Raw genomic sequence first — 72,089 nt, 5'->3', positions numbered from 1 at the left:
CCTACGCTCAGATACGCCAACCTGACGTAGCTGGGTGGTTGTGACGTGGGTTTTACTTAAGCTGCCACCATGAAGAGTATTAAAATAGCGCTCTTACGTTCGCCAGACACTTAAATCTCACTCAAACTCACAATCATTACACAAATGTAGTATGGGCCTCTCCGGGCACGTGAATTCTTTAGAGCACAGAGATAACGCTGATAAAGTTTTAGGATTTAGAGCAGGAAGTTCACTGGTGCTTGCGGTGGACAAGACCATTCCACAAGGGTCTCGTCGCAAGCCCGATGGTCGCGATAATCGCCACCATCGCCAGGCCGCCTGCACAAGCTGTGGGTGGTCACCCACAGCTATGCGAGCAGCCTGGAGGCGGATTTTTTTTTTTTTTTAATCCGCCCTGATTCAGAGCGAGCGCTCGCAAATAGCGAGCGCCTCTGAATCAGGCCCACAGTTATAAATGCACAGATTGATTACTGATGTAAATGATAGAAAGTCAGAATCCTAAGTTATCTTACTTGGAGATCTTAGGGGATCTGTGTGTGGAGGGTGTCCAAGATAGACGGAGATGGGGAACACTCTTAGCTCTCAGCTACTCCCTTGCAGTGTGAATCCAGGGCCTGATTCAGAGCCGGACGCTCTGAAAGAGCGCTCGCTCTGATTCAGGGCATTTTATTTTTATTTTTGGAGCGGCCTCCTGGACGCTCGCATAGCTGTGGGTGACGACCATCAGGCTTGCGACGAGACCCTTGTGGTAGGGTCTCGTTCATCGCAAGCCCCAGAGAGCTTTCGGCTCTAACAGAGCCGGAAGCTCTCCACTGACATCACTCATGATGTCAGTGCGGCCGCCCCCAAACGGCAAGTGTTCCCTCGGGAACGCCTCCGTTTGGGCAACCACCCCCCCGACCAGCCCACCAAAGGGGGCAAGCTGTCACTCAACATCGACAGCTCGCCCCCTTTGGTGCGAGACCTGGAGCGACGGATTGCCCGTCGCTAGCCGGGTCTTGCACATGCGCACAACGGAGCCGGCTCTGTCGTGCGCATGCGCTGTGGGCCACCATTGACCCAGTTGCAATCGCTCAGTGCTTGCGACCGGGTCTGAATCAGGTCTCCAGTCCAGCAGGAGTAGCTGGCTCTTATGGTTCCACAGCCCCCTCTCCCTCAGCAGCCCCCACCCTTCCCAGGCTCAAAAGGACTGTCCTTTGTTCTCCCAGGGTCTGTGTAGATGTAAATTAGCACAGCTACAAGACCTAAACCTCATATAACACTCTGAGCTTTGAAGAGATTTTATTGTAGGAAGCCTGATAATGTAAGGTGCTAGAAGACCCTCTTAGTAGCCACTGTGTCTGTGTACTGCTCTTGGACCATGGCCACCTAGGGTGAGAGCAGACGTTACGTCCATGAAGCTTTGTCTTCAAAGGCTAGGTGTCACTTGGCCACTTGTTCTGATTAGCTTATGCAATCCAGTTTTGACATACTGTACCCATTCATAGCAAGCAGCCATTTCTGATATATATACTTGAGGGGAATTATAATAATACACACACTTAGCCCTGGGCACACAAAATACATACAGTCATTACACGTGGCTTTGATGAGTCGCCGTAACCCATGGCGATGGTCACACTCCGGAACAAGCAGCCTGTACATATCAGAGAAATAAGTGCAGGCTGCTTGTGTTGTTTTACAGTGTGTAGATCCCTAGCTTGCGCTGACTAGCTTTGGGTGTTAATGCTCTGGCTGGGGAGACCCAGTGAAAGAATCTCCTGGCTGTGACATTACACCCCGGCTAGAAATGAGTCCGTTGCAAAATGGAAGAAGTACCTAGGCGCTTAATGAGTGGGTATCACAACCTAATAAATCACAGCTGATTGGGTTAGTCAATCCCAATAGTCAAAGAACATAAAAAATAGGAAAAGCAGCTGGAAAATCAGGTGTAAACAATGTAACAGGTTCGATAGTTTTAAGCAGTATTTATTATCAAATAATAAAAATGTATCAGAACATAAATTCTTATGCCTCTAATAATACATGTTTTATAAAAAAGACATTAAAAACACAAATTGTTGCAGAGTTTAAATATGAAGTCTTATGACTCACATAGAGTCTTGGATTGTTTCTAGTGTATTAAGAACAAGTTCAAAGTGTATATAAGTATACTTGCCAGCCAATTGGAAAGTTGAAGAAATATACTTCTGAGAAAAAAAGTTGAGTAGCATTGACAGCCAAAGTCCTTGTATGCGGAATTAAGGTGTAGATCACGGTGTCGCTATAAGGGCTCAGACCTAATTAAAGGGAGCCTGGATCTCCGTTAATCTCCTGAACCAGCTGAAGTTGTCCTAATTGGGGACACTATGCTCCTCGTCCGGCAGCTGCCCCCGTTGGTAGCAGGGGGAGTATGCCGCTGTATGCCGCTGTTTGTTAGTGTCCTCTGTTTAGAGCAGCGGCGTTCACGGTGTCACTAGCAGGGCTCAACCTTGTAACGGGAGCCTGGATCTCCGTGTAGCTTCTGCAGGAGTGGCGGGTTTCTGTGAGGTTGAAAGTGAAACTCATCCAGCAGAAAATCCTGGTGTAATCAGGAGGAGTGGAGCGCTGGTATGGGATATCCAGAAACAGAAGAAAAATCGCATGGATTGGTCAGCAGGTGGTTTGACCGGCTTTTCAATGAAGCGTCAGATGGATAAATGCCTGTGGGTTTATTCAGTGAATAATTCCCTGGAAACAGCCATACTTAAAAGTGGCTGAATATGGCAGTATATCCTTTAGAAGTCAAATCTCTGCAACAGTCAGAAAATCTTGGCAGGGAATTCACCTACGCGTTTCAATGCTATTCTGGCGTCTTTGTCCAAATGCTACTCAACTTTTTTTCTCAGAAGTATATTTCTTCAACTTTCCAATTGGCTGGCAAGTATACTTATATACACTTTGAACTTGTTCTTAATACACTAGAAACAACCCAAGACTCTATGTGAGCAATAAACTTCATATTTAAACTCTGCAACAATTTGTGTTTTTAATGTCTATTTTATAAAACATGTATTATTAGAGGCATAAGAAATGAGTCCGGTGCTGGTTTTAAAAATAGGGGGAACCACACGCTTTCCCCCTCATTTTTAAAACCAGGACTGGCTCTGGGAGCCCAGTGCTGGTTTCTGAAATATGGGGGAACCCTACTAGTTTTTTCCTCCCGTATTTTAGGAACCAGCACTGGGTCAGGAGCCCGTGGCTGGGTATGCTTTTGGAGGGGGTGGGACCCCACATCATTGATCTGTGTATGTTTCTGCTAGACACACTGCTCAGGAGGGGGCCTATTTGAAACTTCTATTTGGACACCGAGTTTGCTATTATTACACCCGTGATTATAATCATGATTTTTGGTAAATTCCCATGTTGCATGCTGCCGTGTTGAGACGATGGCGTATTAATTTCTATTTGTATTTTTGGCCGCATTTCAACTGTGAATTCGGCCGTGATTAACTTTAAAGATACGGAAAATACTCCCGTTTTTGCAATAGAAAATTCCGTCTTAGAAAAAATTACTCAGCACTCCCGTACAGCCGCATTCGGGCCAACACGATTCTTAGTAAATTCACCCCAACATTGTGAACCTGTCTGCATTTTGTTGTCGGCATTCTGAATGTTGAATTTTGATACCACACCCCTTTTAACTACAGTAGCTGGTCGCATTGTATGTGCATTAATCTCCTTAGTCTGGACATGTGACCGGATATGTGTTTTGGCCTCTGTCTGAGATCTTTGCATTAGATCAGTTGCTTGTCAATCTATACATCGTCCAGGTTGTGAAATACTGTATGTCAGATATGGTTATAGTGTAGGACCTATATAAACGAATGAGTGGCCCATGGCCAGCCTGGGATAGTTCAGGCCACGGTACGCAGGAGCTTATGGTAACACAGCACTGAGAATCTCATGCTGAATGGACAGGGCCACATTGTAATTATGGGAATACAACAAAATTAGAATCTGGTAACTGGTAAATGGCCACATGGTTCAAGGGGTTTGGCTACGCCAGCCTGACGGGCCCAAAGCCTGGTAGTTGCAATATCAGGGGACAATAGGGGGGTGATTCTGAGTAAGGCGCAATGCTGATATTTGCGCAAATGATCGTTGTTTATCAACTGCAGTCACTAAGAGGTCGCACAGTGCATGCGTCCCACGGTTTGTAGTTGTACACACAAAGGCGCAGTTGTGATTGAGATGCGCGGTATCCAAAGTGTCTTGAAGATGTGCTGGGCGGTGACTGCGAGGTGGGTATGAAGATGCAACGCACGGAGATGGTCTGCCTTATGGGCGTTTTATGGTCGTGTCGCTAAACTGGCTGCGATCTCAGACGCAAAATTGCTCAGATTGGAGGCCGTATTCTGACTGAGATTCTGCAACTAGCAAGTGGCTGGTACAAGTTTCCATGGTACAGTTAGCGCTCTGATCCTGAAGGCAACAAAAATGCATGCAGGTTCAACGGGCGATATCGTCAACGGGGGCCATGCTGCCACCCCCGCCGTCGCTCCCGGGATCGGCAATGTGTATGCTCTTGCCTTTGCCGGGACCCCCGCCGGGTCCCGTCATTAGCGAGATCGCGCTGGGTACACATCGGTAAGCGTGTAGCCAGCATATGGTGTGGTCATAGCAACCAATCAGATTCTAGCTTTTACTTTGGTGTTACAATTTAGAAAATGAAAGCAAGCATCTGATTGGTTGCTATCAACAACACCATTCTAGATGTTCCCAATGACGTTGGACTATAATGACTGCAGAATTGCCCAATCAAATTTTATGTCAACTCCTACCCAATTTGAAAAACTGTAGCCATGCTGTTACGTGAATAAGTATTTTATTAAAAAACGGAGTCATAAAACCAGACAAGGTGGTGGCGGCCATTTTGTGGCTTGAACCAATATTCAGGAGAACACAGGCCATCGCTGACCGGGAGACAGTAACAGAAGGTGGGTACTTTCAAATATATACATTTATATATGTACAGGTCAATTATTAACATTATATAGCACCAGAGTACTCTGCTGCGCTTTACATTTGGTAACAGACACTGTAGTAAAACAAGACTCTGCATTGACAAACCACCTGTTAATAGGCCCTGCTTGTGAGCTTACAATCTATCGGAACATCAGAGTCTGATACAGGAAGGTGAAGTTCACATTGTGCACTCTGGCCCTGATTCAGAGCTGGGCGCTCTGACCAGAGCGCTCTCTCTGAATCAGGGCCCACCTCCATTAATATGGAGCGTCCTCCTGGACGCTCGTATAGCTGTGGGTCACCATCCACAGCATATACGGGCGTGCAGGATGATGGTTGCGATGGTCTTGACCATCGCGACCTTCGAAACTGCGAGCAAAAGCCTGCGGTTGAGTTTTTCAACCGCAAGGCCAGGAGTGATTTTGGCTCTATCAGAGCCAAAATCACTCCCACTGACATCACTAGTGATGTCAGTGGGGCCGGCTTCAGACGGTAGGCGTTCCCTTGGGAACGCCTCCGTCTGGCAGGCATGCCCCCGACACGCCCACCAAAGGGGGCGTGCTGTCAGTCAACATCGACAGCACGCCCCCTTTGATAAGACACTCCGAGCAAAGGAAAGTCCTTCGCTCGTCGGGTCTCGGAGCTCCCTCCGTCGTGGGCATGCGCAGTGCGGACCATCGACCCACTTGCGAGCGGACAGCCGCTCGCGAGTGGGTCTGAATGAGGGCCTCTGGTCCTGCCAGTCACAAAATTGGTTTGGGGGCCGATTAGGATGAGAATAGAGACAATAAGGAGTCCATTTACTAAATATATGTTAAAAGCAAATAACACAGCGTATTTTGCGTTCAGCAGAAATGCCGTTTTGAATGTCAGGGTTAAACACGCCGAGAAGCAGCGGCTTTTAGTAAATTTACTTTTTAAATGTCAGTTGTCTGAAATGAAGGCGGGTCATTAAATAAAAATTAAAAGTAGAAGTCTTGGCAATAGCAAGCAAACAGATCCTAGGGGGTAAATTTACTAAGGGGGGGCATCCACTAGACGATCTACTCCCTGTCCAATCTCTAAACGATTTTCCCTTGAAATTTTATCTTTCAGTCTGAACGATTTGCAAACTATCTTTCATAGATCAAGTGAAAGTGACCTGCATGTTCACTCGACTGACGAGACGATCAAACGACCAGCGGGAGCGCGCATCGTTGATCATTAACGACCAATCGCTGCACGATTTATAAACGATTTTAAAACAATTGAACGATAACGACGTCGTTATCATTCAATCGCCTGCTAAAATCGTGTAGAGGATGCCCCCGTTATAAGAATCGTGTTTGGCCGAGACTAGACACGATGGGCAACGCTGGGATTCGCACAAGTTTTTTGCACCTCACATCACGGATTTACTAACAATCGTGTCTGTCTCTAGTTTACTGATAGAGATACTGATCTTAGAGGTTGGGAGTCGAATCAAGTCCGGGTTTGGAATCACTTTGGGGTTCCGAGTGGTCCAGAGTCCTTTACAGTGGAGGTACAGGTGCCAGAGGGCTTTCACTCTCCAAGCATGCTGGCACTTGTGGCTCTCCAAGTGCCTTGAATGCTGGCATAGGCTTGCTGGGACCTGTAGTTCCACTGTAATGAACACATAACCCTGCACAATAGCCGGAGACTTCACCCCAGGCAAGGGGTGACCAGTTTGGGGCTGGATAATGCTTTGGCCGGGGGACCCGGTGATGTGTGTATCCCTGCTATAGCATTACACCCCGGCTGGTTGACCCTGTGGTGGTTTATGGAAATATGGAACCCCACGCAGCTTCCCCCCGTTTTCCTAGTACCAGAACAGACTCAGGGGCCTATTCATTAAACCTAAAAATTCTCTCCATAAGTATCTATTCCGAAAAGCTGTCATTTTTGCGATGGCAGCTTTTCGGGAAATAGATACTTTTCCTGCCTACACTACCTTATCGCATCTGGAAACAGTGCTGCGCATGCGCTGTTACATCTGTAAAACCAGCCATGCGCAGCACTGCCTACAGAGGCGTTAAGTTTGTGTACCCCCCCTCCCCCCTCCGCTCACCTTCCCCCCCCCCCCCCCCCCGACTTACCTGTCCGCGCAGCAGCCTCCGGCTCCGTCCTGCTGGTCTGTCATGTGGTTTCCCAGCAGACCACATGACAGATTAGAAAAAAAAAACATATTTTTTTTTTTCTAAACTTTCTTGTGCTCTGCTGGGGAGCACACATGACAGACCAGCCTCCGGAGCCTGAGGTCGGAGCAGAGCGCCGGAGGGACTCGTCGGGGGACCTGCACACGCGGATACAGGTAAGTCGATTCTGCTATTCGCCACCTCACAGTGGCGAATAGTAACTGCATCAAATTCCGAAAATTCATAATTTTCGGAATTTGATGAATACCACAATTTCCACATCCCCATACTAATGTACTAATGTACTAATGTATGGGGAGTGTGGAAATTAACGCAGGGGAACTTAGCAAGGATATATCTGTGATATCTCCTGTGCTAAGTGGCTACATGAATACCAAAATAACGTTATTTAAGGAAAATGTCCTTAAAAACTTTATTTTAGTGTTGATGAATAGGCCCCTCAGTGGTTCAGGGCTGGCTATGCTTTTGGGGGTGACCACACACCGAATTGGTTCGGTTTTAAGCCTTTCATTACACTGTAACACGCAGAAGCCTGCACAGATCACACTGATGCACAACATGCAGCTCACAGGCACTTCTATGTGATTCTTCTATTCCGCTGCGGAATTTGTGCGTGTTCTGTTGTGTTTCACAGAATGGACTAGATAAACAAGAGCTAGATTCTGATTGGCTGTTATGGGCGACACCTCCACTTCTCCTTATTCAGAGGGTTCATTAATCTTCCCCTAAATGTGTTAATAAAGTGGACCCATCCAGCGGGTCAGTGCACATACATATTACAGGCGATGTGCACACGTCTCACAGAGTACCGCGTTATTATTACAGCGGCGTCAGAGAGCCGAGAGGAGGTCGGTGAAGCCAGAGAAGAACCGAGAGATTCGTATCCTGTACGTCGTCTTCTCTGCGTTTTTACTTTCAAGTTTCCGGTACTCTGCCCACTGCTTATATACCAAACCATGCAAAACCAGCAGGGCGGCGATGAGAACACCTAACGGGCAGCAAGCGATCAGGCGGTCGTGGTAAGTGGCTGAAATGAAAGCAGAACACAATAAGTTAAACTATCACAATATATATATATAATTTTTATAAAGTACCTCACACATATGTGGAATGGATTACATGACCTGCTGAAAGACATGCTACCCTGAGTTTAGAATCGTACTTTAGGCAGGGGAGGGGTGAAGTACAGTCACGTGCGCACCCCGCATTATAATACACAAATGATGTTAGTAAGGGTATAAATGCCTGTAACTATATTGGATGTCACTGCTTCAGGTCATGCTTGCCGACATTAAAATGCATAGCGGTGAGCGTGGCGCGTCATAGGGGGGCGTGACCAGCATTAGGGGCAATCGCATCATCGTGGCCAGGAGACTTGCCTGCTTTCCGCGTGGCCGGGAGCGACATCTGATTTTCAGGAGCCTCCTTGCCATTTCGCGAGAATAGGCAAATATGCTTCAGGTCATACTTGCCTTCTTTCCTGGAACTGCGGAAGGCTCACGATTTTTAGGGTTACTTCCCGTACCCCCGGAAGAGTAGGCACTTTTCCCAAATCCCGGGGATCAGCACGGTCCGCCAGTAGAGGGTGGATCTTAATGACGCAATTCTATAAGAACTGTGTCATTTGGCCCCGCCCCCATTTAAATATTTGTTATTAGCCGCAATGATGTGAAATGTGTGGCCCCGTCCCCATTACCGCCCACCTGCTTCTCCCGGGGAAGAGAAATAGAAAGTAGGTCAGTATGCTTCAGGTGCATTGGGAAAACCTTTGTATTATAAGAAATAACGCCACCTGGAGACCGTAAATTATACAAGCGGGTCTATGGTCTCCCACTGCGCATGTGTGAGACCCAGCCTGCGACGGGCGCTACTACGCTACGGGTCTCGCACCAAAAAGGGGCAGCTGTCGATTGTAATTGACAGCTCGCCCCGTTTTGGAGGCGGGCAGGGGGGGTGGCTGGCCAAACGGAGGTGTTCCCTAAGGAACACCTGCCGTTTGGGGGCGGCCTCAGTAGTGAGCTTAAGGCTCTATTAGAGCCGGAAACTCACTGGGGCTTGCGATGGACGAGACCCTACCACAAGGGTCTCGTCGCAAGTGCGATGGTCTCGACCATCACCTGTCCGCGACCATCACCTGGCCACTCGCAAAAGCTGTGGGTGGTCACCCACAGCTTGGCGAGCGGCCAGGCCGGTTCCAAAAAAAAAAAATGACGCCCTGATTCAGAGCGAGCGCCCTGAAAGAGCGTCCGGCTCTGAATCAGGCCCTCTATGCAGAGCTGGATTAACAACAGTGCGGCCGAGTTAGTTGCACAGGGTCCCCCACACATAGTCATATCATCAGCATGGGGGGCACTGTAGCATTTGTGAACTGTGGCATAATGTGACCTGGGAGCACTACAATCTGTTTAACATATTTGTGGTGCTGGAAGTGTTTACATATTACGCTGTTTAATAACATCACCAGCATATCTTATTAAAAAATGATTGGTAGAGCCCCCGCCAGAAGTTAGTTGTCCTGGGGCCCAGCTTCAATAAGCTGCATAAAAGCATCGTACATATAGCCCTCTTTGAGTAGGCCTCCAATATTATTATAGTTCAATTTATATATTTCCAAGGTGGTCCCAGGAGCTCTCAGTAAGATTTAAAAGCAAAATACAATGTATGATTGTTATTTGTGTATATCATATAGTTAAAATTCTCCAGTTACTGTATTCAGTTCAAGAAGGGTACGAAGTTAAGTTGTCATCTCACTTTCTGTAAAGTATTAGAGAATTAGGACATTAGAATTAGAATTAGGACATTAGAATTAGAGAATTAGGATATAATTAGAATTATATCGTTAAATACTATCTAAGTGGTCTTCTGGGGTGGGTACCATAGTTCATCATATATTAGTATATAAAATGACACTTCTTGTTTCCAACGGGTGGGGGGTGGAGTACTCTTGCCTCTCTGCTGTGGTGAGGAAAGAAAAAGGAAGAGCCGAATGATGGCTGAGCTTCAACTACTTAATCAGGTAACTGTGGAAAAGGACCTTCTCTTCTTTAATCCTACAGTCAAGTCCATCTAGTTATCCAGAATAACATAGGGCCTGATTCAGAGCTGGATGCAATTAGCGCTCGCTCGTCCCGAAAATAGGGGTGGATATTCAAATGAACCGTTCGCTGTTTGCGGTCTGTTCACACCTCTAGGTCTGAACGAGCGAACAAAACTTGCGGTCGTTTTTTGGGAAACAACGCCCCCTGGCCGCTCGCATCCTACGTCATGTCCGCTATTTATTAGATTAATCGAGTACATCGACCAGGGTATGAACTGCTCGCTATGCTTGTGGTCGGTTTTTGCTTCACACAATTTTGCGAGCAGTTCTGGCTATAAAATAACCCAGTGACGTGGTCAATGACGCTGCTGTTTTAATTATGCACACCCATAAAACGCCCGTTTTGACCTTTAAGCACGCCTGCGTTCGGATTTCCACTCCCTGTTTTCAAGCACCTTCCCCCGTTACCACCCACATACGCCTCATTCTGTCACTCAAATTATCAGGCATTCGCTATTTTGCGAGCACATGAATGTCGACCGCACTGACTGGTTCGCGCATGCGTATAACGATCCATACGCATGCGCAGTTGGCCAAACATCGCTCGGAGCGAACGAGCTGCCGCTTACGAGTGGCTCTAAATCAGGCCCATAGTCTATAGCGCTGTACAACTGAGATTACAGGTGGTGCCATAAGATCCTACAGTACATGCAGAATGCATATCAGTGCTGGGTGCCGTATGAGATCATGGGGTCTATTTACTAAGCAGTGTTAGGAGACAGAGTGAAAAGTGATAAGAAAGTGATAAGGTGCCAGCCAATCAGCTCCCAACTGTCATTTTTCAAACACAGCCTGTGAGATGACAGTTGGGAGCTGATTGGCTGGCACCTTATCACTTTCTTATCACTTTTCACTCTGTCTCCTAACACTGCTTAGTAACTAGACCCCAAAGTATCTTAAACCCTCAGTTTACCAACTCCTACCACGCATACACACAGTAGACCAGCCCAAACCATGCAAACCAGACCCACAGCCTGCCTTGGCTAAGCACCTTTTGTTCACTGTATCCTGGCACAGTGACGCTAAGAAACAGGACTGTCTAAGGGTATAATCTGGAATTCACCTATACTGAGAGACTCAAGTTCCAGCATACTTACTGACTTCTGTAAAAACACTTCTGGGACTATCCCAGGGGTAGTAACCCGCTGCAATGGGCAGGGGGGCCTTGGTGCTACATTGGTATCCTTCCACTGCGGTATAAAGCAAACTTTTACAGCAGGGGGCGAGGTTAGGATGGTGGGAATCAATGCAAACCGAGTCATCTAATGCTGGGCATACACGGCCAGATAAAATGTCTGTCAGACTGGCAGACATTTTATCTGGCAGCCTGCCAGCCGCAGATGTCGCCGGCATACACGGTAGATTTCTCTCACAGTGTATCAGTCCGACATCTGCGCTCCGCCCCCGGGGGAGGAGACATTTCCCTGTTCCTTCCGTAGGAAGGAACACAGGAAATGTCTGTCTGTCCGCCACGCTGGGCATACACTTGTCGATGCGGGCGACAGATTACCGGGAAATATCGCATCGGACAGGCATGCTGGACAATCTAACAAGCCCGACCGAGCAATATTTAACCCTCGGTCGCCCCCCCACACGCTACAATTATCGGGGCGATCCGCGGATATCGGGCGGATCGTCCCGATAATTGTAACGTGTATGGCCAGTATAACCCACGGGCTGCCTACTTTATTCAGGAAGTGGGTAGCGGCAGGAGTCTAGCCAACACTGTCGGGATAGGCCCCCTAAATTTGCCACTCTCCCAAATCTTCCAGGAGAGCTAGCAAGTATGATCCCGAACCGGTGCCCAAAGTCCAACTGATTCACAGGCTACCTGCTGCCAAGGGAGCGTAGAGAAGTGGATGAAGGAGCCACGGTGTGCCAGAGGGCAGCAGCAGCATCCTGGGGAGGTGATCTCAGGGGGAGTCCACAGGCAGAATTGCTGGCATCACTTTGTCAGTGACTGCTCTAAGGGAGTAATTCCCCTGCTTACAGTAGGGCTTCAGGATGATGTATATGTTTATAAGCTGACACTTTTCAGGAAGGAAACACAGTATATACAGAACATTTCCACAGCCAGCATTCTGGGGTCTTTTACAGGGCAGATTTCTGGTGTTCACAGATCCGCCGCTCGGACACACTGCCTGATGGAGAATGTGCTTGGTTTGGATTTCTAAAGTATATCTGTAGGATGCCTGATTGTAATAACATAAAAAGTGACCTCGGAGACCACAACAGGAACACACGACAGATCCACAGTATGTACGGTAATAACAGCTGAGAACACAAGCTGCTGCTTACAGCACCTCACTTAAAACTCGTTGATAAATGAGCCCCTATCGTTCACAACGAGTGATAAAACTTATTGCGTATGATAAATGGTGCTCCAGCCAATCAGCTCCCAGCTGTCATTTTTCAAACAGGTGACAGCTGGGAGCTGATTGGCTGGAGCTCCATTATCATACGCAGCGAGTTTTATCACTCGTTGTTAAATGAGGCTCTTAGTTTTACCCTGCAGGGGTCTCTCTATAGTTTTAGCCTGCAGGGGTCTCTCTATAGTTTTACCCTGCAGGGGTCTATCTATAGTTTTAGCCTGCAGGGGTCTCTCTATAGTTTTACCCTGCAGGGGTCTCTCTATAGTTTTACCCTGCAGGGGTCTCTCTATAGTTTTACCCTGCAAGGGTCTAACTATAGTTTTACCCTGCAGAGGTCTCTCTATAGTTTTACCCTGCAGGGGTCTCTCTATAGTTTTACCCTGCAGGGGTCTCTCTATAGTTTTACCCTGCAAGGGTCTATCTATAGTTTTACCCTCCAGGGGTCTCTCTATAGTTTTACCCTCCAGGGGTCTCTCTATAGTTTTACCCTGCAGGGGTCTATCTATAGTTTTACCCTGCAGGGGTCTCTATATAGTTTTACCCTGCAGGGGTCTCTCTATAGTTTTACCCTGCAGAGGTCTCTCTATAGTTTTACCCTCCAGGGGTCTCTCTATAGTTTTACCCTGCAGGGGTCTCTCTATAGTTTTACCCTGCAGGGGTCTATCTATAGTTTTAGCCTGCAGGGGTCTCTCTATAGTTTTACCCTGCAGGGGTCTCTCTATAGTTTTACCCTGCAGGGGTCTCTCTATAGTTTTACCCTGCAAGGGTCTAACTATAGTTTTACCCTGCAGGGGTCTATCTATAGTTTTACCCTGCAGAGGTCTCTCTATAGTTTTACCCTGCAGGGGTCTCTCTATAGTTTTACCCTGCAAGGGTCTATCTATAGTTTTACCCTCCAGGGGTCTCTCTATAGTTTTACCCTGCAGGGGTCTATCTATAGTTTTACCCTGCAGGGGTCTCTATATAGTTTTACCCTGCAGGGGTCTCTCTATAGTTTTACCCTGCAGAGGTCTCTCTATAGTTTTACCCTCCAGGGGTCTCTCTATAGTTTTACCCTGCAGAGGTCTCTCTATAGTTTTACCCTGCAGGGGTCTCTCTATAGTTTTACCCTGCAAGGGTCTATCTATAGTTTTACCCTCCAGGGGTCTCTCTATAGTTTTACCCTGCAGGGGTCTATCTATAGTTTTACCCTGCAGGGGTCTCTATATAGTTTTACCCTGCAGGGGTCTCTCTATAGTTTTACCCTGCAGAGGTCTCTCTATAGTTTTACCCTCCAGGGGTCTCTCTATAGTTTTACCCTGCAGGGGTCTCTCTATAGTTTTACCCTGCAGGGGTCTCTCTATAGTTTTACCCTGCAAGGGTCTAACTATAGTTTTACCCTGCAGGAGTCTATCTATAGTTTTACCCTGCAGAGGTCTCTCTATAGTTTTACCCTGCAGGGGTCTCTCTATAGTTTTACCCTGCAAGGGTCTATCTATAGTTTTACCCTCCAGGGGTCTCTCTATAGTTTTACCCTGCAGGGGTCTATCTATAGTTTTACCCTGCAGGGGTCTCTATATAGTTTTACCCTGCAGGGGTCTCTCTATAGTTTTACCCTGCAGAGGTCTCTCTATAGTTTTACCCTCCAGGGGTCTCTCTATAGTTTTACCCTGCAGAGGTCTCTCTATAGTTTTACCCTGCAGGGGTCTCTCTATAGTTTTACCCTGCAAGGGTCTATCTATAGTTTTACCCTCCAGGGGTCTCTCTATAGTTTTACCCTGCAGGGGTCTATCTATAGTTTTACCCTGCAGGGGTCTCTATATAGTTTTACCCTGCAGGGGTCTCTCTATAGTTTTACCCTGCAGAGGTCTCTCTATAGTTTTACCCTCCAGGGGTCTCTCTATAGTTTTACCCTGCAGGGGTCTCTCTATAGTTTTAGCCTGCAGAGGTCTATCTATAGTTTTACCCTGCAGGGGTCTCTCTATAGTTTTACCCTGCAGGGGTCTATCTATAGTTTTAGCCTGCAGGGGTCTCTCTATAGTTTTACCCTGCAGGGGTCTCTCTATAGTTTTACCCTGCAGGGGTCTCTCTATAGTTTTACCCTGCAAGGGTCTAACTATAGTTTTACCCTGCAGGGGTCTATCTATAGTTTTACCCTGCAGAGGTCTCTCTATAGTTTTACCCTGCAGGGGTCTCTCTATAGTTTTACCCTGCAAGGGTCTATCTATAGTTTTACCCTCCAGGGGTCTCTCTATAGTTTTACCCTGCAGGGGTCTATCTATAGTTTTACCCTGCAGGGGTCTCTATATAGTTTTACCCTGCAGGGGTCTCTCTATAGTTTTACCCTGCAGAGGTCTCTCTATAGTTTTACCCTCCAGGGGTCTCTCTATAGTTTTACCCTGCAGGGGTCTCTCTATAGTTTTACCCTGCAGGGGTCTCTATATAGTTTTACCCTGCAGGGGTCTATCTAATGATAATGGTGGCTACCTAACACACTGACAGTTTCAACTAGAAGTACAGTATAGTTAGTGTCTAGTTAGTTGCAGAATTAATCATAATAATCTGAAACTTCAATGCTATAAGTAAATGGTCAATGCAGATTTCCCCATTAAATATTTCCCGATTTACAGTAATTACAAAGAAGACGGTGGTTGGCTGTGGTAGAAGCCTATGGCCTATAGGTATGTACCAAGGAAGGTCTACAGAGGTTCTTGGCCTAGATAAGGTATACCCCTGTATGTGTACATAGTGATGGGAACATCACAGAGGGAGTAATGGAACCTACTGGCAGCCGATTATACGCATTTTAATGTCCCACACCGAACCCATTTCCCCCACACAAAATGCGGCATTGTCTAATAAGCCATTTACACACTGCCATTAACGCTACACACCTGATGGGGGGACAGAGAGAGTATAAGAGAGGGGACCAGAGCTGACGACGAGGTGGACAGTACAGCTGTTGCTCCCAGCAACAGTGCAGAGAGTCTAAATAATGCAGCATTACCAACCTTTACCCCAAATTATTACATTCTGTACATGTATATTTTAAACCCGTTCTGTCCCGTATTGAAAAGAATGTTTACGATAGATCTGCTTTTCTGACTGACTGGTACAGACTAGTTGCCCTGAGATCTGAGCAGAGATTGTCAGTTTCTCTTCTCATTGTCATTTATGTAGCTGTGACCTTCTGACGATTACAGATATTCCCAATGGGTCTCTACTGCCATCTACTGTGGCCAGACGGGGTAATTAGCCTGTTGAGGGCGATGCTGCGACATCTCCTACCTACTGTACAAGCCAGATATATTTAAATCATATGGAAATTGCAGTTTCTACCTGATTTGAAGTAAAAAGTGCTTGATGCATACACCCCCTGACCTTAGGGCCGCAGGGAAGGGTGGTGCGGGCGGTGACCATCGCACAGGGCAGGCCCTCAGCTCCTGCATCTGGCTAGCAGGGTGCCCGGCAGTGCCGGCCAAAGCGTCCGCCAGATGCTCCGGCCACACACCCTGGAGCATACCCGCCAACTGTCTGGAAGAGGGCGGGATGGGCCGGTGCGGTGCGATCGAATCATTGTGGCCCCGTCCGACCAGCTAAGCAAGGGCGGAATTGTAAAGCAGGGGACTACGATGAACAGTCACTCCTCGCCCACTTTCACTCGGTAAGTGAACGGCTACGGGGTGGGGGGGTTTGTGGGTGGTGACTGGACCAGGAGCCTTCAGGTGGCCAGGAGCACCACCTGATTTCTAGAAGCCTCCCCCGCCATTACGAGAGAGTTGGTAAGTAGGCCCTGAGACCTGTACAGCTAGTCGTAGCGCTTCGGCTGCTAGTGATGCGGTACTCCAGTCCCAGTCATCATGGCGCATCCGCCAACTCACCCTTTGAGGGCGCAGCCTTAAGATGGCATGCACTCTGGGGTGGCAGCGCATAGGGCGTACTGAAGCCTTGTTACGGGGCTGTCTGGGCTGATAAGACAGAGGGGGAAATGTATTAATCCTTGTGGAGGGATAAAGTGAAGAAGTTGTCCAAAGCCACCAATCAGCTCCTAACGGTCATTGATCTAGCACAGTCTATGAAATGACAATTAGAAGCCGATTGGTTGCTATGGGCAACTACGCCACTTTATCTCTCTCCAAGGCTTGATACATCTCCCCCCAGAGTATGAAGCTCTACCCACATACCACGTTGAGCAATTATTACTTGTTTTTCTATGCACAATGTACATTATACTGTCAATTAAAATAATAATTTCCATGCAGAGTGCTGGCCATGGAATACACGGTGACTTCTAACATCCATAGATTACAACAGAGGTACATTATTACTTCACATCTGATCTGATGACATAACTCCCCTCCATGAGATCATATACGGGGAGTGGTGATGGGGGAGGTGTGGCTAAATACTGTGGGTGTGGCCACGCCCACCCAGAAAAAAAAAAATAAACTCATGAAAACAACTTTGTTCCCCCTGTACAAGTGGCTTGGCCCCTGCTGGGTACCTTACACAAGCCAGGGCATTATAGGTGTATTAGAGATAAAACACTATTATGTATGAAATGGCTGCAATTATGGCCAGCGAGTTATTGCAGTGATCGGGAACCTTCTACCAAACACCAGTTGGCCTTCAGTTCGGGTTACCTTGGATGGTGAGGTAAGTGCCTTCTCCGCACTCCTTGGTCATGGTGCCCTGCAGAGTAGTGATACAGCACATGTACAGCCCCGAGTCCTGTCTTCTCAGATCTGTCATTAGTATCCCGGCATCCAGGAGGTTCTGGAACCCCTCCGCGTCCACATGGAAGTGATCCTGGTCCGAGTCCTTGTCAGGTGGGTAGACTCGCACCTCTTCCCCATTCCGGTACCGCTTAACCCACGTGAGTGACGGTTTCTGCAGGAGAAGAGACTTGGAGAAGGTGCAATTCAGTTTCACGGAGCATTTACGCTCCACGGTGACCGCGCCGGACTGCCAGACCAGCTGGTCAGGAGAGCCTGGGGGACAGAGATAATTCAGGCCCATTAGTCACCAGGAATACGGATCTCCCTCTCTGGACCCTATAAGAAGCCCTAATGCCAATTTTGGGGAAAAAAATTGTTTAAAATTTTCTCTTGATCAAAATACCGACCGCAAATACTAACAGAAGCCAAGGACCATTTATCTTGGGATTGTGTACCCCTTACTTACAATCTCCAAGCCCTCCTCTGTAAGTAAATACATCTTCTACTGTACTTTCAGTTCCGTAAAACTTTTTATATACCAGTAACACCATTAGATGTAAATTTGTTTTTTATAGAAATGTCAGTAAAAGTTTTCAAGGCGGAACATACACAGAGACAAAGGGAGAGAGAACTCGGGCAAAAGTCTTCTCATTACAATGGTCACCAGGGCTGGATTAAGGTTTGTGAGGGGCCCAGGGCAACTAATATGTGGGGGCCCCTACCAATAAATTGATAACATGATATACTGGTCATGTTCTTAAAAAGTGTGTAAATACTCCCAGCACCACAACTGTGTTGAACACACTGCAGTGCCCCCCGTTCACATTATGCCATAGTGCCCTCTATGCCGGGGATATTGCTATGTGTAGGGGCTCCCACACATGTGGGGGCCAGTGGGCGACCGCCCCATCTGCCCTGTTGTTAATCCGGCAATGATGGTTACTCACATCCACCAACGGTTCTCTTACCTCTCAATGTCTTCATGAACAAGATGAGGATTAGGGGGAAAGCTGTAGACACCATGGTGGACTTTGGAGCCCGATCCAAGGCGATGCAGACCGGAGCCCCCGGCTGAGTGCTTCTCAGGCTGAGACTAATAATAATGCAGGTAATGTCATTTCTCTTCTGTCTGGAGAACAATGTACAGGAAATCAAAAGGACCAATTCCTCTTCTAAACCCACAAGCAAAATATTAATATCTTTATGGAGAAAGACACATGAGACATCTGGAAGGCTTAGGTACCAGAGGCCTATTTACCTTCAAAACAGGTCACAGGTGATCCGTGGGACGTGCCACGTTTAGAGGTGAAAGACCCAAGCGGCGAGACTTCGGCAGTTTCGGCCACCGAATCTTAAGGGGCGATTATAGTAAATACAAAACATACGTTTAAGATTACTGCACCTTTAAATTAAGCATACAAAACCGCCAAAGACACTTTGGCTTTGAAAAGCAATACTTTAGCTCTTAGTATTCATATACGGTGCCCAGCAGGATGTGAGAATGTAGAACAGCAGAGTTGGCATTGTGGCTAGCATCACTGCCTCATATCCCTGAAGAAAAAGTTAAATTCCTGACCAACACAATATATGCGTGGAGTTTGTATGTTCTCCACATGTTTAGGTGTCTTTCCTCCCACACCCCAGATGCATTCGGGTAGGTAAATTGCTTTCTGACAAAAAAAAGAACAACTCTAACCCTAATGTCTGTGTGCATGGAGATAGGGAATGTAGATTGTAAGCTCAAATGCAGCAGGGACTGATGTGAATGACTGAAATGTTCTCTGTATAGAGCTGCGGAATATGTGTGCACTATATAAATAACGGGTAATAATAATAAAAGTTATATTTTATGTGATGGTTTTTAAAGCAAATTATTTTTGCACAGTGGCAAGCGGGAGACTGACAGGCGGTCTCGCTTTCAGATGACGAAGGCGTTAGCTGCCGGGACCAAACTCTGGAATGCTTCATACTCCGGAGCTTGGTAACTCTGACAGTATCCCCCGTAGAGACCTAAGGAGGGTGCGGCTACTGGCGGAAATAGAGGGACCGCAAAATAGGGTCCCTCTTTCATACATAAGGGTGATACTTAATATTTGCGGGTATCCCCGAAAACACAAATATTAAATGATAAATAGGAATTTAAATATGGAGTATTTCTCCCACTTTGCTTTTAGGTCTCCCATTTTACCCCCCCCCCCCATCCAATCTGCTCCCATCACTCACTTTCTTAATGCATCCCCCCCTCATGCCCTCCCAGCCTCCACTGCTGGATGTGATAGGCAGAACCAGTGCTGAGCAGAAGTGTTGTTGACGAACGGAGGCCCCAACACCTCACAAGTGACCCTCAGGACGGCAGATGAACAAAATTCTACCTTAAATAAATTTTTTTTTTTTTTTGCATTTAAAGCATTTCTGCCAGCCATACCATCGCTATCGCCAGTGGCAACCATTGCCGTCGGAAAATAACTGCCTCTGACTGGGTAAGCCTATTTAGCAAGTATCAGTGCAGTACATATGGCCATGGAATACATGTCTGGGACATCTTCACGAGCTTTGGGAGTCTCCTGGACATGACGGGAAAGTACTCAAGTACTATATGTCTAAGGGGAGTGTAGGGAGATCTGGGGGGCATGTAAGGGGAATGTAGGGAGCTCTGGGGGGCATGTAAGGGGAGTGTAGGGAGGTCTGGGGGACATGTAAGGGGAGTGTAGGGAGGTCTGGGGGACATGTAAGGGAAATGTAGGGAGGTCTGGGGGGCATGTAAGCGGAGTGTAGGGAGGTCTGGGGGGCATGTAAGGGGAATGCAGGGAGGTCTGGAGGGGCATGTAAGGGAAATGTAGGGAGGTCTGGGGGGCATGTAAGCGGAGTGTAGGGAGGTCTGGGGGGCATGTAAGCAGAGTGTAGGGAGGTCTGGGGGGCATGTAAGGGGAGTGTAGGGAGGTCTGGGGGACATGTAAGTGGAGTGTAGGGAGGTCGGGGGGGCATGTAAGCGGAGTGTAGGGAGGTCTGGGGGGCGTAAGGGGAGTGTAGGGAGGTCTGGGGGGCATGTAAGGGGAATGTAGGGAGGTCTGGGGGGCATGTAAGGGAAATGTAGGGAGGTCTGGGGGCATGTAAGGGAAATGTAGGGAGGTCTGGGGGGCATGTAAGTGGAGTGTAGGGAGGTCTGGGGGGCATGTAAGGGGAGTGTAGGGAGGTCTGGGGGGCATGTAAGCGGAGTGTAGGGAGGTCTGGGGGGCATGTAAGGGGAGTGTAGGGAGGTCTGGGGGGCATGTAAGGGGAATGTAGGGAGGTCTGGGGGGCATGTAAGGGAAAGGTAGGGAGGTCTGGGGGGCATGTAAGCGGAGTGTAGGGAGGTCTGGGGGGCATGTAAGGGGAGTGTAGGGAGGTCTGGGGGGCATGTAAGGGGAATGTAGGGAGGTCTGGGGGGCATGTAAGAGAAATGTAGGGAGGTCTGGGGGGCATGTAAGCGGAGTGTAGGGAGGTCTGGGGGGCATGTAAGGGGAGTGTAGGGAGGTCTGGGGGGCATGTAAGGGGAGTGTAGGGAGGTCTGGGGGACATGTAAGGAGAGTGTAGGGAGGTCTGGGGGGCATGTAAGGGGAATGCAGGGAGGTCTGGGGGGCATGTAAGGGAAATGTAGGGAGGTCTGGGGGGCATGTAAGCGGAGTGTAGGGAGGTCTGGGGGCATGTAAGGGGAGTGTAGGGAGGTCTGGGGGACATGTAAGGGAAATGTAGGGAGGTCTGGGGGGCATGTAAGCGGAGTGTAAGGAGGTCTGGGGGGCATGTAAGGGGAATGCAGGGAGGTCTGGAGGGGCATGTAAGGGAAATGTAGGGAGGTCTGGGGGGCATGTAAGCGGAGTGTAGGGAGGTCTGGGGGGCATGTAAGCAGACTGTAGGGAGGTCTGGGGGGCATGTAAGGGGAGTGTAGGGAGGTCTGGGGGACATGTAAGGGGAGTGTAGGGAGGTCTGGGGGGCATGTAAGCGGAGGGTAGGGAGTTCTGGGGGGCATGTAAGGGGAGTGTAGGGAGGTCTGGGGGGCATGTAAGGGGAGTGTAGGGAGGTCTGGGGGGCATGTAAGGGGAATGTAGGGAGGTCTGAGAAGCATGTGCCGCACATTATATGTGGGGGATGGTATCATGTCCTTTATTAAGGTGCCAAGTCTCCATGCCACATCTCTGGGATGGTGGGGGGCACTGCATGCTTCAATTGTACTATGCCCCACAATTTCTGGTGCCAGCCCAGTCATGCAGATACAATTATGGGGAAGATGTATCAAACAATGAAAAGAGTGAAGCGTTACTATAGGCAAGAAGGACAATAACACAGGAATGTGTCATAGTGCCGGAATCTGGCTGGAAGTGATAATTACATTTGTTGTAGTGACTCAGGAGGAGATGTATCAAACCTGAGAGAGGTATAAAGTGGTCAGAGAAAAACTACCAGCCAATCAGCAGCATCGGATCATCTGTGTAATCCTTGGCTGACTGAGGGGTCTATTTACTAAGCAGTGTTAGGAGACAGAGTGAAAAGTGATAAGGTGCCAGCCAATCAGCTCCCAACTGTCATTATTCAAACACAGCCTGTGAGATGACAGTTGGGAGCTGATTGGCTGGCACCTTATCACTTTTCACTCTGTCTCCTAACACTGCTTAGTAAATAGACCCCTCAGTCAGCCAAGGATTACACAGATGATCCGATGCTGTTGATTGGCTGGTAGTTTTTCTCTGACCACTTTATCTCTCTCCCAGGTTTGATACATCTCCTCCTGAGTCACTACAACACTCCTAACACTGCTTAGTAAATAGACCCCTAAGTGATAATTGGGTCATGCAGGCCGGCCATCACAGCCGGGAGATCTCTATCTCCCGACGGAGATCCTGCCCGCTTCCCTCCCCCCCCCAATCAACCGTTGCCACCCTCCCCAATACACTCACAGTCTGCTGCCGCTCTGCGTCTGAACACGTAGCAACTATTCTGCACATGCGCAATATCGGAAATCTTCGTTCAGCGTTTCACGTGAATCACCCCCCAGGGAGTGTTATCCTTGTGGCCCTCTCTCCCATACACTGCATAGTACGGCTGCTCACAGTGGTGAGTGATACAAGTTTGCAGTTGCTTTGGCTACATTGTATCAGTCTCCTGGCGGCCTGGTCATCCCTGATAACAGAAAGTACCAGCGGAGCAGATCTAACAGAGCAGCTGAAGAATAGTTCCTAATTTTCCCTATGATAAGTCATTAGTACACTATCGGGATCATTCTGGGTCGGAAACATCTGTAAAATTGGGGGCATCTCCCGATTTTGAACTGACTGCGCATGCGTCTGAATCAGAAAACATGGTGTGTTCCTGCGCCTCTCGATGCGTCCCAAGTGGCAAGTACTGTGGGGTGCATGCGTGTCGCATCTTGATGGCGACTGTCGTGAAGTAGGCGTTTCCGGGCAGCGATTATCAAGACGCCTGGAGTGTCCGTTTCCAATTAGAGCGTTGTGGACGGGCATTGCGAGGTCAGTTAAGTCACAGTTGGGACGCCTGCTTCAACAGATCTCTTGGTGCGACCGGGACGCAGGAAATCACACGAACTCACACATAGACGGATAGCTATATTAACAGATCTCAGGGCCTGATTCAGAGCCGGACGCTATTTGCGGACGCTCGTTCAGAAAAAGGGGCTGGCTATTTAAATTGAACGCTCGCTCTTTGCGGTCTGTTGACGCCACTATGTCTGAGCGAGCGAACGAAACATGCGCTCGCTATTTTGTAAAGACGCCCCTTGGTCGCTCGCATCATACGCCATCTCCGCTATTTATTAGATTAATCGAGTACATCGAAAGGCGTATGAACTGCTCGCTATTCTTGTGGTAGCATTTTCCTACCGCAATCATGCGAGCAGTTCAGGCTAAAAGACAACCAAGTGACGTGGCCGATGACGCTGCTTTGTTAATTATGCACACCCTTAAAACGCCCATTTTGACCGTTTGGCACGCCTGCGTTCGGATCTCCACTCCCCGTTTTCAAGCACCTTCCCCTGTTACCACCCACAAACGCCTCATTCTGTCACTCAAATTAGCAGGCATTCGCTATTTTGCGGACACACGATTTCCGACCGCACTGACTGGTTGGCGCATGCGCATTACGCCCCATACGCATGCGCAGATGTGCGAACATCGCTCGTTCGAACGAGCGGCCACTTACGAGCGGCTCTGAATCAGGCCCTCAGTGCGCGGGCTGTCGCAACCTATACTTACAAACGTGACAGGGGTGGTAGGTAGGATGGCCATTGGCGGCGTGTCCACTGATGGTTACCATCCATGGGTCTATCGGTGGTTACCATCGATGGCACACAAAGCATCTATGGTTAACCAACAATAGTTTCCACCCCTCGATGGCCACCGTTGCGGTGGGGAACGGCGGGCTGCGTGCCAATAAAAAACTGGGACAGGGCTTAGCCGGGGCCGGGCCTAAGCTCCGTACCGTCCTGAAAAAAAATATATAGCGGCTCCTACTCGTCCATCGATGGCAGTGAACCATTGGTTCTCTGCCATCGATGGTAATAGTATTCAACATCAGCCATAAACAATTGATGATTTGAATCATCAATGGTCGATGACCATCCCTAGTGGCAGGTCATGAATAGTACATTGCAGGATGCCACTGACGGAGGGTTTCCGGGTATACTTTCCGGGTATAATTACCGGCATTCAGGTGACAATACCACAGGACTGCATCAATCAGTGTTAAACACCATAATGAAGTGAACATCTAACAGTCTCTATACTATACACAAAGAGTTATATCCTACTTACAGCAGTTCCTGCATGGCAGCCACCACTTCCCATCATATAGGACATTCTCAGTTCCTCTTCTTCCTTCCCTTACCTCTCTGTACCAGGCAAATACCTGCCTGTCTCTACAGCCCACACTCCAGTGTAATGCAGACTTGAAGTCAGCCAGCCACAGAACCTGTGTAATCCATGAGTGTTCCGGTTTAAAGGGAAAGTATGGTAAGCCTATGCATTAGTGATGTAAGTAAAGCTGGGTACACACGTAAAGATTTTCTGTCCAACCATCCAACTTGTTGATTGGTTGGAATGAAAATCTGGTAACGTATGGGAGTAACTGATGACCAGCAATTTGCTCCTAAATGCCAGAAAACAGATGAAAATGGTCGTCAGACAAGTTACATATTAGATCTAAACAATTTGTTTAAACAAAAGTTTTTGTCCATTTTCAGGCGTTTGGGAGGAAATTGCAGATTGTCATTTGCCTTCATCCGGTACCAGATCTTCATTCCAACCAATCAACTAGTTGGATGGTTGGACAGAAAATCTTTACGTGTGTATGCAGCTTAAGATCAGGGACGGATTATGGGCGGGGCGATAGGGGCGGTCGTCCAGGGGCCCCCACACATAGAGGGCCCCCACACAAATTCAGTGTAGTGCGGACCGCAGTAGTGCGGTCTACACCACACACAAAGCAAAGAACACACTGCCGCCGGGTGCCGGTGGTGGTGTGTTTGTTGTTACTACAAACACACCGCCGCTGACACCCGGCGGCATTGTGTTTGTTTTGGCAGCCAATGAGAGTCACACAGACTCTCATTGGCTGCTGTGGGTGATGGGAGAGATGTCATGACGTCTCTCCTCATATCATCTCTCCCATAGACTGCCTGCCGGAGGAGCGGATAGCAGAGGTCGCGACAGGAGCGGAGGGATTCAGGTAAGTGTTTTTTTGGGGTTTTTCACGTACTTGTAAGGGGGCACTGGCACTGCATGGGGGGGCACTACCTAGGGCACTGCATAGGGGGCCTCTACTGGGGGCACTGGCACTGCATGGGGGGCCACCACTTGGGGCACTGCATAGGGGGGGCTCTACTGGGGGCACTAGCATTGCATAGGGAGCCACTACTGGGGGCACTGGCACTGAATAGGGGGGCCACTTCTGGGGGCACTGGCACTGCATAGGGGGGCACTACTGGGGGTACTGGCACTGCATAGGGGGCCACTACTGGGGGCACTGGCACTGCATAGGGGGGCATTACTGGGGGCACTATATAAGGGGCCTGCATAGGGGGGGCACTACTGGGGGCACTGCATAAGGGGAACTACTACAGGGGGCACTGCATCGAGGAGCATTACTGGGGGGACTATATAAGGGGCACTGCATAGGGGGGACTACTACTGTGGGCACTATATAAGGGGCACTACATAGGGGACCACTACTGGGGGCACTGCATAAGGGGAACTACTACAGGGGGCCTGCATAGGGGGGACCATTACAGGGGGCACTGCTACTGGGGAGATTGCATAAGGGGCACTACTACAATGGGCATTGCAAGAGGGTATTACTACTGGGGGCATTAAGGTGCATACAAAGAAATAAATGTTCCTAGGGTGACAAAAAACGGTGGTATATAGGGGCCCCAACAAGTTTGTTGCCATGGGACCCCCACAGACCTTAATCCGGCCCTGCTTAAGATGCACATTTTGTGAAAGTGTGTTGCGGGGACGCCTGGTGCTAAACCAGGCTATTTGCCGTGATCTGAGGATCGGTGTATGTGGACACACCTGTAATAAATAAATAATATAAACATGAGGCTCGGATTTAGCCACTCCTGGTTTTCCAGTCTGCCGGTGAGTGGAGGGGCGGCTCTTAGATCCAGCCAATCATAGACAGCGATCCTAAAGGGATAATTTATAAAAGGAGTCAGTACGCACAGCCAGACCCAGTGCAGGAGGTGTGAGGCAGGCAGAGACATGGCCAAACGGAGAAGGAAAAGAAAACCAGTGAGTAAATGAATGGATTTAGCAAGTGCTTCTATTTAGGCTTAGAAGATGCAGTAAAAAATCTTTAAAATATATATATATATATAATATTTTTTTTTTTGGAATTGCCTAAAAGTTAATAAATGTCACATTATTTTAACAGTGAATAAATCCTTTTTTTCAGCAGGAGACCACTAGGGTAACATGTTCATATGCAGGGAGTCACTAACTTGTGTACATGCAATTATGGATTTAGAACTGTTGCTGACTTACTGCTCCCAGGGGTCTCAGCTAGAGGATGGTGAGAGCTATATTCCAATAGCTCAGTGGTTCTCAAACTCTGTCCTCAGGACCCCACACAGTTAATGGTTTCCAGGTCACACAGCAGGTGCACAGGTGTAGTTGTTAATCACTGACACATTTTAAAAGATCCACAAGTGGAGCTAATTATTTCCCTTGTGATTCTGTGAGGAGACCTGAAAAACATGCACTGTTTGGGGTCCTGAGGACTCAGGCCCTGATTCAGAGCCGGACGCTCTGACAGAGCGCTCGCTCTGAATCAGGGTTGGATTTTTTTTTTTTTTAGAACTGCCTCCTGGCCGCTCACATAGCTGTGGGTGACCACCCAAAGGTATAGCGAGCGGCCATGATGATGGTCGCGATGGTCAAGACCATCGGGCTTGCGACGAGACCCTTGTGGTAGGGTCTCGTGGCCACAAGCCCCAGAGAGCTTTTGGCTCCCATGAGAACGGTAGGCGTTCTCATGGGAACGCCTCAGTCTGGGCAGCCACCCAAAGGCCCGCCCGCGTGCTGTCACTCAACATCGACAGCAAGCCCCTTTTGGTGCGAGACCCGGAGCGACTGAGTGCCCGTCGCTATCCGGTTCTCGCGCATGCGCACGACTGAGCCGGCTCCGTCGTGCGCATGCGCTCTAGGCCACCATTGACCCAGTTGCGAGCGCTCAGCGCTTGCAACCGGGTCTGAATCAGGCCCTGAGTTTGAAAACCTGTGCAATAGCTAGATAGCTTGTGTTACACACGTCTCTATATAAAGTGCTGACCTGTTATACAGCACTTAACAGTGAAGGGATCTTGATACAGGTTATGTGCAAGGACAACAGATGGTAAAGATGGATTTGCCCACATGAGCTTACAATCTAAGAGGCACGGAGAACACATGAGGTGCTGGCATAACCATTGTAGCTGCTGGTGGGGGAAGTTCTGTGGCTGCTGTATGTGTTTTATACATATGGGATGTTCTTGGCCCTGGTTCTTTATTTCCTATATAATGGCACCTCCTCCCTGGCTCTGTATGCTGGGTGATGTCCAAGTATCAGACTGGTCCAATATTGTATTAAGGTGACCTGTCCCTGTTGTATTGGAAGCTGCAGTGTTATATGCTATAAGGTACAAATGGCTCTAGCAATATATCCCTATGGCTGTGATTTTGGGGGGCCTGTCCTAATTATTGGGAAATAGGGGCGTCTGGTAGGATGTGTTGTATAGAAGTATGGCTTGTATTAAGGTGGTGCAGAGGTTACCAATCTCTACCAGTCCAGGTTAAGAATATCTATGCTTGAGCACAGGTGACTTAATTAGTACCTCAGTCAATTTAATAAATCTGTACACGGGCACAGATATCCTTAAAACCTGGACTGCAATGGTGGAGTTTGGGAAACTGAGTTGGTGGTTTGTTTTTTAAAAATCTTGCTCTTAAACACATTGATATAAAAACACAAACCAGGCGCAATAATTAAGAGGTCAGTGCTCATAACCTCAATTAATTAGTTTGATCTCAGTATTACAGCTGCCACCCAAATATAAATCTGAGTTTATTCACAAGAGCTAAATAGTTTTTTAGGTTGATACGTCTAAGGGGACGCTAAGAATTAGGAACACATCACACGCATATGTAAAAGCAAGTGAACTATTTATTACATATTAATCATTTACCATAATAAAGCCTTAGCTTTATTTATTTATTCACTTATACCCCTTTTACACCGGAGCTAAAACCCGGGTTTTTGAAGGGTTAACCCGGGCAGCTCCCTGGTGTAAAAGGGCAGAGGGTTGGATCGCCGGGTCGAGTGACCCGGCGATCCAACCCAGGTAACTAGCAGGGTTTAACACTGGCGTAGCCCGTGAAACCCTGCTATGGGAACAGCGCACTCCGGGTCACGAAGACCTGGAGTGCGCTGCTAGCTGGCCGATTGGTCCGGCTTCAGTGGCGCTTGGAGATGACGTCATCTCCAAGCGTCCACTTTCACTCCGCAAAAGCCGGGTCTATGCAGACCCGACTGCGGTGTGAGCGGCGCTGAATCGGGAATATCCCGAGTCAGCGTCGGCAAAATTCCGGGTCTGATCCGGATAGGAACTTTGTTCCAACTCCGGGTCAGACCCGGAATTTAGGTGGAAAAGGGGTATAATTAAACTATTTAATATATAACTGAACTAACTAATAGAAGAAGAAAGAAAGACAGACAAAGTATGGTGTCGCAGAAAGAACGGCCCCACAATGCCAGATCACCAACTGCATACTCACATCCATCTTCTACATGGGAGGCGAGCAGCCAGCCCATCACCACGCCCAAGGTATCCACCTCCCACCCCAATGACACAACGTGAGGCCCATCTGGTTAGGTGGTTGCCGCTGACCCCAGTAGGGTAGAATCAGCCTAAGCCATGTATTGGAAGGGAGAGCACCTCAAGCTCCAAAGACAGATGGCGACTGCTACCGTTCTTTCCTGCCACAGGAAAAGCCGACACCAAACAACTCAATGAATAAGGGAGGGAGGGCGGGAAACAGCAGACCAGAGACATTTCTATGAAATGGCTGCCAAGCAGCAACTCTAAAATAGCACTGACCCACCCCCTGCCAATCCTATAGGCTAACCAAACCTAACCCCACCCCCTGCCCAATCCTATAGGCTAACCAAACCTAACCCCACCCCCTACCCAATCCTATAGGCTAACCAAACCTAACCCCACCCCCTGCCCAATCCTATAGGCTAACCAAACCTAACCCCACCCCACAACACTACCTCACTAAACTAGCCCCTTCTTGTCCAGAGGCCGACACCCACAGGCTCGGGTGTTTAATTACATCCATGCATATGAAATGCACTGTCTTATTTCTTTAGATACCACTTGATTCATTTAAACTGCTGTGCTGGCTCTCCATATAGTACAGTAAAGGCCTGTACACACTGGACAATTTTGATGAGCGATAATTATATCGTTCAGCGATATAACTTTCAAGTCATCCAGTGTGTATGGACTGAACAACGAATGATGGGCGCTCCCGTGGGTCGATAACGATATCCCCAGTCGGCTGTATATGCAGCTCAATCTGGGGATGTCGTTAACGATGCCATGCTGAAGAATGCAGCATGCCCCACCCCCCGGCCGTCGCTGCTGGCATCGGCAAGTGTGGATGCACTTACCAATGCTGGGCCCCGCCGCCTCCAATATCGGTGAACACACATCGTCTAGTGTGTATGCGTTTTAAGATTTATAGGTCAATAGCTGGTGGCCAGATTACATGCTAGATGGAAGTGCCGGCTGTCTCGGGCTCCTGTAGTGATGGGGAAGTGAGTTAGAAGTATCCTCTCTCTATGAATTTGTAGGGGGAGGCCCTGACATAATTAATGTAATCCAGATGCCTGTAAAGTAAAATCTGCATGTGTGAGCAAACTGTAATATTATAGACAAATGTAGGGGGGGAGGGGGATTGCCTGGAAGCCCCCTCAAGCCTTGATGACCACAGTAGAAATAGCATATGATACTAAAGTTACATGTTTTTAAGATTCCCTCAGTGCCACAAATGAAATATTTAGCACCACCTGTTAATCTTTTAAAATGTGTCTGCCAGTGATGAATACACCTGTGCACCAACTAGGAGGCCTGGAAAACATGCACTGCTGGGGTTGCACTGATTGTCCATCTATAGGGTCAATTATTAATGCTTTACAATCACTATCCAGTGCAGAAGGACGCCAGTCTGTGTGTGTGTGTATATATATATATATGTATATGTATATGTATATGTCCAGGGCAGTGCTAGGTTCTTCTGTTGCTCTTCTGGACTTGCTCCCATGCTCTGGAATGGTGCCCACATCTGAAATAAAAACACTCAGCTCAGGCAGGATGGTCCTACTGCCGCATCTAATGGCTTACTGTGATCACTGGTCCTGTATATGTCAGAATTTTGACATGCAATATACTTCAATGACTTATATTATAAGCTGGTTAAGTGCTAATTATTCCCTCTTCATTGACTGGCCACTTGCTTTAAAATCAAGCATTTGGAAACCACCCTCTAGAAATCCTATGTTTGGCCCTGAATATAGCCAATGGATATTTTATGTGTCTGGAATAAAATGGTTGATCTACTAACCAAACCTTTACCATACTCTACTATATTGCCCTGTGGTGAGAAAGTGACATATTCAGAACTTAATTCCATTTTTACTATACATAAACCTGGATCAGCCACATAGCGGCATTGTCACACATTGCACCAGGGCCGGATTAACGGGGGGGCGACAGGGGCGGTCGTCCCTGGGCCCCCACACCCATCGGGGTTAAAGTGAACCGGTTCCTCCTCCTCCGGCCAACCTAACCCCAGCACCGCAGAAAAGCACCATTTGCCAGGTGCCCGCTGAGATTGTAACCTGCAGTGGCAGCCAGAGACTGGAGCTAAGTTGTGAGCACTATGGGAGAGACTTAATGACGTTTCTCCCACAGTGCAGAGGAGCAGCTGAGCGGACTGGACGTGGATGGCAGCGGATGCGGGAGCGGGGCTTGAGGTAAGTATTAGCTTTTTTTTTTTTTTTTTGTGCAAACTGCTTTGCTACTGGGGGCATTACTTGGGGGGGGGGGGGGGGGGTTACAGGGGGCATTACTACTGGGGCCACTGCCACAAGGGGCATGACTACTGGGGGCATTACTACTGTGGCACAACTACAGGGGTATACTACTGGGGGCATTTATACAGCGGGGATTACTATAGGGGACACTACTAGTGGGAGTATTGCATAGGGGGCACTGCATACGGGGCACTGCCACTGTGGGCACTGACACTACTGGGGTCCCCAATGAGCGTACCCCCCAGTTTGTCACATTTAATAGGGATCCCCACGTGTTTGTTGCCCAGGGGCCCCCACAGACCGTAATCCAGCCCAACAGACCGTAATCCAGCCCTGTCACATGCTGCAGCACAGATTGCACTGACCAAGTGCATCACCACCTAGTGGCCACTAAAGAGTACAGCATTTGTGCTCTGGAAAGAAGGACTAGTCAGATCTGACAACAGTTATGGTAAAAGATTGAAAAAGCTACAGCCACAATTCCACAGGTCGACTAGCCTCGATTTTGCCTCATCCCTATGTACCTATGTAATGACCACCAGTGTACTGCATCTGGATTACTACTTCCTGAAATTCCTAGTGAAATAACTATGGTCTCTGGTCTGCTCCAGCCTCTGGCAGGACCGTAACTAGGGTAGTGCAACCAGTGCCATGGTGCAGGGCAGGGGGCACCATTTGGTCCTGTCAATTTTCCTGTTTATGATCATTCTCACTTGTAGCTTCCTCTTCTTTTATCCCCAGTATCTCCTGGCCTCACCTATCTCCTCCCTGGCCCTTTCCCAAGAGGCCAAGGCCCTTTTTCAGGTACACTCTTATGTCCCTATTTAAAAAATGGGGGGGAGGGAGGCACAGGGCACCAAGCACCAAAAAGTCTAGGTACGGCTTTGGTATCTGTTGGCCACTGCAGAATAATTGGACACCCGCATCCCCACTAAAACAAGAACCGGTCATAGACTAGATCAGTGTTTCCCAAACTTTCTTGGGTCACGGTTCTAGAAAACTATCAGCATTGTTTTCACGGCACCCCTGGGCCAAGTTTTTTTTTTTTTTTTTTTGTTATATTGAGAAATTCCGCAAAAATTATTACATTAAATAAATTGTGTTTACAGGGTACCGGTCTTCCTTGGGCTAGTATGTTTTTGGAGTGTTGAAGGAAACCAATTAAAAAAATGGTGAGAACATACAAACTCCACACATGTACACAGAAACCAAGACCTCTGTACTGTGAGGCTGTAATGCTATCCATCAAACCAACTGTGCTCCCCACAGAGGCAAATTCCATTAATAGTACATTTCTTGTTAGATTAGAATTGTTGAATGAGAGCTTGTCCCCTGACCTGAGTGAGGGTTTAGTAGAACCTCTACCATGAACATCCAGACTTTTATCTCTGCTGGTTTAGCTACTTGGAGAACTCTGTGTGGCTGGTGTTATGGACAGGCAGCAGCCATCTGTGGCTTCTATGCATTAATGACATCAAATTCCACAATGATGCAGGAGATGATACTGGATGGAAGAACTCTGATCTGTCTCTCAGTATTTGGGGAAGTTCTAGTGAAGTCCAGGTAGTAAGCCCATAAATAGGGGACTTGATACTGGTGAAGAGCTCATCTGTCTGCCATATCACATGGAAGTGTCCTTTCTAAACTGCTACTCCTACTTCTACGGTGAGTGTGGTGCGCACACTTCCCAGTCCTTGTAACTGCCCATTGCTAATCAATCCGTGCCAAGCTTTAGAGCGCTTATACCAGGGCCGGATTAAGGTCTGTGGGGGCCTATATATATATATATTAGGGGTGTGCACCGGCCACTTTTTGTGTTTTGTGTTTTGGTTTTGGATCTGGATCTTTCTTCGTGTTTTGGATCTGGATTGGTTTTGCCAAAACCACCCTTCCGTGTTTTGGGTTCTGGGTTTTGTGTTTTGGATCTGTATTTTTTTTTAAAAAAGCATAAAAACAGCTAAAATCACAGAATTTGTTGGTTTCTCTGCTCCTATGCTATTATTAACCTCAATAACCTTAATTTCCACTCATTTCCAGTCTATTCTGATCACCTCACACCTCACAATAGTGTTTTCATGTCCAAAAGGTTGCACCGAGGTAGCTGGATGACTATGCTAAGCGACACGAGTGGGCGGCACAAACACGTGACCCATCTAGGAGTGACACTGCAGTGGCAGACAGGATGGCAGTTAGAAAAACTAGGCCCCAAACTGTACATAATGCAAAGAAAAAAAAAGAAGTGCAAGATGGAATTGTCCTTGGGCCCTCCCACCCACCCTTATGTTGTATAAACAGGACATGCACACTTTAACAAATCAATCATTTCAGCGCCAGGGTCTGCCACACAACTGTGGCTGAAATGATTGGTTCGTTTGGGCCCCCACAAAACAAGCTGGCAATTAATGTGTCCCTGCACAAACTGGCTCTACGGAGGCAAGATGTCATCCTCATCCTCCTCATCCACCGATTCCTCACCCTCTTCAGTGTGTACATCCTCATCCTCACAGAGTATTAATTCGTCCCTGCTGGAACCACAGGTCCCTCTGTACGTTCTGGAGGCTGGTCTCCCTGGAAGAGTTGATAATTCATTTTATGAACATCATCTTCTCCACATTTTGTGGAAGCAACCTCCTACGCCTTTCGCTGACAAGGTTCCCGGCTGCACTAAACACTCTTTCGGAGTACACACTGGAGGGGGGGCAACTCAGGTAAAATAGAGCCAGTTTGTACAGGGACCTCCAAATTGCTTCTTTTTCCTGCCAGTACAGGTACGGACTGTCTGACATGCCTACTTGGATGCTGTCACCGATGTAATCCTTTAACAGACAGACGCACGCTTGTCGCTGCTGCTTTGAGGATTCAAGTGCGGCTACAGCCCACACAATTCACAAAGACAGAAAAAAAAAAAGAATATTTTTATTGTTTGTGGAGCACACTTTGAGGGTTACACCACCCTTTAACAGACAGATGCACGCTTGTCGCTGCTGCTTTGAGGATGCAAGTGTGGCTACATCGCACACAAGTCACAAACACATTAAAAAAATAGTTTTTTATTTTTTGGAACACTTTGAGAGTTACACCACCCTTTAACAGACAGACGCACGCTTGTCGCTGCTGCTTTAAGGATGCAGGTGCGGCTACAGCCCACACATTTCACAAAGACCGAAAAAAAAAGAACAATATTTTAATTGTTTGTGTAGAACACTTTGAGGGTGTCACCACCCTTTAACAGACAGACGCACGCTTGTCGCTGCTGCTTTAAGGATGCAGGTGCGGCTACAGCCCACACAATTCACAAAGACAGAAAAAAGAACAATATTTTAATTGTTTGTGTAGCACACTTTGAGGGTGTCACCACCCTTTAACAGACAGACGCACGCTTGTCGCTGCTGCTTTAAGGATGCAGGTGCGGCTACAGCCCACACAATTCACAAAGACAGAAAAAAGAACAATATTTTAATTGTTTGTGTAGCACACTTTGAGGGTGTCACCACCCTTTAACAGACAGACGCACGCTTGTCGCTGCTGCTTTAAGGATGCAGGTGCGGCTACAGCCCACACAATTCACAAAGACAGAAAAAAAAAGAACAATATTTTAATTGTTTGTGTAGCACACTTTGAGGGTGTCACCACCCTTTAACAGACAGACGCACGCTTGTCGCTGCTGCTTTGAGGATGCAGGTGGAATCTAGACGGGATTTGGAACCGAGGACACACTACCTCCATCAATTGTCTAAATCCCACTGCACTAATGTCAGATACCGGACGCACGTCTAACACCAACATAGCAGTCAAGGCCTCAGTTATACGTTTTGCTTCAGGATGACTGCTGTCGTACTTCATCCTCATCGCTAGGGACTGTTGGAGGGTCAATTGTTTAGTAAAAGTAGTGATGTTCCTACTTCCTCTCTGGGATGATGAACAACTCCCAGCAGCAGCAACAGCACTAGGAGGAAGAGGTTCTTGATCTTTCTCAATTTTATTTTTATCGGAGAAAGTTTGGTCCTCCATTTATGTTATATTGATATATATACGTGCGGCTAAAGCGCACACAAACACAGAAAATATTATTTTATTTTGGCTGGAGAGTAGTGCACTTTGTGGGTTACACCACCCTTTAAGAAATGAGCCAGCCGGCTCTTTACTTATGGGACACAGGCGCACGCTTGGCGCTGCTCCTTTGTTGATGCACGTGCAGCCACAGTGCACACAATTCACAAACACAGAAAATAATTTTTTTTTTGGTTTGGACTGGAGTGTACTTTCGGGGGTTACAGCACCCTTAACGGTCAAGCCAGCCGGCCCTTTACTTATGACACAGGCGCACGCTTGGCACTACTTTGTTGATGCACGTGCGGCTACTGCGCACACAATTCACAAACACAGAAAATATATTATTTTTTTAGCACTTGGGGGGAGCACCCCTGATGGACAGAGCACCCCCTGGACAACACTACAGCGCTCCTTTAGGACTGGGACACTGCACAGGACTTTGGAGTGGACACAGCCCCTATGGAGAACTGACTGCACAACACAGTCCAGCCAGCCCCTATGGACTTTGAAGTAGTGGACACAGCCCCTATTAACAACAGCAGCACAGCACAACACAGCCAGCCCCTATGGACTTTGAAGTAGTGGACAACAGCAGCACTACACTACACTACACTACACAGCCCTAACTCCCACCCTCCCTCTTCACTGTCCACAGCCGAGTGAGAAAATGGCGCCGACGCGGGTACCTTATATAGGATCCAAAACCCGCGAGACTCGGAAGGCGGGATGATGACGTTTTGCCTCGATTTCAGATCCGAGTCAGGCGGGAAAAGTCGAGCCTGACTCGGATCGGGGGGGTTCGGATTTCAGAAATCCGAACCCGCTCACCCCTAATATATAAATATATATATATATATATATATATATATATATAATATATATAAATTTGCATGGACAAACATCATCATTCCTGGACAAAAGTCCAGGAATGATGTTTTGCCTCTTTCTGAGTCCCGTTTTTTGGAGGGAAAAATCCAAGGGGGCGGGGCTTAATCGCGGGCTGCGGCAGGCGGCTCCGATGAAAGAAAAAAAAAATTGTTTTAGGGATTGGGTCCAGGGACAGTATTGGGGAGCCCCCTGTGTGGGGTCCCGGGACGACACCCACTGTTGCCCTCCCTATAATCCGGGACTGGCTTATACAGTGTAACCCAGGAGAGTCATATGGTCAAACACTTCCAACTACCGCTTAGAACAATGCCATCATTGACTTTACATTTTTAGTTAGGCTAGTAAATGATTAGCTTGCTTAGTACTAATTCATAGCTTTAGTAGGGACATTGGCGTATCTTCCCTTGCCACTTTCTCATGTGAAGTTGTGTTGGCACAGAAGTGAGCATACTCATGTGCCTGCTACATACTGGGGAAGGAGCATCTCTGATCTGCCCATTAAACACTACCATTCCCACCATGGCAGATACAGGTGCAGGACTACAGGTTTACACTGTGTGTAAATGACCAAAAACTAGGGGGTGTATATACTAAAATGCGAGTTTATAGAAGTGGAGATGTTGCCCATAGCAACCAATCAGATTCTAGCTATTATCTTCTAGAAGGCGCAAGATAAATGTTATCGGCAACCTCTCCAATTCTAAAAACGCAGCGCTTTAGTAAATATACCCCTAAGTATCCGAGGGGGAGATGTATCAAGCTTTGGAGAGAGAAAGTGAAGAAGTTGTGTAAAGCTACCAATCAGTCCTTTAGTACAGGGGGAAATGAATGAAGGACTCTCTCCTGACCGATGTGCAGGCAGATGTATAGATAATCAGTGCTGACAGCTGCAGTTGTCATTGTCTCATGCATAGCACTGATCCTGGCTGTCCGTTTTGACAGCCAGGGATTGTACATACTAAAAGTTTTTTTTATTTATTTTTTAATTAATAATGCAGTGGGTGCCGCTGGGAGGAATTTGACTGACACATGCACATTATGCATGCTAGCGCTGGTCAGCGACGGCGGCCCGGCCGAAAGAGGGAGGGCGCAATTCACTGAACAGGTGAATTAAGTCTCCCTCTTCAGCAACATGGATATTAATACATGCCAGCGAAGCAGGGACTTGCTGCGCCACGCTAAATGGGCGAAGCAGGTCCCGACAAATAACGCCCGTAGCCTGCCACTTCATACATCTCATACACAGGGGGAGATGTACTAAGCTCTGGGAAGTGATAAAGTGGAGAGTGATCAACTGGCAGCCACTCAGCTCCTAACTGTCATGTTACAGGATGTGTTTGAAAAATGACAGTTGGGAGCTGATTGGTTGGTCGTTTATCACTCTACACTTTATCACTTTCCAGAGCTTAGTACATCTGCCCCACAGTCTTTAAAATAACAAATTGGTTGTTTTGGGCTAGTACTCCACTTTAGCTCTCTCCAAGGCTCGGTACATCTCCCCTTATATCTTCTAATACAGTAAAGTCTGACTAATCTCTCATTTGTTAACAGCCCCCAAAGAAACTTCCCAAGGATACTGTGGTTACAGATGTGGTGGAATCAGATGTAGAGGCGGTCACTGCTGCGAGCGTGGTCCCCTCCGATGTGATGACGGAGACTCTTGTGGATGATCAGCTGGAAGAGGCCGCGGAGGACCTGAATGCCTCTGGTGTTTCTGTGACCCAGCCGCTGCTGAACGCTGCACAGTCTGAATCCAGTACCTGCACGGAGACCTTATCTCACAGGTACGAGGCGGTAGGTAAATGAGGCTCCTTACCTGCTAGCTGCACCCAAGCAGGGGTATTCAATTTGGAGCGAAAAGCCGAGATCGGCGAAAAAGTTTTGCCAGTGACGTCATTTTCGTCGGTTTTGCTTTTACACCGTATTCAATTTGAAAACTTTTCGCCTATGCGGAAAGTCTAATGCATTCGACTTGGCGAAAAAGTTTCGCATATGAATAGGTGGCGGAAAAAAGTGCAGAATTGGGGTTTTTGGGGTGCAACGTTGCGGGAACCCCCCTGCAGTCTTCAGACAGTCCCCCAAAGGTTAACTGTTTCGAAAAATTAAAAAAAAAAACCTCGGAACACCCAAAAAAAAGCACTTTCATTTTGGATGCCAACATTTTTTTTTTAGGGGTACACAGTAAAAAACTGACGAACTACAATCTAGGGGGTCCCCAAGTATGCCCCAAATGTTTTTTTCATTGCAGGTGCTTGTGGCAGGTGGATTTTTAACTTTTTTTTTAAAACTTCACTTTAGCAACTTTTAAATATGCTCACCCCCATTTTCAAGCACCCCAAATTTGCTGGGACTAGTTATTTTCTGGGAAAAAAACTCCTAAATACTATTCTTCACCACCTTCCCAAATCCCCAAAATAGCAGCTATCAAGCCCGTTTAAAGACCCCAAAAACCTTCAGCAGGGTTAATCGGGGGTATCCAGAGTGATCCCCCATGTCAGAGCATCTTTTGGGGGGTGACAGGCTAATTCCCCAAAAAAACAGCGAAGTTTTCGCTGATTTCAGTTTCATCGGGTCCCGTTTTCGACGATTTCAAATTGAATACGGGGATAAGCGGGGGCGCGCGCAATACTTTTTCGCTGGTAAAACCTCTGATGTGCGGCGAAAACCTCGCCAAGCGGAAACTCCGGAGTTTTCGCTCCAAATTGAATACCCCTCAAGGTGTAGGTCTCATCTGTGTCTTCAGGATGAAAGTCCCTGTTCACTTTAGTCTCTACAGTGTCTGGGGACTTAAGGGGAAATGTATCAAATCTTGGAGAGAGCCAAAGTGGAGAGAGATGGTACCAGCCAATCGGCTTCTGTCATTTTTCAAACACCGCCTGTAACGTGGCAGTTAGGAGCTGATTGGTTGGTACTTTATATCTCTCTAAGGCTTGATACATCTCCTCTCTAACATCCCAATATCCAGGATCTGAGATCCCGTATTTCCTGTAAAAACTACTAATCTACAGCCAGGGCCCTAATTGTCTCTGTAGTGTAGCTGTGAATTCCTGTGACCGCCTGATGCAGATCTATGTAAAACACAGGTTATTAATGGACACTGCAGGTTATCACAGTATCCGATCAATTATAAACACCCAGCATGGAACTGACCTAGAGAGAGGTTTCCATCACCCTACCCCCTCCTCTCATTCTCTCCCCAGACAACTTTTACTTGGGGGTTTGTGGAGGTTACACTACCAGAGATGTATTATGGGGAGGGGGCCGCATCAGAGATCTCCCATATCTGCTGCTATCCCTTCATTTTCGACAGCAGCCGCAGCCCCCATAGATTTCTGAGGGGGAGGCGACGCTGGCAGATTTACCAAGCTCTGGAATGCAAAGCAATCTAGAGCCTGGCCCCCGCAGGTACCGCCATATAAATATGGCGTTGTGCTGCAGTAGCCTATGGGCTAGACATCACAGAACCAACCGTGAAAGGGTTCTGGAAGTACCCTCCCAAACAATGGCCGCCACACGTGTGGTCTGTACACCAGGCTTTTGCTGGAGCCCGGCACAGGCGTGAAGACTGTCTCTTCAGTCCGAGCACCTAGCAGGGGACTGTGTATCCTTTTCAGAGCCCCTGTCCTTGCGGAGGCTATTTGATATGTCGGCACACAGATCACATCATGCAATGCGATCATGGGCGCTAGTAATGCGTCCAGACCACATTGCAAATTCGATTGTTGAATGACTTATTTTCTGTATAATGGGTGGGCTTGAAGTATAGTCTGTGAATGTCTTGTTGATAGAGGCACTGCCCCACACTTACCAGCTGGAACAGTCTACACCAGGTCTATGGTACTAACCTCCCTGACCTCCAGCAAGCAGCACTGCAAACTTACATATGGATTCAATTAGAGGGGCACCCCTGAGCCTAAAAATGCGTTAAGCCTGCAGTACCCCATGTTCACAGTGCTAAAGATCAGTGACCATAGCCTGCTGTGATGTCAGAGAATTCTGTGTAGCTGGGGTGTAATAACAGAACGGTGCATGTAAATATCCGTTACTTGTACTGTATGTGCTGCTGACCCATCTACATGAATGACCTTAGGTGTTTCTCACCTGTGCTACTACAGGGGAAGCCTATATTAGGCTCTTGTCTCCATTATTATCCTTAATATGGTTCCATAAGGGACCCACAGTGCCTTACAAATACAGGAACACTATGAACCAAACAAGAAGGGACTTGCAGTACAGATCATGGACATGGGTTATAACCAGCAGCAGTCATAGTACCCAAATACGCAGCAGGGTGGCAGAACCCAATGGTTGGGTGCTGTTATTGGCAGTGAGTAGGAGATAGTATAAGTGAGGGAAGGAATAGCACGAGTCAAGAGGGCCCTGCTCGTGAGCTGTTTACAATTCTCCATACGAACGATGTGTAAACTAAGGGGCTGTCTGCTATACCCTAACACAACCTAACCTGGCCGCAGGCACGGATGTGTCATTCAGTAATGGCGGATGGCCTCAGATTGCAAAATGTGATCATCTAATTGGTGTTTATAGGATATGTGGGTAAATGTCAGAACCGGACTAGTGACCTGTGGGCCTAATTCAGAGCTGGACGCTATTTGCGGACACTCGTTCTGAAAAAGGGGCCGGATATATCATTTGAGCGATTTACTTCCCGCTATCACTGTGAGTAGTTCAGGCTAAAAGACAACCAAGTGACGTGGTCGATGACGCTGCTTTGTTAATTATGCACACCCATTAAACGCCTGTTTTGACCGTTTGGCACGCCTGCGTTCGGATCTCCACTCCCCGTTTTCAAGCACCTTCCCCTGTCACCACACACAAACGCCTCATTCTGTAACTCAAATTAGCAGCCCCTCGCTGTTTTACGAGCGCACGATTTCTGACCGCAATGACTGGTATGCGCATTACGACCCATACACATGTGCAGTTGTGCGAACATCGCTCGGCGCGAACGAGCGGCTGCTCACGAGCAGCTCTGAATCGGGCCCTGTGTGCGGACATCTTACAACTACACTAAAGCAGCCCATACGGTGCGATATGCACCTAGCGACGTGACGGGGGATCAGACGTCCGACATATCGGGCGGTCCCAACGCACACTGAGCAATCAGGTGGCCGACAGCCCAATATGCCGGGTCCTCCCTCCCCCACCCACATAGCGCTGCATGGGATCGTACATCGCACAACCCCCTACATCGTACAATCCCCTAGATTGTAAGCTCCTAGGAGCAGGGTCCTCCTCCCCAATGTCTCAGCCTTCTTCTCTAGCACTTCTATGACAGCCTTCACCTTCCCAGCTGTATTGTGTATGGAGAATTGTGTTACTAATTGTTACTTGTGCTGTTTATATTTTGGTTACTGTAATGTAATGTTCTGTGTACCCTGTACTGTATGTACGGCGCTGCGGGCCACTTGTGGCGCCCTATAAATAAAATGTAATAATAATAATCGCATCCCCAGATCAACTGAACACGCAGTAAGATCTGGGAGTGCTGTCCCACGGGAGCGCACACTGTCCGATGTCGTGCCCATACACGGTACGATATTATTATCAGTTTCTTATATAGCGCAGCATATTGCGTTGCGCTTTACAATTGTAAACATTAATGGAACAAAACTGGGTAATAACACAGATACAGTATATAGGTAGGAAGGCCCTGCTCGCAAGTTTACAATCTATAGGATTATATAGTAGCAATATCCAATCCGTCGGATTAGCTGCTATATCACACTGTGTACTGGCACCTTAACAAGTGCCAAATTCAACTCTACCCCCTTTTTGACACTCATCCTGAGCCCCAATTGGATGGCTGACCTAAGATCTTGCCATCTCTTGGGGTAGGTGTGTGGTGGGGAGGGGGTAAATCTGGCCCATTGCAGTCAGTTGAGCGGAGTAGCGGGATTTGCCCTCCTGCGGGTGGCTGCTGGCCCAAGCACGCTAATGTAACCTGCAGCAGAGAGATCTGTCTTCTGGTGCAAAAGGAGTCCTGTCAGTCTATCTGGGAATTAGCTGGGAATTAGTACCTTTGGCATGCAGATCTGTAATTATACCCCCATAACATACTTTAGGCAGCACCTGTCTCTCGCTATGCTTTGTTACCCCCTGAGCTGATAAACTTGTCAGACAGCTATGGGTGTGTTCACCTTCAGCCGTCTCTATACAGAGATTATCACATTGCACAGTTGCCATGGTCACATTCTTTCATGTTCTCCCGTCCCCACCCTAATTTCTTTGTACAGTGCATAATTGCACCCCCTGTACCAACTTGTCAGTGCTCTGGGCTCCTGCTGCTCGCTGAGGCAGAGCATTGCAGGCACTTGTTCTGCGGGTGGTATAATTAGCCGATTCGCACAAGCACGGCTGATGAGAGCGCCTGAGACTTGCGCTTTCAGATCTCCTTATGGAAATAAAGTGTAAACTGCAAAACAGATAAAATAAAAATATATAAAATGGGGAAACCAATGCTTTATTCAAATAACGCCCTTTCATTAATTTTCCATGTACCACGGCGCTGCAATGGTGGTTAAATAGACACCGACTGTTCCCTGGCTGTAGGTTCACGTTGCTAAATATGACCCTAAATCCTGCAAAAGCAGACCATGCTTTTGGGGGGACTCACTGTACATCCCCAGAGTCGGATCATGTGTATTGGGCGTAGGCAGGGCTTGATAATATCACCTTGCAGGATGTGAGAACAGAACTCTGCTCTCGTCTTGAGAGTTGGTCTCTCCCTAATTCAGGAGTCTCCTGGAATAGTAGGCAATAATTAGCAGGAGGCGATTGTTTGCTATTTACTATGAATCTACTAAAAATATATTTGGGGCTGGCCATAGATTTCCAATACCTAATCCTTTTCATACAACAATCAATGGAAAAATGTATTCGCATTAAAAGGTGGTCGACCTGTGTTTATTAAATACGTGTCTCAAGCAACTTGTGCGCCCATGTTATCTTCTAGTCTCCCCTATATTGGTCACCCCCCCCCCCCCCATAGCCCCTAAATGAAATGTTTTAATAAATTATACCGTGTAAAATCTCTCTCCTTGTTGGCTTACATAGGAATGATGCACCTTCCCTCACACAGTGCAACTTCCCTATTCCATAACAATAGCAGGTTCTGCCATGAGATCCTGGAATTCTCAAAGGTCTTCTGGCTAGGTTGTATAAAATGGAGGTACTGTAACGGTACTACCATTAGGCAGCCACCTAAGAGCGCCGACCACTGGAGGGCGCCGCTGAGTCCACTAAAAAAATGAATTACATAATTCATGGCTGTGTGGCATATTATGAATTTGCGGCAGGTGTTATGAGGTACATTATGATTTTGGCGCTCTGCTGTGTGTAATTCTATATAGTATATACGAGGCTGAAGTTAGCTTCTTATTCAAGCTCCAGCTTTTTCATTTTCCCGCTTCTTATTCAGAACATGTTATATTAAAACATTTTTATCAGATAGAATCAATAAGCTTACATTGAAAAAACAAAATATGGTATCTATTACACACATTTCAATTGTATTTTGCTTGGCCCACACAGGTTTTGGGCATGAAATTGGGTGGCAAAGTGGGCACAGGGACCAGATTTTATATATTTGAATAAGTAGCTGTAGTTGTGCAAGGGTTAACTAGCCTTGGGCAACAAATGTGACACTTGGAATCCACATAGTGGGGTCACTTACATATGACCCACTTGCAATTGACCTTGCCCAACAAGGTTTTATGCATGAAATAGGGCATTAAAGTGGGCACAGGCACCAGATATTGTCATTTTGAATAAGTATCTGTAATTGTGCAGGGGTTTAACCCCATTTATCTAGGGTTGGGTATGGGGTCCCAGCGGTCGGGATGGCGACGTTCAGAGTACCGAAGGGGGAATCCGGACAGTTAGAATCCTGACAAGATAATGTAAGTACCATAACCTACCTCTCTCCACACCGTAAACCTAACATCCTCCCTTTTTGCCTAACCCTCCCCCTAGTGCTTAAACCCAACCCCATAAACCTAATACTGCTCCTGGTGCCTGACCCTAACCCTCCCACTATCCCCGGATACTTACATTTGGGGTCCTTGCATCGGTATATTGATCGTCGGTATACCGCACGACGGGATGGCGACTACATCCCTTCATTTATTCTTAGTGAATAATAACCTTTCCGCAGTCTCTAAAATTCATGTCTTAAATGTGACCTTTCCGTGATCCAAATTTTATGCTATAGAATCCTATATATCATGTACAGATGTGCAGGGACCCTCAAGTTGTTTTAGATTTTGTTTGTTTATTTCTTTAATATTGGTAAAAATATCTAAAAGCCATGTATTTTATCATTGTACTGTAATCCAAATGTATATAAAATCTGGTGCCTGTGCCCACTTTACCACCCTATTTCATGCCCAAAACCTTGTTGGGCAAGGCCAATTGCAAGTGGGTCATGTGTAAGTAGATTCCAAGTGTCAAATTTGTTGCCCAAGGTTAGTTAACCCTTGCACAGCTACTTATTCAAATATAGAAAATCTGGTCCCTGTGCCCACTTTACCACCCTATTTCAACCTGTGTGGGCCAAGCAAAATACAATTGAAATTTGTGTAATAGATACCACATTTTGTTTATTCAATGTAAGCTTATTGATTCTATTTGATAAAAATGTTTTAATATAACATGTTCTGAACAAGAAGCTGGAGCTCGAATAAGAAGCTAACTTCAGCCTCGTATAGTATATTATGAATTTGGGACACTGCTGTGTGGCATGTTTTCACTGGGGAGACTGATGCGTGGCATATTATGAATTGGAGGGAGCAGGGGCGGTTGGTGAAATGTTGCCTAGGGCGCATGGAAACCTTGCACCGGCCCTGGGTACTACCACTAGGCTGGTGGGAATACATACTTCAATTCAGTGCCATGCAGTCTGTGCTTTAAAGTTGTCTGTTAATGGCAGCCTTGGCACCCCCATACCCCAAATTCCACACAAACGTCTGTCAACGTACAGTATGGCCACCTTTCCATGTACATTTGTGAACAGCAGTGTTTTATGGAAAACTGAGTATTTCTGGTGTAATTATGCGCTATGTTGGCAGTTCCCAATGTTTTCTTAGGGCGGCCCATACACGGTAAGATTTCTTACACCAGCATGTGACATTAGAGGTACATATGTATCTAACCAAAAAAAATCTAATTATAGTCGTTTTGCATTTCAGATCATTGTTTTAATACATAACAATAATTAAAATCCCCTTGGAATATGTTAAATAGTGGGAAACTTTTCTGTTACTATTGCATAATTGTAAAATTTATACAGTTATGCAATGTGCTGGCAATATACTCCTACTTCCCTGTTCTAATATGTAATAGTACTGTAGTGTGAGTCAGTTCCAAAAAAAATTCCCACTGCTGCCAAGCTCCTGCAGATCCCGCCCCTCACCCTCCACTGCCAGCCCAGCCCCATGCCAGTGGGAGGTAGCAGACGCAAGTGCCTATGATCTCCACGCTGCTTCCTGTTCCCAGAACTACGATTCCCGGCATACCTTGCGCCGCTCGGGCCAGAGAGGCGTGTCCGGGAGAGAGCAGCCACTCAGCTTCTCGTTGCAGCAGGATGCCGGTGAGTGACAGGTGACGCAGCCAATGAGCAGGGAATGTATAAGGCGGGGACTATAAAAGGTCAGTGATGGCGGATCATGGATCAGTAGTACTAGTTGATGTGAGTATGTAGCGGTCACACAGCGGGGCTGTGGGTACAATACATATAACAAGGGGCATAACATGTGCTGGGTATAATACCCCTGATGGGGTCAAGGTTCCACAGGCACTGTAAAGGGAAGTAAGGTAAATGGCCATTTAGCAGGGGTGTAAAGTGCCTAAGGCTCGGGTGCAGAGCTTACAGCTGGCTTTCTGCTCCCCAGGTGTTGTGGAATGACCAGGGCAGTATGCCTTGCCATCCAGCACATGCTGGGACTTGTGGTTCCACCACATTGAGTGCCCAGGTGCGCTCTGACTTTCACAAGCCACACCCCTAGCCGGGGGTCAGTGACCAGGGTTGCCTACTCAAGCCAAACCTAAAATGACCAACTTGTCACCCCAACTTTACCATCCCCAAACCTATTACCCATCTCATTCCTCACCACTCTTATCTGCCCATGTTTCTTTCCCCTCTCTGTACATAGAGAGTTGGGCTGCAGCACATATTCCCCTGCCAGTCCTCCTTTACCTGACTACTACATACTTGCCAACTCTCCCTCATTGTCAGGGAGACTCCCTGAAATAGTAGTAATCTCCCTGTCTCCCTGAAGAGTCTAGTAATCTCCCTGATTGCACAGAGATATATACATTCAAATGGGATCATTAGTATTATTTCCCTGCATTGGTTATAAGGCACAATTAATTTATTTATTACCAGTTATTTATATAGCGCACACATATTCCGCAGCGCTTTACAGAGACTAGTTGGCCATTCACATCAGTTCCTGCCCCAGTGGAGCTTACACTCTATATTCCCTACCACATCTACACGCACACTACGGTTAATTTTTGTTGGGTGCCAACCTACCAGTATATTTTTGGAGTGTGGGAGGAAACCGTTCGTACATGGCCCAGGCTATCGGCGCCGCTATCTTGTAGATGGCAGCGCCGATAATGACAGGGGCGCGTAGCACCCTTGTCTTTTACCGCCCAGACCACTGATCATACATCGGGGAGGAATGGTATCAGCGCACATAACGTGCGCTGATACCGCTACAGGGCTTCATACATCTCCCCCAATGATCCCTATGGCTGAGCTTTTTCTGAAAAGTATCAGTGTGTTTTCATCATCAAATAGATCTAACTGACTGCTTTGGGGCTCATTTACATTTGGATGCAAGTCAAATTTATGACACGCCTCTCAGATATAGCAGTACACGCCCATCACATGTATGACACGCCTCTCAGATATAGCAGTACACGCCCATCACATGTATGACACGCCTCTCAGATGTAGCAGTACATGCCCACTTTACCGCCGCGCTCATAGGTGCTGCTATCACAATCTCCCTGAAATGCTTTTTCAAAAGTAGGCAAGTGTGGACTACTCCACTCCTCTCACCCCTCTTCTTTACCTCCCTCATTCCTTTCACCTGCCTAATTCCATTATCCCCTCTTTAACTGTGCATTACCGTTATACCCCTTTCAGACATATCGAGAATCCAGGGAATTTGGCCTGCCTCAGCCAAATTCCCGGGTAGCAGCGTCTGTCTGAAAGGTACCTACCCTGGAACACGTTCCCGGGTAGTTGCCCCTTCAATCGAACAGGGTTTTTCCCGGGACTCAAGTCCCGGGAAATTACCCTGCTCATGTCTGAATGGTTCTCCCCGGGAATTTACTACTCCTGGGCAGCACCAAGCAGCTTTTACATGGAGTTGACAGCGCAGAGCGTCCTATAGGATGCTCAGCGCTGCTGCTCACCACCCCCACCGCCGGCTGGCTGTGTACAGAGAACCCCAGCCGGACGGTGGGGGCACCCGCCGGCGGGTCTCTGCCACAGCTGGTCGCCCACCACACCGGTCGCTGTGTCAGCGACACAGGTCCCCAGCCGGATGCCTGGGACACCCGCGCTGGAGACCGCCGACTGGTCCCAGCCATAGCGGGCCACCCGCACTCCTGCTGGACCACCAGGGAATTAAAAGAAATTTTAAAAAATAATAATAATAAAAAAAAACTGCATTATGATTGGCTGGCTTCCGGCAGCCGAATGATGACATCATCAGCCAGATAGGGGATAGGCTAGGAGGAGCAGACGGCAGGTAAGCAGAAAAACCCTGCTCTTGTCTGAATGGTGCTACCCAGGAATTTTCCCGGGTAGACACTAGTGTGAAAGGGGGGTCTCGACCAAATACCCGGGAATTTGCACAGGAGAAATTCCCGGGTCTGAGCAGGAAATTTCCCGGGTTGTATGTCTGAAAGGGGTATTATCTATACAGTAGGTAAGGGAGGGGAGCTGCTGCTGTTATCACTGACCCTGGATTTTAGGGGTCCATTCAATTAACTCTCCACCACGAGTTTGTGCAAGTACATGCGGCTATATGTCCCCCTTACGGCTGCTCTGGACATGCTGATTTTTGTTGGCAGTACTCTAGGACTAAAATAACTGCGAGGTCGTTCCGCGAGGGGAGGTAACGTAGCAACAGCAATTTTCTCCCCTTGTGGCTAATTGAATTGACACCTTAGTGTATTAAAGATTTTTCTTTCTTCATATTGTGCATCCTGAAAACTTTTGAATACATTTTTCTCTCTTCCTCTTGTCCACTTTCAGTGTTTAATATAACCAATCTGTTTCTGTTGTCCTGGGAATATTACACTCGTCAGGTTTAAGGCCCCCATACACAGTGCGATAAAGCAGCCGATCTGACTGACTGGTATGATTCGGCTGCTGTATCGCACCGTGTATGGCCATGATATCGGACAAAGCGCGCTCCCGTGGTCTTGCATCGCATCCCCAGATTTTCCTGCAGGATCAGTTGATCTGGGGATGCGATGTGCGATCCCATGCAGCGCTATCCGGAGGGGGGAGCCAGCATATCGAGCACCCGGCCACCCAATCGCTCAGTGTGGGGGCCGCCTGATATGTCTGGTGTCGGATCCCCCGTCGCACGGTGCATATCGCACCGTGTATGAGCGCCTTAACACTTGTCTAAAACATAGGGCTCAATCCAATTAGCGAGATCATCGTGGCAACAGCCGAGCAAAATTTTGCGCATTTCAGGTTGTAAGTTCAGGTGCCGTTGCACGCAATTTGCACCTTTCGCACACACTTGGATTGACCCCATACATTGTGTCCTCTGAGTGATCAGTGAAAGTCGCAGGAGGGTCTACACGTGCCAAAATGAGTAACCAAGCGGTAAGCAGTTCACTAGCCCTGTGCACATCCTTAACTTAGGGCTGAGCACAACTGTAAAGGGAACTTCACCCATATAAACGCCTCTTGGGGTGAACTTTAGAATGTAAGTTCTCACGAGCAGGGCCCTCTTCCCTCATGTTCTTCTCCTTCATTTACTCCTACTTTAATTTACAACAGCGTCTAACCCTTGGTTGCTGACACCATGCTGCTTATTGAAGTGTTATGCAGCAATGTATTAATCTTGTATCTGTCCTGCATTGTTTGTGCTGTTAATAACTGTTTTGTGCTCACTTGTTTATGTCCTGTGTAAGGCGCTGCGGAACCCTCGTGGCGCCATATAAAGGATAATAACTATACTTCCCTGACGACAATGGACCTGGACCAAGGGCAGAATATGGAGACCAATTTCTCAGCATCTCTTGAATTTGGGGGGGCTGGTACCGAGTTTGTATGTAGAGGGTCCTTTGCTGAATATCCCTCTAGTACTAGTGGTAACTGTATATAAGTACTCTGGGTTTATGCGGAGATCTCCGATCAGTGGGGAGGGATAAATGCCTGGGCGGATCTGTGATAGTTGTAGGAAGTTATTACGGTATTGTGGTGACTGTGGTTTGTGCCCCGCAGAGCGAAGGGAGCAGCGACAGTGACGTAGCGGTGGTGATGCCGCAGCGAGCGAAACGGCGGCGGATCCTTCCTGGAACTGTTCCCATGGCAGCCATGGTGTACTCAAACAAGGTACAGTACTGTCTGACACTGCTGTGTACAAGGGCTGTTACCAAGGCCCACAAACGAAGTCTTCCTAATATGTGCGCCCGCTGGCAGCATGCCACCTCCTACAGGTTGTTTGGCTAGAAATAATAGAGTGATATTAATTTGCACGGTTGGGATAGAGATGGGGGGGGGCTGCTTTGGAGAATTGGATTATGCATCACTTTGTGAGGAGCCCACGTGCAGCCTGTGAGTATCTGCAGCGGATAAGGATGTACAATATTAATTTAGTATATGGCCAGGGTGGTCAGTAGCTATAAAGCCTAAAATTCCAGATAGAGACGGTCATTGTACTAATCTTTGCAACACCGTTCCATACACGGCCACCTAATTTTCACGGGAGCTTTGATCTACATTGTCCACTATTGCTGATAGTAGTGTGTGTAGCATCACAGGTTTTCAGGACTTCCCTTTTGAGAACATGCTAGAAAACATACAATGTCTATTAACATATATGGATATATATATGCAAACCGTTTAAAAACCCTGTTGGAGGTCACTTCTAGAAACAACTACTAAATGCAGATATAAAGAAAATATTAAAAACATTGCTTCCTATTAGGGATGGACATCTGAAGCCCACCATCAAATGATGGCTGGGCTTCCACCATCAAAACTTTCGATTCAATGGCAAGTAACCATCGCATCAAAAGTATTAGATTACGAAAAACTATTCATTTAATGTGCGCATGCGCAAAAAATCCTTCTTGCGCAATATCCCTATTTCATGGCTGGCAGGGGATGAAAGTGGGGGCAGGGCGGCACTGGGGGTGGGATCAGGGGCGGGGCAAGATGCTCAATGCTGAGAGCTACAGGCAGGGACAGTGCAGCACTCAGAATAAAAAAAACCCCATCACAATACCATCGAATCATTACCATTTGATGGCGGCAAACATCGGAATGCTGCCATCGAATGGTAAAAAAAACTACAATCACAAGAAAAACATTGATGGTCGGCAAACATCGACCATAGATGTCCATCCCTGCTTTCTATATAAGCCTCTCGTGAATTAATATGTGGACGTTTTCCACCACGAAAGCATACTATGTTATAAAGCACTTAGGCCCTCATTCAGTTTCTCAACCGCAAGGCCCGGAGTGATTTTGGCTCTATCAGAGCCAAAATCACTCCCACTGACATCACTAGTGATGTCAGTGGGCCGGCTTCTGACGGTAGGCGTTCCCTTGGGAACGCCCCCGTCTGGGAGGCACGCCCACCAAAGGGGGCGTGCTGTCAATCAACATCGACAGCACGCCCCCTTTGATCAGACACAACGAGCGAAGGAAAGTCCTTCGCTCGTCGCGTCTGGCGCATGCGAACGACGGAGCTCCCTCCGTCATGCGCAGTGCACACCATCGACCCACTTGCGAGCGGACAGCCGCTTGCGAGTGGGTCTGAATCAGGGCCTTAATGTCCAATGGAAGGCAAAGAGAATCCAAAGAAGATTAATCCTTGTCTGTAGATGTTGTTTTGTGACGTGTAAGCTTCCAGTAAGGATATCGTCCAATCAGAGGTGCCTGTAGATAAAGCCAATGATAAGCCAGATATTGGGCAAGTTGCAGATATAAGATCTGGAATTCTGTATATACTGTCAGCACTACAATCAACCTCCCCTAGGCCTGTCTTTCGCCAAATAGCTCCAGGTGGCAGTCTATCTGCTGGAGATGTTCTAACCCCAGCCAGGGACCGGTGCTGGATGACATGACTCCTGGTAGGTAGAGGGCGGAGGAAGAGCACGGCTTAGGTGTTTGTGAATAGCAGGCGACGTAGGTTTCTGGCAAACCTCACTGTGGGGGTCCTAGGAGATTCCAATACCTCGGCCCTTACTCGTTTCTCCGCCCACAACACCTGGCGGTTTCCTCAGAGGGGTTTCAGAAGTCAATCCTTGTCAGGTAACCTATTTAAACTTGTATTGACCAATAGCATAAGGCTTATTTTAAAATCATTAAAATAATCATGAACACCTGTGGACAAGTAGCTGGATTCAATTTAAATTTGTATAAGGTGATCATCAGGAGGTCTTTCTAAAAATATATATATAATATATATATCAGGCTTAATCCATGGCACTCAACCATCTGGGGTACCCTTGGTATGTGACCACACCATCTACATAAAAAATATCATACAAACTCTGCACTCACATGCTTTTCAAACTGCAACTCCTTTGAACATAGGGAATGTTGGTTCCAAAATATTGCAAGCTGACCACCGCTGACCACCGCTTCACGGTCATTCCCATCTGGTCAGTCCCTACACTGATTCTCAGATAAATGAACTTGATCTGCCAACTTTGGCTCACATTTGCATACATTTTAAACATGAAACTGGGTCCTGCCTTAAAGAGACAGGACCACACCCAGGGATATCGGTTAATAAGCACCTGGAAAAAGAAAAAAAAGTTTGTCTTGAATGACCGTGAAGCGGTGGTCAGCTTAACAAATTATTGCAATATTTTGGAACCAACATACCCTATGTTCAAAGGAGTTGTAGTTTGAAAAGCATGTGAGTGCCGAGTTTGTATGATAATAAAAAAAATATATATATATGTGTGTGTATAGATATATGTGTGTGTGTGTATGTATATATATATATATATATATATATATATATGTTTTTGTTTTGTTTTTTTCTGGATAAAGGGAGCCTAGCGGGCTAAGGCAGCGCAGACCTAAAAAGGTCATAGGTTCAAAACCCACCATGAGAACTTTTTTTTTTTTTTTTTTCAATTAAATATAATAAATTGAATATAAGGTGATTATTTTGTATTCTCATATTTTTTTGAGCCTGAGTTTGTTTGTTGCTGATTTTTTACATTTTATGTTCTGGAATATTTTGAGCTGCAATTTTTTTGTTGGCAGGAATATTGGAGATAGTGTTGTGAATATTTCTATCACTTAACGACAAATTGCGTCCCATGTTTGAGTCAGCTGCGGTGAATACTTTAGGTATGCATCAACAATTTAATAAATTAGAGGTTTTACTAATGGCTGAGACTAGATACTGGTTGGCTTAAGATAACAAAATAACGGTCAACTGATGCCCAGAGGTCTTGAAGACCCTGAATTAACTAAAAATGGAATGGGATCTTGGGCTTGTGTTCATTTTGATTGATGCTTGTAGAAAAAAAGTTTCTGCATCAAAATTGAAAGTACAAAATCTGTTGAAGCCATTTGATATAAGGGTGGATTTTAGGGATCATGATTTTGTTCTAAATAAGAAATTTGAAGAATATGGGGAGGCCTTGATTGCTAATTAAAATAAGAAATTGTCACATAATAAGGATCAAGTGAGGTCTTACAACAGAGGAGGTAGCAGGACAGCAGATCAGTATAGAAAAGTGCAAACTACCGAGACACTTTATATGGTTCACCACAGAGGATGCAATAGGTCAGTGTTGGCTAACCTTGACACTCCAGCTGTTCTGGAACTACATAACCCAGCATGCACTGCTACAGTTTTGCTATTAGGGCATGCTAAAACTGTGGCAGGGCATGCTGGGATATATAGTCCCACAACAGCTGGAGTGTCAAGGTTAGCCAACACTGCAATAGGTCCTCATGAAATGGAAAATATATAAATAGAACTAATCATTGGAATAGTAAACCTAATGTCCCAATTGATTCTCAACAATTGGCAGCTGGAAAATCTTACTGAATTGAAAGGATTAAGACCTGAAACAATGACCACTACCCTGTACTACAAAAACAGCTTGTTTAGAGAAGGACCCGGGTCCAACAGCTTGTTTAGAGAAGGACCCGGGTCCAACAGCTTGTTTAGAGAAGGACCCGGGTCCAACAGCTTGTTTAGAGAAGGACCCGGGTCCAACAGCTTGTTTAGAGAAGGACCCGGGTCCAACAGCTTGTTTAGAGAAGGACCCGGGTCCAATTTGCAACAATTGAATGCAGATTTATTGTATTAAGTCAAGAATCAGAACAGAGAGGTTAATTTAGAGGAAGTAGGGGAAGAAAGAAAAAAATATCGACAAATATGTAAAAAAAAAAAAAAAAAAACTAAAAAATAATGGCTCGTTTAGCTTCTCCTCTAGAATCCTGCTGGAAAGTGAGGAGGATCTGACATCTAAAGGCTTGCAATATGCACCTGCTAAAGAGCCTAATCTTTTTGAATTCTATATTGAGCTAAATATGTATAACAGATCTTTCTAGGGAAAGGTACTTTTTAGAAAGAAATCTCTTAAAGCTAAGGTGATATTGGTATACCAGTGTTTTTGGATACTTCTGATAATGCGGCAATTAATAATCTAAACGAACTGGAAATGGAAGTTGGGACTTCCCAAAAGGAATACTGAACACATTTTTGAAATTAACACTAGAACAGGTGATGGGTTTAGAAAGAAATTTAAGTTTTACTCAACATAACCTAAAGTGACTTCCGGGTTTATGCCCCGGAAGTCCCTCTGGCGTCATTCTGCACATGCTCAGAATGGCGTGCGCACCACCGGGATGAGCTGGGAGGAATCCGATTAGATTAGTTACCCACCGGGTCCAAACTACTGAATATCTTCCTGAAGAAATTAAATACTAAATTCTATAGGAGATTGTCTTCAGTTCTCATAGGGCCGAATTCAGTTCAGTGCCATGATGAATAGCTGCGGGAGGGAGCTCCCGCAGCTATTCAATGCACCGCGCTGTTTGCTTTGTCGACAGTCTGTTAAGGCTGAGAGTGCTGGTTCTCACGACTTAACCTGGGTGTTAAGGCGCAGTAACCGGCATTCTCTCACTAAAGTGCCTGGTGTGCGGCTGTTAACACCGCGCTATGCCGGCAAACTGCTGCATGGCTGGCACTTTTGTCAGATTGCTCCTCACATCCCCAGGGGGGTACGAGAAGAAATCCTTTAGCCACCCAAACAACGCGGTGTATTGAATAGCTTTGGAGCTCCCTCCTGCGGCTATTCATCTCATTGAATTGAATTCGGCCCAAAGTCTCTCAGCACGTGAGATTGAAACTACGGCGATGTCAGTGTTCAGCATTCAGGGCATAGAATCTTAGATCCACGGCAAAAGGGGGGTGATGGGTTTAATCTCATTTGTAAGAGAACCCAATTGGATATTCTCTCTAGGTACCCTGTCACCGGTATGCGTTCGGCATCCCAGCGATCTGGATGCTGGCGCTTGCAATACCGGCGCCAGAATGCCGATGCCGATCAGAGTGCCGACGCTGGTATCCCGATCGCCGGGATGCTGAAGGTAGGGGGGAGGGTTAGGTTTAGGGTTAGGCTAAGGAGGGAGGTTTAGGGTGCGGGAAGGGGGAGGTTAGGCTCAGACACTAGGGGGAGGTTAGGGTAGGGAGAGGGGTAGGATTAGCATATCCACCAAGTGTCGGTATGTTAGCCCTTGTCTGGATCCCTGTGTCAGGATTCTGACCGCCAGAATCCCCACTGTCAGTATTTCATACCAATTCCCTGCCACCGATTGGTCTGAATTGTTCTTTAGCGATTAATCTTTAATTAATCTGAATTATTACAAAACTATGCTTCGGTCTATAGGCCCGTATTAAATTTGATGGCGAAAAGACAGAGGTCGGACTTTTCGCCAGCATCGCAGGTTTTTCAGGGATAAGGTATTGGGCGTGTGCCCGCTTTATCCCCGTATTAAATTTGGATCCGGCGAAAACGGGAGCCGGCGGAAAACTAAGTAGCGGAAAACTAAGTATCGGAAAAATCCAGGGAATTTTCGGGAAATGTTCCTAGAACCCCCCCCCATAAGATGTCAAGACATGGGGGATCACCATGGGTACCCCCGTTTTTGCCTGCTGAAGGAAGTCTGGGTTTTTAATAGCCGCGGAAAAGGGCATAAATGTGGCTTTAGAAGAAGTGGTGAAGAATAGCATTTAATTTTTTTTTTAAAAAAAGATAATCTAACTAGTCCCATCAAATTTGGGGTACATGAAAATGGGGGTAAGCATATGTTTAAGGTCCTAAAGTTATTTTTCAAAAATTTTCAAAAATGCACCTGCCGCTACCTCCAGCAATGAAGAAAACACTTGCCGCATACTTGGGAACCCTTATGGAATCTATTTAGCTACTTTAGGATTTTGTCCCCCATTATTTTTTTTTTTGGTAACCCCAAAATTCAAGTTAATTTTTATTTTGGTGTCCCGATTTTTTTGGACACACATTAATTTTAGGGGACATTCCCAGGGGTGCAGGTTGTTTTTTTTTGTTTTTTAAAGCTTGCACCCCTAAATCCCAATTCTGCATCTTTTTTTCGCCATGTATAACATGGTGAAAACTTATCCCCATTTTTTTTACAAAGACTATTCGCACTGGCAAAAAGTCTTTGAAATTGAATACGGGGATAATTGAAATAGGCGAAAATTGCATACGCTGCAATTTGAATACAGCCCATAGTCTGCAGATTTGTAATTACTATTAAACCACTGATCAATATAAAAAGAGAAAATACGGTTTTATGGTAGTTTGGTGTTTTAGAAAATTAACCCATTATACTATTGGAACCTATAATGTGAATAGATTTATTTCTTATATATTCTAGTAGTACTAATTGTAGATAAAAATTTTATTGGTATATTTTAATTGTGTTTAAGATATAATTTCTAGATTTATTTAATTGAAAACTAGATGTGATGTTCTCATGGTGGGTTTGGAACCTGTGACTTGTCTGTCTGCATTGCCTTAGCCCACTAGACAGCCCTCACCGCATTACACCTAAATGTGTCGCTCAGTATCGTCCGTCTAGCTCCTGTCTTGTTCCGCCAGGTGAACAGTTCTCTGAAGCTGCTCTCGGATGGCCCCAATACCTTGGCTCAAATGGAGAAAGAGCTGCAGATGAAACAGGGCTGCGATGGTGAGTTGTGAGCTCTTGGGGTGGAGCAGGCAGTAGTGGGAAGGGGGCATTAGAAGTCCCCTCGGGATGGAGTAGGCAGTAATGGAGGAAGGGGGTTAGATCACTACTTGGGGCGGGGTAGGCAGTAATTGGGTGGTCAGATGACCTCTCCGGATTAGGAATGTATGTGTTTAGATAACTGTAGTAGGTTCTAAAATGGGTGTGGGCAATAACTACCCCCCCCCCCCCCCCCAGCCGTTGTAGAACTGCATATCCCAGCATTCCGTGCCACAGTTTTGCTATTTGGCCATGCTTAAACTGTTGCAAGGCATGCTGGGATTTGTAGTTCAACAGCTGGAGGGCTGCTTATTGCGGTATGCAATCGGGAAGCCGACTGCCTAAATACCGGCAGCCGGCTTCCCGACTGTCATATCCCGGCAAGGGTGAAATGCCGGGTGTCTAGATGTAGACGCCCGGCATTTACCCGACCATGATGCCGGACGCCGCGAGCGGACAGCCGCGGGGGGGGGGGGGGGGGGAGGTTAGGTTTAGGGCTCCTGGGGGGGGACTTAGAGTTAGGCACCCCCCTGGGAGGGTTAGGGTCAGGCTAGGGGGAGGGAGGGTTAGGCACCCCGGGGGGGACTTAGGGTTAGGCACCCCCCCGGGGGACTTAGGTTTAGGCAGCGGGGAAGGGGGTGGTTAGGGTTAGGCACGGGGGGGGGGGGGGGGTTAAGGTTAGACAATACTTACCTATCCACGATCGGGATTTCCAGCGCTGTCGGGCTTCCGCTGCCGGGATCTCTGCTGATGTCGGGCTGCCGGCGGTATTTCATACCAATTCCCTTATTGACCACCCCTGTTCGAAGAGACATTAGTGTACACTAGCGGTGTAGACACTGACATGATGAATAAAGAAGTGTACATGTATCATATTGCTTTTGAAAGTGCTTTGTATCAGGTAATTTCTTGATTCAAGCCCTGTAATTCGATGTCTCCCCCCTCCTCAGACCTAGAGAATGAAGCAATTGTAGAAGCACAGCCCACAGAGGTGAAAATGCCGACGTATGATCTGTCTGACTCTGATGCAGAGAATGAGAAATCTGATGCCCCGTGTCAGAGGTGACCACTGGTTCCCAGTCTGTAGGCTTGTTGTCTTCCCCCACAGCACTAGTATGGTGGTGTTCAGCATTATTTCTTCCATAGGATCCGTGACTCTTCACCTTCGCCACCCCCCACCCCAAAGGTGCCAGTAAGGAAGGGTCGTATGAACAAGAAATTTAGGTACAGTATCCTCCACATCCTCACATCTTCAAATCTGATGAGCTCCGGGTCTTTTCCGAGCTTCCATGTTGGTAAGCTGTATCCTTATACGTCTTTGCTGTAGATGTGCTAAAAGCCCCTTTCTGTGCGCCAGTTCCCGTGAGACACTACTAGCACCAGGCGTCTTACTTGACTAAAGTGTCTAATTTGCAGTGTTGTGTGACCTGGACGCACCAGCAGACCTGCGTTGATAAATTTGATATGCGACACTTGTATATCCGAGTCTCTGAATCTGTATACAAAGCAGTCGCAGCTTTTTTTTTTTTCTCTTTCCAAGTTCCGTTGTGCTTCATATACAGTCTCAATAGCATGCAGATATACAGGTGTCACAAATCAAATTAATCACCAGTCTCTCCTGGTGCGTCCGAGTCACATTGCGACTTAGACGTATTTTCGGCAGAAAAGACTCCACACGCTTGTAGAGTAACATGGGACCTGGCGGCACACTCGCACCAGGCAAGTCGAGCTGCCTGGCGTATTGAGGCTAGATGTATGAGGACACGTGTAGTTCTGGTTTGTCTGCCACACTGGACTGTTAGAGTGTAAATAGATTTGTCTGGATTCCTGGAAGAAAGTTTTCTGGACGGTTACCTGCTGAGAGACTCTGGCATTAGGGGCTGGCTTACCCGGAGTGGACAAAGATTCAGAGCCAGACGCTATTTGCGCTCGCTCGTTCATTAAAAAGGGGTGGCTATTCAAATGAACCGTTCGCATTTTGCGGTCTGTTCACGCCTATGTCTGAACGACCGAACAAATCCTGCGGTCGGAATTTTGAAAAAGACGCCCCCTGGCCGCTCGCACCATACGTCATGTCCGCTATTTAATAGATTAATCGAGTACATCGAACAGCGTATGAACTGCTCGCTATTCTTGCGGTTGGTTTTTCCTACCGCAATCTTGCGAGCAGTTCTGACTATAAATCAACCAAGTGACGTGGTCAATGACGCTCCTGTATTAATTATGCACACCCATAAAACTCCCGTTTTGACCTTTAAGCACGCCTGCGTTCTGATCTCCACTCCCCGTTTTCAAGCACCTTCCCCTGTTACCACCCGCATACGCCTCCTCCTGTCACTCAAAATAGCAGGCACTCGCTATATAGCGAACAAACGATTTTTGGCCGCACTGACTGGTTCGCGCATGCGTATTAAAATCCGTACGCATGCGCAGTTGTGCGAACATCGGTCGGAACGAACGAGCGGTTCTGAATCAGGCCCAAAGGTAGCAGTATGTAAGGGAACCTTACCTTTACATGGAGGCCAGAAGCCAGCATAGGGTGGGCAGGTAGATAGACTATAAATATATATTTATGTTTTTGTCCCATTCTCTTCCCAGTATAAAAAGTTGAATGCATTATCCTGTCCTGGAGACTTCACTTTCAGTTAGTGAGGGCTAACGAGGCTTCTGTACTGTGAAATTCAGATTTCTTACTGCTGATCTCCCAGCCAAGTCCCCTGCTTGCTGTATTCACCTGAACTCACTTACTCTTTGGCAGGGAGATCGAAGCCCGGCTAGATTTGGGTACTGTCCTGTCCCCGTCACATAACTCCATCAGCGATGACAATGATGTTATCATGGTCGGAAGCAGTCCAGCCCCGGAGCTGACCATAAAAGTGCGGCGGAGAGGGGAAATCTTCCGCATAAACATCCGGCCGGTGAGTAGCGGTCTGGAATGAAGTCTTTCAGGGCCTGATTCAGCAGGGAACGTACGCTAGAAGAAGCACGCACCCGGCCGATGCGAGAATATGCTAATCAGTGCATACGCACGGAGACTGCAGACGCCCAGCCCCACATTAAGCCGCCTATCTCCCTTTACTCACAGCCTGATCAGTACGCAAGATGGCGTAAACATCGGTAACATCGAGAACCATCGGACCTATACGCACAATAGTGGATGACCTGCTGCAGGATTTTGCCCGCTTCCTGTGTACAGCTTACGCTATGGATGCGTATGCCGCCGCACTGCCTTAGTTATGCACGCCCCTATAACTGCGTCCCAACGCACAGGCACGCCTGAGTTCACCTGACCACCCCCGTCACCACCCACAAATGGCACTTCCTGTCAATCAATATTGGAAGGGTCTGCATACACACTGCGTGTAGTCTGCGTACCCTAACCCGATCAGACTGGCTAGTGCACACGTGCAATGCGATGCATGCGCACTACACAAACATCGGCCAAGTGCGTGTGTTCTCTCCTTTGCGTTCCTTGCTGAATCGGGCCCTCAGTCTGTTCCGGCACTGGATAAGGTGTAGCCGTAATTTTTCACAGGGGACTAGGGTTATGCCAGCTCTTTTATCGGGTCATCTATCCGTTTTTGTACTTCATGGTCCATAGGGATCCACAGGGATACCTTGGGGTATAGATGTTTATGGGAGTCATCCGGGCACCACGCAGTAACATTTTTCTCCCAGGATGCACTGGGTCTCCCTCCTATACCCCACCCCCGGGCCAGAGGCACCTCAGTTTCGTTGGGTGCCCGGCTGGAGTCGGGTCACTGAACGCGGTGGGGTTGTGTAACAGCCCCTGAAGATTTTTTCTATTTTAAAGGAGATTCTTCTTTTCTGTAGAGCGGACAGTCCAGGGGATGTCCGCGCTGCCGCTCCGTAACCCCGCTGAGGCTACGGATTTGGGGATCTCTGTGGGTTCTTGGCTAGCAGGGACCCCGGAGGATCCCTGGACTGCGGCCGGTCGCTGCAGGGACCAAGGTAAGCTGCGGTGGCCCTCTGAGACGCAGTCCTTTTCCCCCAGGGCTGGGGGCTCCCTGGGGATGACGGCATGTGGAGCCAGGCACTGAGTCCTACGCTTCCACTAGGCCACCAGGGACTGCAGGCTGAAGTGAAGCAGATATGCCCCAGCGTCCCGGGGTTAAACACTGGCATGGGGAGGTTACCTTCCCTGTCTAACAGCCGGCTCCTCCTCTCAGCTAAAGCGCGCCTTTCCACTGCGGTCTGGCTACGCTGAGCTGCTCTCCTCCTCGGGCCACGCCACCTCTGAGGTCTCCGGCGGTCATTTTCTTGGATGGCAATGTCACAGTTCTCTCTGGTCAGCGTGCGAGAGTGGGTACATCTCACATGCTAGACCCACCCACAAATGGGTGCAGCCATGCCCAACATGCTGTGGTCCCACAGCATGTTGCAGTACCCAGGCCCAGAATTTCTCTTGGCAGCCCTGGAGGTGACAGGCAGAACCAGGTGGGCATAGTGGTGGGGTAGCAAGGTCATGGAGGGACGGAGGTGGTTGAGAGTGGAGGAACAGTAATGGTGGGGGAAAGAAGCAGAGGGTTGGAAAGCAGAGTGATGAGAGAAAAAAGGGGGAAGAACAAGCATAGGAGACAGGAGGGGGAGGATAGGGATGGATAAAGCAGAGGATTATGTGGGCACTGAATATTGGGGGTGTTTGAAGTAAGAGTGTTCATGCTGTGGACGAGGTAATAAGTGAGATGAAAACTGGAGTGGAGGCTGTGTGATGTGGAGGCTGTGTGATGTGGAGGCTGTGTGATGTGGAGGCTGTGATATGTGGAGGCTGTGTGGATTAAAGTTGTTAAATGTTCAAAAATAGAGATAAAAGGAACAGCGCTGCTAATGTATGAGCGCAGCTCTGAAAGTGATATATAAAGAGAGGTATGTGAGTAGTGGGAGAAGGAATTAGTTATTAAACAAATGATTAAAGTGGATAGATGTGACGCAATGGGAAAAGGCAATACAAACAAGAATTTATGTAGTATGAGGGCAAAATTACAAAGTACCCGAGCCGATCCAGTCAGAGGTGTTATGATCAACAAAGATCAATCAACAAGAGCAGCTCACATATAGGGAGTATTTGCAGTGTCCAAGCAGTGAATGTAGTAAGGAGTTTCCTGGATAATCCTGAAGCAGAAGATGGTGATTTTGGTAATTCACATAATTAAGTTGCTTGTTGTCATTCAGAAAGTGTTCTAGTTTCGAGTTTTTCCTCCAGTTTTCCTCCGGCGTAAATCCGACTTAGTTATCAAATTGTAATTACACTTATAATCTAACACTTTTCATCTAACAGCCTACGTCTATGCAGCTTTAGTGAGCTCTAATAACTAAAGTTACAAACATGTCTCTGTGTGCTCACTGATTGGGACCCCACCCCCAGAGCTCCACACACACTAAATTGGGATGCAATAAAGTCTAAGATAAACAATTTGTGAGAAGGGAATGGACCATCACAGATTCACAATACATTCCTAACTTTCTTTATAGAAATTACTCTTAATATAGCAGTAGTGATAATTACCGAGTATACATTTTTCAAAACTGTGCTGTGGCAATCAATAAAACAGCATCTGATGGGAGCAGTAGTGTATGTGATTGTATGTAAAAAGTATGTGAGTGTTGTCACATACTGTTGAGTGTTGCACTCTGCCATATCTGAGCAGTAAGCTCCTGCGGCTTGCCAAGCATCAGACAGGACCAGTATTTTGCCTTACTACTATATACATGCATACGCATACATATCCATACATACCCACCAACCATACATACCTCACTCGTAGCATTATACCCAGTGCCATACTGTGTGCTATTACTCTGCGGTTATGTCTGTCAGGTATAGTAATGCGCACATTGCTGCATTCAGTCTGCCATACTGCAATAGTGAGCGGCAGGTTTAAGCGAGGAGGAGTTGGTACAGGAGCTGTTTTTCCTTCCTCAGGGGTAACACAGCGGTCTCACAGGGACTGTCAGATGCTCCAACAGATTACAGCTAGACAGCTTCCTCCTGTGCTGCCACCATGGGTAGATGCTCTCTCTCTCTACTTCAGTGTAGAACCTGACGGCTCCCTCCATTCCATGTTGCAGGGATATCCCTTAAGCCAACATGGGGCACGCTTTATGCGATTTCCGCGTATAGCAGCTTTTCGCCTGCTCGATATGTTCCCCCGTGTATTTGACGCTGGGTAGGCGGATGGTTTTCGCCGGTGTGAGGCTTTTTCGCCTACGCGAGTCCTTTTCGCTTATGCAGAGGTTTTCGCTGGCGCGAAACATATTCTTGCTTTAGTGTGGACAGAGCCATCTGGGTCGTGGAGGATGACAAACCAGCTCCTCTGCCCAAGCAGGCTTTATTTGTACAGATAAAGGACTGCTTCTGCGGAGTTCCCTTTGTCCGATCATTTAGTTGATCACACTACATGGCGAACGCCGGTAAGAGGTACAGATGTGCCCAGCTAGTTTGTTCATGGCGCGCCATTCAGGCCTGTGTGTCGCGCCATGGAACGTTACGTGATGGCTGGACTTGTGGCGTACCGTGGTATTATTCAATGAATATCAACCTAACGGATGTTTGGCTGCGTGTTATCCATTTCCTGGAGTTTATTGCACGAAATGGAACTCTTGCCCTGCAGTGGATTCACGTGTAATAAGGTTAATTACAAGTGCTCTGTTACCTATGCCTTCCATTTCTTTCCTGATGGTTGGGAAGGTGAAGGTTTGCTGGAAGTGTGTGTGTGTGCAAGTAACTACAGATCAGTGAGCCTTACATCAGTAGTGGGAAAAATTATGGAAACACTATTAAAAAGAGAGTGGTGGAATATCTCAAATCCAACAGTTTACAGGATCCCAAACCGCATGGATTTACTCATGGAAGATCCTGCCAAACAAATCTTATTGACTTTTTTGACTGGGTGACCAAAGTAATAGATCAAGGGGGGGCGTAGATGTAGCTTATCTAGACTTTAAGGCTTTTGACACTGTCCCGCATCGCAGAATGATAAATAAACTGGAAAGCTTGGGATTGGATTCGAAGACTGTTGAATGGATAAGATTTTGGTTGCAGGATAGGAAACAGAGTTGTAGTAAATGCAGTGTATTCACAGGAGGAAAAGGGAACCAGTGGAGTACCCCAGGGGGTCAGTACTTGGACCAGTGCTTTTTAATATCTATGTTGGTGATATTGCAAATAATAAAGGGAAACTATGCCTTTTTGCAGATGACACAAAAGTATGCAACAGGGTAGACACACCAGGAGGGGTAAAACAAATGATTGGTGATCTAGGTAGACTAGAGGAATGGGCAAGAACATGGCAACTACAGTTTAATGTCAAAAAATGCAAAATCATGCACTTGGGTCCCAATAACCTAAAGGCTGAATACAGTATCAAGGACACTATATTGGAAAATACAGAGGAGGAACGGGATTTAGGCGTCACCATTTCCGATGACTTGAAGGCAGGCAAGCAATGTAACAAAGCAATGAGGAAGGCAAGTCAGATGCTTTGTTGCATAGGGAGAGGAATCCGTAGCAGAAAGAAGTGATAATACCACTGTATAGGTCCTTGGTACGTCCTCATCTAGAATACTGTGTTCAGTTCTGGAGGCCATATCTCCAGAAGGATATAAACACATTAGAGACTGTACAAAGAAGGGCAACTAAAATGGTGCATAGCCTACAGCACATAACTTACCTAGAAAGACTAAAAGATCTTATGTATAGTTTGGAACAGAGAAGGGAAAGGGGGGACATGATAGAAACTTTCAAATACATGAAGGGTTTTAACAAGGAACAGGAGGGAAGCATTCTTCAAAGGAAGAGATGTACAAGAACACGAGGACATGCACTGAGACTGGAGGGAGGGATGGAGGCTCAGAGGAAGAGATGTACAAGGACATGCACTGACACTGGAGGGAGGCTCAGAGGAAGAGATGTACCAGAACACGAGGACATGCACTGAGACTGGAGGGAGGGAGGGAGGCTCAGAGGAAGAGATGTACAAGAACACGAGGACGTGCACTGAGACTGGAGGGAGGGAGGCTCAGAGGAAGAGATGTACATGAACACGAGGACATGCACTGACACTGGGGGGAGTGAGGCTCAGAGGAAATTTGAGGAAAAATTACTTCACAGAAAGGGTAGTGGATAAGTGGAATAGCCTCCCATCAGAGGTGGTTGGAGCTAAAACAGTGGAACAATTTAAACACACTTAGGATAAACATAAGAATATCCTTGAGAGAGGTAAGGAGTAAATAGGGTTGAAGTTGCCTAAAGGATACATGAAAAGGGGCAGACTAGATGGGCCAAGTGGTTCTTATCTGCCGTCAAATTCTATGTTTCTATAGATCTATATGGATAGATATATATATCTCTTCCCTCAACTGACTTCCGGTGTCTCGGCTGCAGCTGTCTGCTCGCTGTTTGCCTGTGGTTGCGTTCTTGGAGGGCAGATATTTTCCTCGAAAGGCTTACAATGCTTGCCATACACTGGGGAGGTATTGTTCGGTCCTGACATGGACAGGATTGTGGCCATGTTGGCGGCGGTTAATTCAGCGTTTCGGCTTCGGCGAAGCCTTACACCTTCCTTTCGTCCTCAGGGTTAGCACACAGGTCAGGCCTTCCCAAGGCTGTCAGATACCAGAAAGGCTGTTAAACCCAAGACACAGGCCCTGACTAAAAGTCTGCTTCCAAGTCCAAGGATAAATCTTCAGCCTAACTGGGCGGGCCTACCCCTGGGGGATCCCAGGATGGTAGGCAGACTTCTTCAGTTCACCCAGTATTGGTGTCAGACCACCGCAGACACCTGGGTAAGAGAAGTAGTCTCTCATGGGTATGTCCTCTCCTTCCACATAAGACCTCCCCATCAGTTTTTCTGCATGGGCCTTCAGTCAAAGACAAGGCCTTACAAATCCAGAAGGCTGTACAATCCTCGCTTCAAGCAGGAGTCATAGTACCTGTCCCGTTGCCCCAGAGGTTATTATTCCAATCTCTTTCTGGTTCAATGACTGAACGGATCCCATTGGCCTATCCTCAATCTCAGGTCCCTGAACAAATTCCCCATGGTACCTCGGTTCAGGATGGAAACCCTACGCTCAATCATACTGGCTATGGAACCTGGGGATTTTATGGTGTCACTGGATATTCGGGATGCATACCTGGATATCCCAATTGCTTTGAATCACCAGCTTTTTCTCAGGTTTGCTGTACTGCAACAACATTTCCAGTTTTGGGCTCTGCCACTTGGCCTCTGGTGTTTACCAAGATTATAGCAGTAATGACAGCCCATCTGCGGCTGCAAGGGGGTTCGCCTGTTACCCTACCTGGACGACCTTTTACTGTTAGCAGGATCTCCAGGGGTACTTAACCACCACCTACAGCTGACCATATCTGTGCTTCAGGTGCACGGGTAGTTGATCCTTTGAAGGAAGTCCCAGATGGAGGAGGCTCTATCTGGGAGCTCTGTTGGATTCTCAACAGCAGAGAATTTTCTGACCGCAGAAAAGATCTCCACTTTGCAGATGTGAGTACGCAGATGCCTCCACAGTCGCCGAGTGTCAGTCCACTCAGCAATGCTAGTACTGGGATCCATGGTATCGACATTCGTCATAGTGGGATATGCCTGGTTTCATTCCAGGCCTCTGCTGAATTTGATCCTCTCCAGGTGGAACTGATTACCCCATTGGATAAAAGCACAAACGATGGTGCACTCTCCAGAGGTGTGTCTGTCCCTTGCCTGGTGGCTGCAGACATGTCGTCTCACCAGGGGGCGCTCCTTTTGGATTCCGGACTGGGTCCTCCTGACGGCGAACGCCAGTGTCTGGGGTTGGGGCGCAGTGACAGGTCCACTCATTTCAGGGACTGTGGACAGCAGAGGAGTCTGCCCTGCCAATCAACATATTTGTACTTCTGGCGGTCTACAGGGCCCTGCAGCAAGCCAGACTTACTACTTGGAAAGCCGCGCAAGCTCAGGCACGCAACGCCACAACCATGGCTTACTTAAACTTTCAAGGAGGAACTTGAAGTCAGGCAGCAATGACAGGTGCCACGCATTCTGACATGGGCGGAAGGTCCTCTCCCAGCCATATCGGCAGTGTTCATTCCAGGAGTTCTAAATTGGGAAGCGGACTTCCTCAGCCGTCACAACGTGCATCCCGGGTAATGGTCTCTTCACCAAGAAGTGTTTTCAGCTCCTAGTGGACAAGTGGGGCCTTCCAGAGATGGACCTCATGGCCTCCCGACACAATCACAAGCTACCGGTGTTCGGATCCAGAACAAGAGATGCCAAGGCTCTCCTGGTAGACGCTCTGTCAGTCAAGTGGACCTTGCAGTTTGCGTGCCTGTTTCCTCCAATCTCCCTTCTTCCTCAAGTACTTCAGAAGTTCAAACAAGGAGGCACTGTCCTGCTGGTGGCCCAGACGTCACTGGTATTCAGATCTTCAGAGTCTCCATGGACACTCAGTTGCTGTTGCCTCAACATCCGACTCTGTTGTCTCAGGGTCCTTGCCCTTACCGGCCCTGGGTTGTCTGTCTTTGACGGCATGGCTCTTGAGACATCCCTCCTAAGGTTCAAGGGTTTTTCTGGCTCTATAGTTAACATGCTCATGCTGGTGGGTTTGGACTTTGGTCTCCGCCTTGCCTCACTGAAGGTGCATGTCTCTACCCTTTCAGTGTGGTTCCAACGTAGGATTGCTCCTCTTCCTGATATCCGCACTTTCCTACAGGGGGTTCTTTGCATTCAGACTGACTTTGTCCCTCCTGTGGTGCCTTGGGATTTGGCTGTTGTCCTTAGGGCCCTCCGGGGCCCCCCATTTGATTCCCTGGGCTCAGTGGATCTCAAATGGCTTACTTCTAGGACTATATTTCTTCTGGCTATTGCTTCTGCCAGAAGAGTGTCAGTTTTAGGGGGCTCTTGTCGTCCCCCTTTTCTGGTTTTTCCCCAGGACAGGACGGTACTTCGGACTCTCCCTGGGTTACTTTCTAAGGTGGTTTCTAGTTTCCACATTAATAAGGAAATTATGGTACCGGCCTTTAATTCCCCAGACCTCTCGGCAGATGAGGCCTCATTGGTGTGGTACGCGCCCTCAGGATTTATGTGGATCGTACCTGTTCCCTTCGGAAGTCAGACCCCTGATTTGTACTCTATAGATCCCACCATATGGGATGGCCAGCTAATGAGCAAACTTTTGCTAGGTGGATTCGCATGGAGATCTGAGACTTACACTTATGAGGGCCTTCCAGTGCCGCCCTCTGTTACTGCTCATTCTACTCTGTGGGTCCTTCGTGGGCAGCTCGGCTGTTCAGCTTTGTATGGCGGCCACGTGGTCTTCTGTCCAGACCTTTTTGAGGTATTATGCATCGGATACCTTTTTGCCTCTCAGGATGCTTCCTTTGGGTGGCATATTCTCCTCTCTGCACAGGAGCGTCCCCACCCTTAATGGAACTGCTTTGGGACATCCCCAAGGTATCCCTGTGGAACCCTATGGACCCTGAAGTAGAAAATGATATGGTAAGAACTTACCTTTATCTTTCTACGAAGTTCATAGGGTCCACAGGGCACCCACCCTGACGCACCTGTGCTTCAGATGGGCTTCGCTCTGGTCACCGGTTTTCTGTCTCCTTCTGTGTGAGAATGTGATTCTTGAGTTTTCCATACTTTCTTCTTTTATCCTCCTTTTGGCTTGCTACGAAACTTGGGCCCTCTGTCCTGGGGGCGGGGTATAGGAGGGAGACTCAGTGCAACCTGGGAGAAAAATTTTACTGCGTGGTACCCGGATGACTCCCATCATCGCCTATACACCAAGGTATCCCTGTGGACCCTATGGACTTCAGAAAAAAGTAAGTTCTTACCACATCTCATCATTTGTATTATTATGTATGCTTTGGATGTTGTGACTCTTGTATACAAATATGTCCCTGTGTATTGGACTGGTGGGTGTTATTTGAATGATGCTGTCCCTCTTCAGACGGACCCCTTGCAGAAGCTGGTGGAGTCTATGGCATCTCGTCTAGAGGTTGACTCGTCGCAGATACTGTTGCTGCATGGGGACAGAGAGCTCGATACCCAGGACACCCCAAAGGCCCTAAACCTCTCCGTGGCTGACATAATTGGTAAGAACTGAATATCTTTCAGCCTAATTTCCTGGCTGTTGCTTCATGAGAAAAGCTCAATAGCTGATGTCTAGAATTGTGTTTATTGGCTGCAGGACAGAAATGTGAGGTGATTGGTGCAAACCTGCTGCTAGTTACATGTTATATGGCTGTTCTAGGTGTACCAGGACTGTAGATATTTGAGAAGGGAATTCCATCATGAGTCCTGTATGTCAGTGTCATCTAGCCTCACTGGCCATTATAGAGCTGGCTGCCTCGGCCTCAACTGGTAGATAACAAAGAATTGTCTTGGCTATATATAAAAAAAAAATAAAAAAAAAATCTTCGCATATTGGGGAGTACGATTATCAAACACCGGTAACAGGACCCCCCCCCCCCCCCGGCTCTGTTGCATGCCTCCACCTTGCTAGGATTTGTCCACCCTAGTAGTGTGTGTCTTTGGAGGGGCAGCATGCGCCCCGCCCCAGCTCTCACTATGCATGCACGTAGGAGGCGGCACAGACCTTAGACAATTTTTGTATTTGTGATCAAATTAAATTTTAGTTTAGGAGCCGTTTACTAGTTCTCCCTCCTGGCACATTCTAGTAGAACTGATATTGCAGTAGCTTACCAACACAGATGTGTCCTCCTATATCATTGTTGAAGTCTCGCCAAGCAGCGCGTCCCAGCGTGCCGGGCCCTGTGCTACTCTACTAGTGCCGAGTGTCCTTTTGCGTTTTTTTTTTTTTTTTTTGCCGTAATGCTACTAGGACGCACCAGGAGACTTGGCTGATTCATTTGATATGTGACACTTTTATAGCTTTGTGCGTCTGAGTCTCTGAATCTGTATAGGAAGTGCTACAGTACCGCGCCTTTTTTCCACACCAAGTTCCGTTGTGCTTCGTATGCAGGCTCAGTCGCACGCAGATGTAAGTGTCGCATATCGGATATATCAGCAGTCTCCTCATGCCTCCTAGTCCATCACCTTGCGACCTGGCGGTTCAGTCGAGCCAGGCATCGCTCGACTCGTGGCGCATTGAGGCTAGATGTAGGAGGACACATCTGTATGTGGGATACATGTACCCGGCCACATTTTAAATCGAGCAAATGCTAAACAAATGATTGGGTTATTAACAATAAACCGCTAAAAATGTTAAATAAGTAAAAGCTGGTCCTATTAAAGATGCATATAAACTAAAGGTATATAATAGTGAGAACAAGAGTCCTGTAGTGCGCTAGTTAATGACAAATTAATAAAGGCGGCAGTCGGTCACTGTAGTGATCTGCGCCAGAGAAGTACCTTCCTTATAGCCCCAGGAATAGCCGGAATGGTCACAGAACGGCCTGTTCAGCAATTGCACCAAACAGAGTAACAGGAAGTCACCAGGGCATAATGAGAGGAGACTGCATAGAACTGGCTTTCTCTAATGGTCTAGGTCAGGCTTTCCAAAATCCTGCCCCCAAGGCACCATAACAGTATACATTTTAAGGATATTCATGCTTGACTGCAGATGGCATAATCAAACTGAGTTACTAAGTCACCTGTGCTCAAGCATGGATATCCTTAAAACCTGGACAGATAGGGTGCCTTGGAAACTACCGCTATAGGTGTTAACTGCACCATAAGCGGTTAAGTGTTTCTGCCACGCAGCCTTAAATGATCTGGAAAAACCTGAGAAATATATATTTGGTGTACACGAGAATTTCCTGTTTCATGTCTGGTTGATTTTTGTGGTGTCTGTTGTTCTTCCAGAATGCGTAGTCCTCTCTGCGTCCAGGGAGCAAGGATCAGGTGATCAGACCGATGAGCAAATCTGTCTCAAGGTCCAGGGTAAGGACCGGCAGTCCCACCTCAGTGTCACCATTGGGAAGGTAAGAGGGCTATAGGGGCAGGGAATGTCTCTTTAAGGAGCACGTGTCTATGGGGAGTGGAGGCCACCATTTTGTGGGCTGAACCAATGACGGCTTGTAAAGGTGCAGCCTGTTGACGTGAAACTGTTGCTATTAAACACCTAGTGACCAGTATGCATGGGGCACGGTTTCCTTGCGAAGTCGTAGACTGTGTTGATGGGTATTGGTCCAGCTCACAAAATGGCTGCTACATGCTTGTCTGTCGGTGACTGGAACACTTTGCAAAGTCTTGTGCTTAATGGAACTGGTTCTTTCTAGAATGAACCACTGCAGTCCTTGATGGATCAGTACAGGACCGCCATGGGCCTCTCTAAAAACGTGTGCTTCATGTTCGAAGGGAAGAAGCTAAAAGGGAGGAGTACAGCCGAGGAGCTTGGCTTAGAAGGCGATGACATCATAGAGGCGTGGGTATGAGCAGATTGTTCCACGACGACTGAACGTGCGGCTGGAATAAGAATTGCCAGGCTCCAGACTTGCTGGCTGATTGTAACATCACCAGCTTCAGCCCGGCTTGTTTGGAAGCGCCAGTAGTTGGACAGATGTCTTCCATAAGTGTCGCTGGACCCTTCATGTACAACTCAGGGCTCGAGACCTGTATTTTTCATTTTCTTTTTAGCAGACACCTATCTGATTTTAGAACCTCAAATTTCTCATGACCCAGCGTCTTCAGGAACGAGGTTTCAGACTGCTAAATTGCCTCATAATTTCTTGGATGGTTTGGGTTGGTGTGGAAATATGATGTACACCTGACTTGACCACGAGCCTCCTGCACCCTCAAATGTCCTTAGGTTTATGTTTTTAAGCTCATTAGATGTGTAAATACAGAAGTTCCCCTGTTATGTCATAACGGTCGGTGGCAGCCATAACCGGACCTCCACAAAATAGGCCCTACACTGCAGGAAGTTGCGTTACAGGCCAATGTTAGTCTGCAAGCATATGAACTATTCTGCATATTAAATGGCTGATGGACGACCCTCGAACCTGAGGCCGAGGCATTGTCTGGAATATCCCTATAAATTCTTCTATTTAGCCTTAGACAAGCTACAGAGATCTGAACAAAATGCATTTGGCTACTTTTGCATTCAGTGTCTATAATAGTCTAACCTATTTTCTTAAATGATCAATATTTTTTTATATGCAATAAAGAGCCAGGTCCTGAGCTGGTGAATATTCCTGCTTGGCTGCATGTGTTTGTCTCCTCTCGTGGCTGAGAGCCACAGGCATTAATGGGTGACTGGCTGGCTTGCAGCAATTAGGGGAGAATTCGGGTTCTGGACTATAGATGATAGTGATTAGATAGACATCAGATGTTTAAAATTAGGGAGAAGATTAGTGCTAAAAAAAAAAAAAGTTGACCATTTTCATGTCAAACTTTTAATTATGTTGACCTTTTGTACCTGTCGACCTTCTTACATATTGAACTTTAGTGTGTCTGACTTTTGTCCCTGTCTAACTATTGACAGTCTAACATGTGGTGTCTATCTAATTACTGTTTATCGCTTATACCACACCCGGAAAAAACATGTTTGATATGTTTCAGGTTTGCGAGCAGCATTCAAAAGGTAGGAGATTTCAGTCTTATTAACTGTATAAAAGAGTGAGTGAGTGAGATAGATAGATAGTCAGGTGCATAAATATTGGGACATTGACAGAATTTTCATATTTTGGCCTCTATTCACCACCACAATGGCTTTGAAATAAAACAAACA

At 47.3% G+C, this 72,089-nt stretch overlaps 1 protein-coding gene across 2 annotated transcripts; it reads left to right on the top strand.

Moving 5' to 3' along the window:
* The first annotated feature begins 26,015 nt into the window (after positions 1-26,015).
* On the top strand, positions 26,016-71,552 carry LOC148506365 (NFATC2-interacting protein-like). 2 transcript variants are annotated; one of them, XM_088446906.1, is made up of 10 exons: positions 26,016-26,088; positions 37,427-37,669; positions 49,377-49,487; positions 56,261-56,348; positions 57,335-57,446; positions 57,531-57,608; positions 59,143-59,302; positions 68,346-68,490; positions 70,223-70,341; positions 70,639-71,552. In XM_088446906.1, exons 1-10 carry the CDS (start codon positions 26,059-26,061, stop codon positions 70,792-70,794), a joined length of 1,242 nt encoding a protein of 413 aa, XP_088303032.1. In that variant the 5' UTR covers positions 26,016-26,058; the 3' UTR covers positions 70,795-71,552. The 2 variants fall into 2 exon arrangements, with proteins under 2 accessions (XP_088303032.1, XP_088303033.1); XM_088446907.1 differs by lacking the exons at positions 26,016-26,088; positions 37,427-37,669 and adding an exon at positions 45,541-45,581.
* Positions 71,553-72,089: the final 537 nt, after the last annotated feature.

This window comes from Taudactylus pleione, unplaced genomic scaffold (genome assembly GCF_031769625.1).
Source record: "Taudactylus pleione unplaced genomic scaffold, aTauple2 ptg000407l, whole genome shotgun sequence".
Lineage (NCBI taxonomy): Eukaryota > Metazoa > Chordata > Amphibia > Anura > Myobatrachidae > Taudactylus > Taudactylus pleione.
Note: the sequence above shows the minus strand (reverse complement) of the source record. Positions and strands in the feature narration are given on the sequence as shown.

What these genes read in the sequence shown, in the direction of transcription:
- LOC148506365 (XM_088446906.1), top strand. Translation starts at nt 26,059, where the DNA reads ATGGCCAAACGGAGAAGGAAAAGAAAACCA. An exon ending in TATCTCACAGGTACGAGGCG is followed by an intron (nt 37,670 to 49,376) that starts GTAGGTAAATGA and finishes TGTGCCCCGCAG; the next exon opens with AGCGAAGGGAGCAGCGACAG. An exon ending in CTCCGTGGCTGACATAATTG is followed by an intron (nt 68,491 to 70,222) that starts GTAAGAACTGAA and finishes TTGTTCTTCCAG; the next exon opens with AATGCGTAGTCCTCTCTGCG.